Source organism: Vicia villosa, linkage group LG5 (assembly GCF_029867415.1).
Source record: "Vicia villosa cultivar HV-30 ecotype Madison, WI linkage group LG5, Vvil1.0, whole genome shotgun sequence".
Lineage (NCBI taxonomy): Eukaryota > Viridiplantae > Streptophyta > Magnoliopsida > Fabales > Fabaceae > Vicia > Vicia villosa.
The window spans coordinates 147870062-147942150 of NC_081184.1; the positions used below are offsets into that span (position 1 = coordinate 147870062).

The window sequence follows — 72089 nt, forward strand, 5'->3', positions numbered from 1 at the left end:
ATGAGAAAATAAATAATTTATTTATATCATTAATATGGAGTTTCCCTTCTCAGTTTGTTCATTTATCTCGAAAATAAATAATATGTGTCGTTGAGGATATCCTTGCCAGATCTGTAGTCACGAGAGATGGATTCTCATTGAAGAGATCGATGAGAAATTAGATTATCACTTATTATTTATTACTATAAAATATGAGAAAATAAATAATTTATTTATATCATTAATATGGAGTTGCCCTTCTCAGTTTGTTCATTTATCTCGAAAATAAATAATATGTGTTCACATGATAACAAAGGCTTTAAAGTTGAGATGGTGAATGTCATTGAGCGATTATATACGTTTTTGGCCTATCGCTAGCGGTTGTCTCATATCATTGGATTTTATGAATATTCGTTTTGCGCTAATTATTTTGGGATTTTTATATTAAAAAGTTTGTTATCACCTCGTTGTAATCAATGTGAGATGACAATTACGTATTGGAGTTACTATCGATGGATTCTCGTTGAGGATATCCTTGCCAGATCGGTAGTCACGAGAGATGGATTCTCATTGAAGAGATCGATGAGAAATTAGATTATCACTTATTATTTATTACTATAAAATATGAGAAAATAAATAATTTATTTATATCATTAATATGGAGTTGCCCTTCTCAGTTTGTTCATTTATATCGAAAATAAATAATATGTGTTCACATGATAACAAAGGCTTTAAAGTTGAGATGGTGAATGTCATTGAGCGATTATATACGTTTTTAGCCTATCGCTAGCGGTAGTCTCATATCATTGGATTTTATGAATATTCGTTTTGCGCTAATTATTTTGGGACTTTTATATTAAAAAGTTTGTTATCACCTCGTTGTAATCAATGTGAGATGACAATTACGTATTGGAGTTACTATCGATGGATTCTCGTTGAGGATATCCTTGCCAGATCGGTAGTCACGAGAGATGGATTCTCATTGAAGTGATCGATGAGAAATTAGATTATCACTGACGAGATCCTTACGGCCCTTTGTGGGCTATTAAATGTTGGATTATTATTGATGGTCAGAGGAAAACAGTCACATTTTTAGAGTATGGAGGCTCACATAACAAATTCATTTAAGTTGGGGCGAGAAACGTCAGCATACTATTCTCTACATGTTTAACCCTTCCGCTAGTGGCAAAACTATATCTTGGGAATTTATATGTAAATTAGATGTGACAATCATACTGATTAAGGGTTTTGGACCAAGTAAGGTTTTCTGTTATGTATGTCATTTTCCAAACAATAATAATATTTAAATATATTTGATTAATTAAATTGTTTAATTTAAAAAATAATGGATAGTTAGTTGGGTGCTATAGTATGTTTAAGGATGATAATTGTTAATTAATTTTAATATTATTATTTATTACTATAAATATGAGAAAATAAATAATTTATTTATATCATTAATATGGAGTTTCCCTTCTCAGTTTGTTCATTTATCTCGAAAATAAATAATATGTGTCGTTGAGGATATCCTTGCCAGATCTGTAGTCACGAGAGATGGATTCTCATTGAAGAGATCGATGAGAAATTAGATTATCACTTATTATTTATTACTATAAAATATGAGAAAATAAATAATTTATTTATATCATTAATATGGAGTTGCCCTTCTCAGTTTGTTCATTTATCTCGAAAATAAATAATATGTGTTCACATGATAACAAAGGCTTTAAAGTTGAGATGGTGAATGTCATTGAGCGATTATATACGTTCTTAGCCTATCGCTAGCGGTAGTCTCATATCATTGGATTTTATGAATATTCGTTTTGCGCTAATTATTTTGGGATTTTTATATTAAAAAGTTTGTTATCACCTCGTTGTAATCAATGTGAGATGACAATTACGTATTGGAGTTACTATCGATGGATTCTCGTTGAGGATATCCTTGCCAGATCGGTAGTCACGAGAGATGGATTCTCATTGAAGAGATCGATGAGAAATTAGATTATCACTGAAGAGATCCTTACGGCCCTTTGTGGGCTATTAAATGTTGGATTATTATTGATGGTCAGAGGACAACAGTCACATTTTTAGAGTATGGAGGCTCACATAACAAATTCATTTAAGTTGGGGCGAGAAACGTCAGCATACTATTCTCTACATGTTTAACCCTTCCGCTAGTGGCAAAACTATATCTTGGGAATTTATATGTAAATTAGATGTGACAATCATACTGATTAAGGGTTTTGGACCAAGTAAGGTTTTCTGTTATGTATGTCATTTTCCAAACAATAATAATATTTAAATATATTTGATTAATTAAATTGTTTAATTTAAAAAATAATGGATAGTTAGTTGGGTGCTATAGTATGTTTAAGGATGATAATTGTTAATTAATTTTAATATTATTATTTATTACTATAAATATGAGAAAATAAATAATTTATTTATATCATTAATATGGAGTTTCCCTTCTCAGTTTGTTCATTTATCTCGAAAATAAATAATATGTGTCGTTGAGGATATCCTTGCCAGATCTGTAGTCACGAGAGATGGATTCTCATTGAAGAGATCGATGAGAAATTAGATTATCACTTATTATTTATTACTATAAAATATGAGAAAATAAATAATTTATTTATATCATTAATATGGAGTTGCCCTTCTCAGTTTGTTCATTTATCTCGAAAATAAATAATATGTGTTCACATGATAACAAAGGCTTTAAAGTTGAGATGGTGAATGTCATTGAGCGATTATATACGTTCTTAGCCTATCGCTAGCGGTAGTCTCATATCATTGGATTTTATGAATATTCGTTTTGCGCTAATTATTTTGGGATTTTTATATTAAAAAGTTTGTTATCACCTCGTTGTAATCAATGTGAGATGACAATTACGTATTGGAGTTACTATCGATGGATTCTCGTTGAGGATATCCTTGCCAGATCGGTAGTCACGAGAGATGGATTCTCATTGAAGTGATCGATGAGAAATTAGATTATCACTGACGAGATCCTTACGGCCCTTTGTGGGCTATTAAATGTTGGATTATTATTGATGGTCAGAGGACAACAGTCACATTTTTAGAGTATGGAGGCTCACATAACAAATTCATTTAAGTTGGGGCGAGAAACGTCAGCATACTATTCTCTACATGTTTAACCCTTCCGCTAGTGGCAAAACTATATTTGGGAATTTATATGTAAATTAGATGTGACAATCATACTGATTAAGGGTTTTGGACCAAGTAAGATTTTCTGTTATGTATGTCATTTTCCAAACAATAATAATATTTAAATATATTTGATTAATTAAATTGTTTAATTTAAAAAATAATGGATAGTTAGTTGGGTGCTATAGTATGTTTAAGGATGATAATTGTTAATTAATTTTAATATTATTATTTATTACTATAAATATGAGAAAATAAATAATTTATTTATATCATTAATATGGAGTTTCCCTTCTCAGTTTGTTCATTTAAAATAAAAATATTATTGTTTGGAAAATGACATACATAACAGAAAATCTTACTTGGTCCAAAACCCTTAATCAGTATGATTGTCACATCTAATTTACATATAAATTCCCAAGATATAGTTTTGCCACTAGCGGAAGGGTTAAACATGTAGAGAATAGTATGCTGACGTTTCTCGCCCCAACTTAAATGAATTTGTTATGTGAGCCTCCATACTCTAAAAATGTGACTGTTGTCCTCTGACCATCAATAATAATCCAACATTTAATAGCCCACAAAGGGCCGTAAGGATCTCGTCAGTGATAATCTAATTTCTCATCGATCACTTCAATGAGAATCCATCTCTCGTGACTACCGATCTGGCAAGGATATCCTCAACGAGAATCCATCGATAGTAACTCCAATACGTAATTGTCATCTCACATTGATTACAACGAGGTGATAACAAACTTTTTAATATAAAAATCCCAAAATAATTAGCGCAAAACGAATATTCATAAAATCCAATGATATGAGACTACCGCTAGCGATAGGCTAAGAACGTATATAATCGCTCAATGACATTCACCATCTCAACTTTAAAGCCTTTGTTATCATGTGAACACATATTATTTATTTTCGAGATAAATGAACAAACTGAGAAGGGCAACTCCATATTAATGATATAAATAAATTATTTATTTTCTCATATTTTATAGTAATAAATAATAAGTGATAATCTAATTTCTCATCGATCTCTTCAATGAGAATCCATCTCTCGTGACTACAGATCTGGCAAGGATATCCTCAACGACACATATTATTTATTTTCGAGATAAATGAACAAACTGAGAAGGGAAACTCCATATTAATGATATAAATAAATTATTTATTTTCTCATATTTATAGTAATAAATAATAATATTAAAATTAATTAACAATTATCATCCTTAAACATACTATAGCACCCAACTAACTATCCATTATTTTTTAAATTAAACAATTTAATTAATCAAATATATTTAAATATTATTATTGTTTGGAAAATGACATACATAACAGAAAACCTTACTTGGTCCAAAACCCTTAATCAGTATGATTGTCACATCTAATTTACATATAAATTCCCAAGATATAGTTTTGCCACTAGCGGAAGGGTTAAACATGTAGAAAATAGTATGCTGACGTTTCTCGCCCCAACTTAAATGAATTTGTTATGTGAGCCTCCATACTCTAAAAATGTGACTGTTGTCCTCTGACCATCAATAATAATCCAACATTTAATAGCCCACAAAGGGCCGTAAGGATCTCTTCAGTGATAATCTAATTTCTCATCGATCTCTTCAATGAGAATCCATCTCTCGTGACTACCGATCTGGCAAGGATATCCTCAACGAGAATCCATCGATAGTAACTCCAATACGTAATTGTCATCTCACATTGATTACAACGAGGTGATAACAAACTTTTTAATATAAAAATCCCAAAATAATTAGCGCAAAACGAATATTCATAAAATCCAATGATATGAGACTACCGCTAGCGATAGGCCAAAAACGTATATAATCGCTCAATGACATTCACCATCTCAACTTTAAAGCCTTTGTTATCATGTGAACACATATTATTTATTTTCGAGATAAATGAACAAACTGAGAAGGGCAACTCCATATTAATGATATAAATAAATTATTTATTTTCTCATATTTTATAGTAATAAATAATAAGTGATAATCTAATTTCTCATCGATCTCTTCAATGAGAATCCATCTCTCGTGACTACAGATCTGGCAAGGATATCCTCAACGACACATATTATTTATTTTCGAGATAAATGAACAAACTGAGAAGGGAAACTCCATATTAATGATATAAATAAATTATTTATTTTCTCATATTTATAGTAATAAATAATAATATTAAAATTAATTAACAATTATCATCCTTAAACATACTATAGCACCCAACTAACTATCCATTATTTTTTAAATTAAACAATTTAATTAATCAAATATATTTAAATATTATTATTGTTTGGAAAATGACATACATAACAGAAAATCTTACTTGGTCCAAAACCCTTAATCAGTATGATTGTCACATCTAATTTACATATAAATTCCCAAGATATAGTTTTGCCACTAGCGGAAGGGTTAAACATGTAGAGAATAGTATGCTGACGTTTCTCGCCCCAACTTAAATGAATTTGTTATGTGAGCCTCCATACTCTAAAAATGTGACTGTTGTCCTCTGACCATCAATAATAATCCAACATTTAATAGCCCACAAAGGGCCGTAAGGATCTCGTCAGTGATAATCTAATTTCTCATCGATCACTTCAATGAGAATCCATCTCTCGTGACTACCGATCTGGCAAGGATATCCTCAACGAGAATCCATCGATAGTAACTCCAATACGTAATTGTCATCTCACATTGATTACAACGAGGTGATAACAAACTTTTTAATATAAAAATCCCAAAATAATTAGCGCAAAACGAATATTCATAAAATCCAATGATATGAGACTACCGCTAGCGATAGGCTAAGAACGTATATAATCGCTCAATGACATTCACCATCTCAACTTTAAAGCCTTTGTTATCATGTGAACACATATTATTTATTTTCGAGATAAATGAACAAACTGAGAAGGGCAACTCCATATTAATGATATAAGTAAATTATTTATTTTCTCATATTTTATAGTAATAAATAATAAGTGATAATCTAATTTCTCATCGATCTCTTCAATGAGAATCCATCTCTCGTGACTACAGATCTGGCAAGGATATCCTCAACGACACATATTATTTATTTTCGAGATAAATGAACAAACTGAGAAGGGAAACTCCATATTAATGATATAAATAAATTATTTATTTTCTCATATTTATAGTAATAAATAATAATATTAAAATTAATTAACAATTATCATCCTTAAACATACTATAGCACCCAACTAACTATCCATTATTTTTTAAATTAAACAATTTAATTAATCAAATATATTTAAATATTATTATTGTTTGGAAAATGACATACATAACAGAAAACCTTACTTGGTCCAAAACCCTTAATCAGTATGATTGTCACATCTAATTTACATATAAATTCCCAAGATATAGTTTTGCCACTAGCGGAAGGGTTAAACATGTAGAGAATAGTATGCTGACGTTTCTCGCCCCAACTTAAATGAATTTGTTATGTGAGCCTCCATACTCTAAAAATGTGACTGTTGTCCTCTGACCATCAATAATAATCCAACATTTAATAGCCCACAAAGGGCCGTAAGGATCTCGTCAGTGATAATCTAATTTCTCATCGATCACTTCAATGAGAATCCATCTCTCGTGACTACCGATCTGGCAAGGATATCCTCAACGAGAATCCATCGATAGTAACTCCAATACGTAATTGTCATCTCACATTGATTACAACGAGGTGATAACAAACTTTTTAATATAAAAATCCCAAAATAATTAGCGCAAAACGAATATTCATAAAATCCAATGATATGAGACTACCGCTAGCGATAGGCTAAGAACGTATATAATCGCTCAATGACATTCACCATCTCAACTTTAAAGCCTTTGTTATCATGTGAACACATATTATTTATTTTCGAGATAAATGAACAAACTGAGAAGGGCAACTCCATATTAATGATATAAATAAATTATTTATTTTCTCATATTTTATAGTAATAAATAATAAGTGATAATCTAATTTCTCATCGATCTCTTCAATGAGAATCCATCTCTCGTGACTACAGATCTGGCAAGGATATCCTCAACGACACATATTATTTATTTTCGAGATAAATGAACAAACTGAGAAGGGAAACTCCATATTAATGATATAAATAAATTATTTATTTTCTCATATTTATAGTAATAAATAATAATATTAAAATTAATTAACAATTATCATCCTTAAACATACTATAGCACCCAACTAACTATCCATTATTTTTTAAATTAAACAATTTAATTAATCAAATATATTTAAATATTATTATTGTTTGGAAAATGACATACATAACAGAAAATCTTACTTGGTCCAAAACCCTTAATCAGTATGATTGTCACATCTAATTTACATATAAATTCCCAAGATATAGTTTTGCCACTAGCGGAAGGGTTAAACATGTAGAGAATAGTATGCTGACGTTTCTCGCCCCAACTTAAATGAATTTGTTATGTGAGCCTCCATACTCTAAAAATGTGACTGTTGTCCTCTGACCATCAATAATAATCCAACATTTAATAGCCCACAAAGGGCCGTAAGGATCTCGTCAGTGATAATCTAATTTCTCATCGATCACTTCAATGAGAATCCATCTCTCGTGACTACCGATCTGGCAAGGATATCCTCAACGAGAATCCATCGATAGTAACTCCAATACGTAATTGTCATCTCACATTGATTACAACGAGGTGATAACAAACTTTTTAATATAAAAATCCCAAAATAATTAGCGCAAAACGAATATTCATAAAATCCAATGATATGAGACTACCGCTAGCGATAGGCTAAGAACGTATATAATCGCTCAATGACATTCACCATCTCAACTTTAAAGCCTTTGTTATCATGTGAACACATATTATTTATTTTCGAGATAAATGAACAAACTGAGAAGGGCAACTCCATATTAATGATATAAATAAATTATTTATTTTCTCATATTTTATAGTAATAAATAATAAGTGATAATCTAATTTCTCATCGATCTCTTCAATGAGAATCCATCTCTCGTGACTACAGATCTGGCAAGGATATCCTCAACGACACATATTATTTATTTTCGAGATAAATGAACAAACTGAGAAGGGAAACTCCATATTAATGATATAAATAAATTATTTATTTTCTCATATTTATAGTAATAAATAATAATATTAAAATTAATTAACAATTATCATCCTTAAACATACTATAGCACCCAACTAACTATCCATTATTTTTTAAATTAAACAATTTAATTAATCAAATATATTTAAATATTATTATTGTTTGGAAAATGACATACATAACAGAAAATCTTACTTGGTCCAAAACCCTTAATCAGTATGATTGTCACATCTAATTTACATATAAATTCCCAAGATATAGTTTTGCCACTAGCGGAAGGGTTAAACATGTAGAGAATAGTATGCTGACGTTTCTCGCCCCAACTTAAATGAATTTGTTATGTGAGCCTCCATACTCTAAAAATGTGACTGTTGTCCTCTGACCATCAATAATAATCCAACATTTAATAGCCCACAAAGGGCCGTAAGGATCTCGTCAGTGATAATCTAATTTCTCATCAATCACTTCAATGAGAATCCATCTCTCGTGACTACCGATCTGGCAAGGATATCCTCAACGAGAATCCATCGATAGTAACTCCAATACGTAATTGTCATCTCACATTGATTACAACGAGGTGATAACAAACTTTTTAATATAAAAATCCCAAAATAATTAGCGCAAAACGAATATTCATAAAATCCAATGATATGAGACTACCGCTAGCGATAGGCTAAGAACGTATATAATCGCTCAATGACATTCACCATCTCAACTTTAAAGCCTTTGTTATCATGTGAACACATATTATTTATTTTCGAGATAAATGAACAAACTGAGAAGGGCAACTCCATATTAATGATATAAATAAATTATTTATTTTCTCATATTTTATAGTAATAAATAATAAGTGATAATCTAATTTCTCATCGATCTCTTCAATGAGAATCCATCTCTCGTGACTACAGATCTCGCAAGGATATCCTCAACGACACATATTATTTATTTTCGAGATAAATGAACAAACTGAGAAGGGAAACTCCATATTAATGATATAAATAAATTATTTATTTTCTCATATTTATAGTAATAAATAATAATATTAAAATTAATTAACAATTATCATCCTTAAACATACTATAGCACCCAACTAACTATCCATTATTTTTTAAATTAAACAATTTAATTAATCAAATATATTTAAATATTATTATTGTTTGGAAAATGACATACATAACAGACAATCTTACTTGGTCCAAAACCCTTAATCAGTATGATTGTCACATCTAATTTACATATAAATTCCCAAGATATAGTTTTGCCACTAGCGGAAGGGTTAAACATGTAGAGAATAGTATGCTGACGTTTCTCGCCCCAACTTAAATGAATTTGTTATGTGAGCCTCCATACTCTAAAAATGTGACTGTTGTCCTCTGACCATCAATAATAATCCAACATTTAATAGCCCACAAAGGGCCGTAAGGATCTCGTCAGTGATAATCTAATTTCTCATCGATCACTTCAATGAGAATCCATCTCTCGTGACTACCGATCTGGCAAGGATATCCTCAACGAGAATCCATCGATAGTAACTCCAATACGTAATTGTCATCTCACATTGATTACAACGAGGTGATAACAAACTTTTTAATATAAAAATCCCAAAATAATTAGCGCAAAACGAATATTCATAAAATCCAATGATATGAGACTACCGCTAGCGATAGGCTAAAAACGTATATAATCGCTCAATGACATTCACCATCTCAACTTTAAAGCCTTTGTTATCATGTGAACACATATTATTTATTTTCGAGATAAATGAACAAACTGAGAAGGGCAACTCCATATTAATTATATAAATAAATTATTTATTTTCTCATATTTTATAGTAATAAATAATAAGTGATAATCTAATTTCTCATCGATCTCTTCAATGAGAATCCATCTCTCGTGACTACCGATCTGGCAAGGATATCCTCAACGAGAATCCATCGATAGTAACTCCAATACGTAATTGTCATCTCACATTGATTACAACGAGGTGATAACAAACTTTTTAATATAAAAATCCCAAAATAATTAGCGCAAAACGAATATTCATAAAATCCAATGATATGAGACAACCGCTAGCGATAGGCCAAAAACGTATATAATCGCTCAATGACATTCACCATCTCAACTTTAAAGCCTTTGTTATCATGTGAACACATATTATTTATTTTCGAGATAAATGAACAAACTGAGAAGGGCAACTCCATATTAATGATATAAATAAATTATTTATTTTCTCATATTTTATAGTAATAATATGAGACTACCGCTAGCGATAGGCTAAGAACGTATATAATCGCTCAATGACATTCACCATCTCAACTTTAAAGCCTTTGTTATCATGTGAACACATATTATTTATTTTCGAGATAAATGAACAAACTGAGAAGGGCAACTCCATATTAATGATATAAATAAATTATTTATTTTCTCATATTTTATAGTAATAAATAATAAGTGATAATCTAATTTCTCATCGATCTCTTCAATGAGAATCCATCTCTCGTGACTACAGATCTGGCAAGGATATCCTCAACGAGAATCCATCGATAGTAACTCCAATACGTAATTGTCATCTCACATTGATTACAACGAGGTGATAACAAACTTTTTAATATAAAAATCCCAAAATAATTAGCGCAAAACGAATATTCATAAAATCCAATGATATGAGACTACCGCTAGCGATAGGCCAAAAACGTATATAATCGCTCAATGACATTCACCATCTCAACTTTAAAGCCTTTGTTATCATGTGAACACATATTATTTATTTTCGAGATAAATGAACAAACTGAGAAGGGCAACTCCATATTAATGATATAAATAAATTATTTATTTTCTCATATTTTATAGTAATAAATAATAAGTGATAATCTAATTTCTCATCGATCTCTTCAATGAGAATCCATCTCTCGTGACTACAGATCTGGCAAGGATATCCTCAACGACACATATTATTTATTTTCGAGATAAATGAACAAACTGAGAAGGGAAACTCCATATTAATGATATAAATAAATTATTTATTTTCTCATATTTATAGTAATAAATAATAATATTAAAATTAATTAACAATTATCATCCTTAAACATACTATAGCACCCAACTAACTATCCATTATTTTTTAAATTAAACAATTTAATTAATCAAATATATTTAAATATTATTATTGTTTGGAAAATGACATACATAACAGAAAATCTTATTTGGTCCAAAACTCTTAATCAGTATGATTGTCACATCTAATTTACATATAAATTCCCAAGATATAGTTTTGCCACTAGCGGAAGGGTTAAACATGTAGAGAATAGTATGCTGACGTTTCTCGCCCCAACTTAAATGAATTTGTTATGTGAGCCTCCATACTCTAAAAATGTGACTGTTGTCCTCTGACCATCAATAATAATCCAACATTTAATAGCCCACAAAGGGCCGTAAGGATCTCGTCAGTGATAATCTAATTTCTCATCGATCACTTCAATGAGAATCCATCTCTCGTGACTACCGATCTGGCAAGGATATCCTCAACGAGAATCCATCGATAGTAACTCCAATACGTAATTGTCATCTCACATTGATTACAACGAGGTGATAACAAACTTTTTAATATAAAAATCCCAAAATAATTAGCGCAAAACGAATATTCATAAAATCCAATGATATGAGACTACCGCTAGCGATAGGCTAAGAACGTATATAATCGCTCAATGACATTCACCATCTCAACTTTAAAGCCTTTGTTATCATGTGAACACATATTATTTATTTTCGAGATAAATGAACAAACTGAGAAGGGCAACTCCATATTAATGATATAAATAAATTATTTATTTTCTCATATTTTATAGTAATAAATAATAAGTGATAATCTAATTTCTCATCGATCTCTTCAATGAGAATCCATCTCTCGTGACTACAAATCTGGCAAGGATATCCTCAACGACACATAATATTTATTTTCGAGATAAATGAACAAACTGAGAAGGGAAACTCCATATTAATGATATAAATAAATTATTTATTTTCTCATATTTATAGTAATAAATAATAATATTAAAATTAATTAACAATTATCATCCTTAAACATACTATAGCACCCAACTAACTATCCATTATTTTTTAAATTAAACAATTTAATTAATCAAATATATTTAAATATTATTATTGTTTGGAAAATGACATACATAACAGAAAACCTTACTTGGTCCAAAACCCTTAATCAGTATGATTGTCACATCTAATTTACATATAAATTCCCAAGATATAGTTTTGCCACTAGCGGAAGGGTTAAACATGTAGAGAATAGTATGCTGACGTTTCTCGCCCCAACTTAAATGAATTTGTTATGTGAGCCTCCATACTCTAAAAATGTGACTGTTGTCCTCTGACCATCAATAATAATCCAACATTTAATAGCCCACAAAGGGCCGTAAGGATCTCTTCAGTGATAATCTAATTTCTCATCGATCTCTTCAATGAGAATCCATCTCTCGTGACTACCGATCTGGCAAGGATACCCTCAACGAGAATCCATCGATAGTAACTCCAATACGTAATTGTCATCTCACATTGATACATATTATTTATAGAAGAACCATCATTGTAATTAGCCCAATTAAACACAGATTCAATCCAACTCATTTCAGCACAATTTTCCTTCTTTAGTCCCAACAAAGGAAACTCCTTCCCTAATAATGTCACAAGTTCATCAGTACCTCCAAGAAACAAACCTTGAACTGAAGTTCTTATGGTTTTCTGACCTTTCACAACCTTTGAATTCACAGGCTGCAAAAGTAGTCTCATGAAAAGTCTGTCGTCGGTTCGTGGCGCAACTTGTTGCCATTGGACAATAATATCAAGAACATTTTGCTCCAAACTCTTGTCAACTGTAAAAACTGTAACCTTTTCGGGTACTGAAACAAGTTTAACAGTGTATGATAAGATGACACCAAAACTTGCTCCTCCACCACCTCTAATAGCCCAAAACAGATCTTCCCCCATAGTTTTCCTGTCAAGAATTCTACCATTGACATCAACAATTTTAGCATCAATAACATTATCACTAGATAAACCATATTTTCTCATCAAGTTACCATAACCTCCTCCACTCAAGTGTCCACCAACACCAACAGTTGGACAAACGCCAGCAGGAAAGCCATGAACTTTACTCTTTTCCCATATCCGATAATAGACTTGTCCAAGACTCGCAGCGGTTTGAACCACAGCGATCTCGTTTTGTATATCAACGGTAATGTTTTGAAAATTAAACATGTCAATGATAATAAAGGGCAAGTCAGAGATATATGAAATACCTTCAAAATCATGGCCTCCGCTTCTAATTTTGAGATGAAGACCAGTGGTTTTGGAGCAAAGTACAGTGGCCTGTACTTGGTTTTCATGCAGAGGGGTGATGATAAGTAATGGTTTTGTGGTGGAAGGGGTGTTGAACCTTGCATTTCTAGCAAAGGCTTGAAAAATAGATGTGTATGATGCATTGGTTTGGGCATAGACTATGTTGGAAACTTGATCTTGTGGTGTTGTGTGGCTCTTAAGACATTGAAGAAAAGTTTCATAAATGGACTCACTTGATGAGGCTGCATGAGAATTAGAAACATGTAGAACAAGTATAATTATAACAGAAAGAAATGGCAGAAGTTTTGATTTATCCATTGCAATTCTAAAAATGGAAGTAAAGAAATCACACATAAAGAAAAGGGTTGTAGAAGGTAGGACTTTATATAAAAGAAGACATATTGGACCACACAAGTTTATGGCCTTTAGTTTGCAATAAATAATTTTGAGTTGAGATAATTTTGGTTTTCCAGCTCATTCAAGTCTATCTGGCTAGCATGCTAAAAAAAAGCTACAAGTATATGTGTCATTGTTTCTTCTACAGTGATCATTTTCTAGATAGTTGGTGTAGTTTATTCTCATATATCCCACCGAATATTTGCATTTCAGAACAAGCACAGAACAAAGATTACACAATACTATATAAAAATCAAAGGCAATACATGTCTAGAGCAGTATCAGTAATAATTGTATTTCTTTAATGTTTTCACTTTGATTCTGTCTCTAGGTATGTGATTCTATCATCACAACTCAAGTCTGATTTCTTTAATTGTATTTCTTTAATGTGTATAATTACAATAGTCACATGAATAATTCAAGGATGAGAAACCATACAATTACCACATTTACCACGAGTTTCCTATTCATGCTTGAAAGCAACAATTTGTCAGCACTAGATGTACCGGCGCTCGAGTTGAAACCTGCAATCACTGAAGTTGGAATACTTTGTTCATTCCTGAAGAAGTTTTCTGGATCAACTTCAGTCTTGATCTTGACCAGCCTCTCAAAGTTGTTATTGAAATACTTCGTTCCATAAACAAGCCCTTGTTCGTAACTACTATTTCGGAAATCGTTGGTACCAATATCAAGGTCCCTATAATTTAAGAAGGCTCTTCTTGGACTATTTGACACAAAAGGTGTCATGTAACTATAAAGCATTCTAGCCTGATTGGTAAAATTGTTTTCTACATCAATTCCAGGTTCCTCCCAATTCACAGAATACTGAATCTTGAACAGATTCCCTGCACGGTGAGGAAACGCGGTAGCATCAGAAGCTACCGCGTTCATTTTTCCACCGTAAGGATTGAAAACCAATCCTACTTTTCCCAATTCAATCACCTTCTTCCATATCCCTTCCAACCCATCTTTCGAAATCGGATTCTCCACGTAATCCGATTTCCTTTTGAGAAACTTCGCCGAATCAATATTCCTGTCAAGAAGCACTTCCGGTTTCGAGTCATTTCCAATACTAGCCCACCAAAGCACAGAACCAATCCAACTCATTTCAGAACAATTTTCTTTCTTCAAACCAAGAGAAGGAAACTCCTTCCCCAATAGTGTAACAAGCTCATCAGCGCCACCAAGAAACAAAGCCATAACAGTTACTCTAACAGTTATCTCCCCTTTCACAACCTTAGAACTCACAGGCTGAATCAGCATCCTCATGAAAAGCCTATCATCGATCCGCGGCGACACCTGCTGCCACTGCAACACAACCTCAGTAACATTCTGATCCAAACTATCCAAACCCTTCGCAACGCGAAAAACAGTAACAACTTCAGGTACTTGAACCAACTTAATACTGTAAGATAAAATAACACCAAAACTAGCTCCACCACCACCTCTAATAGCCCAAAAAAGATCCTCCCCCATTGATTTCCTATCAAGAATCCTACCATTAACATCAACAATTTCAGCATCAACAACATTATCAATAGACAACCCAAATTTTCTCATCATGTTACCATACCCTCCACCACTCAAGTGACCACCAACACCAACAGTAGGACAAACCCCAGCAGGAAAGCCATGAACTTTACTCTTCTCCCAAATCCTATAATAAACCTCACCAAGTATTGCACCAGACTGAACCACAGCAACCTCGTTTTGTATGTCAACAGTAATGTTCCGGAAGTTGAACATGTCAAGGATAATAAAAGGTTCAATATTAGAGACATAGGAGATACCTTCAAAGTCATGACCACCACTCCTTATTTTGAGCTGAATTCCAATGGTTTTGGAGCAAAGTATGGTAGTTTGGACATGGGATTGTTGAAGAGGAGTGATGATTAGTAAGGGTTTTGGAGTAGAAGTTTTGTTTAATCTAGCATTACGTATGTAGGCTTGAAGAAGAGAAGAAAAAGAAGAGTTGGTCTGTGAAAAGACTATGTTGGATATTTGGTCTGAAGGGTTTGTGTGATTTGTTAGACACTCAAGGAATGAGGTATACACTGATTCTGCTGTTGGTGATGATGTCTCAGAAACAGTGAGATGAAGAAGAAGAAGAAACAGAAGAAGAAAAAGTGTAGAAGAATGAACCAAAGTACTAGATTTTTTTTCCATTGTTATTGGTGTTTACTTGTTGTGGAAAAAACATCGGTTTGTTTCTTTAAACATTTGACAACAACATAGCAAGTGAGTGTTACAAAAAGTAGTTTTTTTAGTAGTATTATTATTATCAATTGATTTTTACAAGAAATCATATCAAAGAATATAGAAGATGCTGGAATAAATTGTTTTATAATTATTAATAGCTCGAAGTCGATGAAAACATGGTAATCTTACAAAGTTTTTATCGGTTATTTCTTTAATATGTTCAAAAGTTGAGTTATTTAGACACGTCAAACTTTAATATCTTTATCAGAACCGCATAGTTTACTAATTGTGTATGATTTTTTGATAGGGGTGGCAAAACGGGCCGCCCGCCCCGCCCGCCGTCCGTTCTGTCTTATGTCCGCCAAAAAACGAGCGGGGTGGGCATGCCCGCCAAGTAAAATGGGCATAAAAGTCATGTCCGCCCCGCCAAAATGGCGGGTTGGCGGGCGGCAGGCTTATTCGTCTATTTTTATTTATATTTTTTTAATAAATTAATAGGTTTTTTTTACCTTTTAATTAAATTTTTCACTTAGTTTTTAAAATAATTTTTTATAAAAACAACTTTTTAATAAATTTACTTAAAAAAATATTACATATATTTATAAACAAATGTATAAAATAAACCATCGAGAATTGAAATTATTAGAATTAACTAAAAAAAGAGTGAGTTTTGGAGGAGAGGCGAGTTTTGGCAGGCGGCGGGCTTTGGCGGAGCGAGTACGGGCGGCGGGTTTTTGCGGGGCGGGCTTTAGCGAACAGCAAACCTAAAATCCCAACCCAACCCGTCATTTTTTGGCGGGTGCGCAGGCCGGCCACGCCCGTTTTGCCACCCCTAATTTTTGAACAGATGAAAGAAAAAGAAAGAAAGAAAAAAAAGTCACTTTTTTAAATCATTATTGTTATTATTCATAGTATTACTTATTATTTTACCTTCTCATTTCAAACTTGGTAGGACAAGGTAAGAGTAAATGCAAACCTACTTGGTGTGATATGCAAGGGAGAATAGGTCATACCAAATACATTAATGTCAAACTTTATAAGAACTCAATTTCTTCTATCTATTTCTAGATCTATAGGTATCCTGTTTCATGGATGTGTCTCGTTCAGAGTTATCATATTCCTAAAAAAAATAAAGTAATGAATATAACATTTTTATATTGGTACAAGAAAAGCATACTGTATATAAACTTAAATTAATATTAAATGTATCATTAATGAGTAAGAATATTTAAAAAAAAAATAGATCACGTAAAAAAAAAACTATGACAAATAACCTCTCAATAATTTTATGGATGGAGTCTTCTCAAATACTTTAACTTAATTGTTTTCAAAACAAATTGAAATACATATAGACACTGAATTAAAAATAATAAAGTAATCAATAATCATGACATAAATTTTAAGAAAACAATCATTATCAAAACAACTAATCTGCCATACACATTACACAGCTATAATATTTAAGATGAATGGACATATAAATGGTTTAAAATAAAAATCAGTATCAATCAATTATCCCATTGAGCTTTCTGAGTATCTCTTGTTTCCTTCAGAATTATTTTTCTTCGAAGAAGTAGACCTAAGTACCATACTCGAAAACCTCACATTTCTGTATTTTTCCCTCTCAAACCCAAGTACCTAACACAACAGCAGGCAGCAGCAATCAGATTTTGCTCCATCAAGACAGCCAAATGTAGAAGGCTTGGCATTCGGACTGTTGGTAGATAAGTTAAACAGTGTACCAGTTAAAATTCAATTAGATCAGGATATAAGGTAAATAAAGAAATACATTTTGCCTCCTTTGAAAAGGTGAAACAGAACATACTTTTTTTTACAGTTCGCATATCAAATACTACAATAGTCTCAATAACTACTCCCAGAGCATTCCTTACTAAAATGCCTTCCATAACTCCTGCATTCCAAGTTCAGTTTCCACCATCTAATGATGTGTTTGGAATATGTAGTACATAGAGTTCCAACACACGAAGAACTTAAGCTACCAATTTCAATTACATCAAACGGTGACATCATAAAACAGCCTCATAGCATCACCAAATAAACCACCCCCAGCAAACATCCACATAGCATCACCAAATAAACCTCCGAAATACCAAGAGTTCCCCAAATCTCACCTCTAAATCATCTTTGGATATAAAGTTATTGCATGAAGATATCCAGTGTGGCGGGAGTGAATTTCCTAGGAAAAAAATCTCATCCACAAGCAGGGCCATCTTTGCATACTTTTCTCTATGGAAATACAAAGATGAAGGGGGTTGACATTACGATATGCAAGAGTCAGCCTCATAGGTGATGTGAAGTTAGGCACAAATAAATTGAAGGGAATAAGTCGAATGGCCTACAACACCGTGGTCATCTTCTTACTCTTCAAAGAGAAAACCAACCTTGAGATGGCCTACACCACATATTATGACACAACTCAATGTATTTTATCTATTTTCAAGCAGGTACAATATATCTCAAAAGATAAAAACAATCTCTATAAATTGGCAAGACTAGCAAAATATTGATGACATCCATATAGACACGAGGAAATACTTTATTTTCCAAAAGATGAAAGAAAATAAACTTGTGGTATAAAAAGTTACTTTTGCACTGAAGTTTGTATGTATTAATATCATAACTCTGCATGAAGAACTCAATGCCAACAAGCCTCCCCTTCATTTCTTTTGAAGCCTCTAAAGTCTAAATGTGTAACTAGAAATTATGACACAATTCAGGCCAAATGTGGTGCTGCAGGAAAAAGGCCAATACCAAAGCAGCCAATATAGTTGGGTCCGAATTCCATACAATATATTAACAAAATTATCATTAGACAAACTATTTGTATGCATGCAATTAATAATAGGTAATAATTCTACAAAGCAGAGCATCTAAATAGAAACATTACCTTAAAAAGAACCTTTGCTCTGCACAAAAGACTTAAATTTGAAAATTTTCGGACATTTAGACTTCAGATCATAAGCTGCAAGAATAATTTACGTGTATAAAAAACAGAGGGACCAAAGAAAGATTTATATCAAAGCTTTGCAAAATTCATGTCGCTCATATCTAAGTCATGATGTAACTGCATTACTATTCTCTACTTTTTAGAGAAATAAGTAGAATGAGAGTTATAAGATTTACCAAACTTTCCCTAGGCTGGATCTTGTTTGGATAACTTTAAGGTTGTTTTCCTTATATAGCTTGTAGTAATAAAGACTACCAACATAAAGTATAAGCATGTAGGATTTTCTTTTAATTCGGATTGCTATGCATCAGGAATGTGTTTAATGACTATATCAAGGTTAATACAGATTTTGCTGATGAAACATTTTCTTCTACTTCGGCAGTGTCCCAGACCAAATCTCCTTCCCATTCTTTTCCTCTATTTCTCCCTCCAGTTATCTAGTCCTCATATCCTTATCATGAAGTTTAGAATACAAAGATATTGACCCTTGTATTAATTTTCTAAAAGCTAGGGTCAGAATTGCGATTACTTTTCTTTTACAAGAGCCAATATACAAGTAAATAAAGGAAAACAAGAAAGATTACGCTTATCCAACCTCACTGGCATATCAACTATTAGAAATGCCACTGCTGCAGGCTTTCTGTCATAGTTATTCACTGATTGTGGATTCATCTATGTTGTTTTGAGCCTAAGATAGTCAGAGATTTTGTCCTGTGCATCTTATCTGGCTACCAATAGTCACCACATGAGCAGACCCCATCTTGAAAATGATGATATCGAATAGGGTCTCTAATTACGATGTGCCGCTGCTCTAGTTTTGCTACAAGTTTTGCAAATATATGACAATCTCCGCAGATCTTTAGGTTCTTCCATATTCTGATTGTTTTCTCCCTAGGAAAGCTTATAATACCAAAAACAATTGCCAGCTTTTCACTGTGGTGTCGAAGGGAGTATTCACTCTGTTCCTCTCCAAGATCTTGTAGCACGAAATTTGTGTCAGGAACATATCCAGCATCAGTTAGCCTGCGAATATATTGGTTTAACCTTCTATTGATTTCATCTATTTGAGGATGAGATTTATCCCCCACAATAAAAGCATGTATTTGGTTATTGACTTCAATCCAACTACATCCAGGTGCTTTCCTTATCCCCCTTGCGCTCATGGTCCTCCGAACTTCAGCAACATCATCCCACCTTTTTGAATTTGCATAGATGTTAGATAACAATACATAGGCTCCCGTGTCATGTTGATCCAACTTAGTAATTTCCTTAGCAGCATATGTAGCTAAATCCAAATTCCTATGGGCCCTGCACGCATCAAGCAAAGTCCTCCACGTCACAACATCCGGCTCGCAAGTCATTTCATGAATCAACGTAACCATTTCATCAAGCTTCCCTGCTCGTCCAAGAAGATCAAGCATGCAACAGTAGTGTTCTCTTCCAGGATCTATCCCGTAAAGTTTCTTCATAGATCGAAAATAGTGCCAACCTTCATTTACTAGCCCTGCATGACTACACGCAAACAGAACCCCAAGAATTGTGATATAGTTTGGTCTTGGACCCGAGACTTTCATGGAATCAAATAAATTGAGTGCCTCTGTACTGTAACCATTTTGAGCCAACCCAGCAATCATGGTGCTCCAGGAGATTACGTCCTTACCAGCCATCCGATTGAAAATGAATTTCGCATCTTCCATACTACCACACTTACAATACATATCTAAAAGTGCATTGTTAAGAATAAGATCCTGGTTAAACTTCAGCACATGAACATGTGCCTGTCTCCCTAACTCCAACAACGACAAACTTGTACACGCTCTCAAAACACTCGTGAGTGTTGACTGATCAGCAAAAAAACCCGCTCTTCTCATGCTCTTGTATAGGCTTAAAGCTTCATCCCCATCACTATGCTGAGCAAAAGCAGCAATAATAGAATTCCAAACAACAGAGTCTCCAGTCACCATCTCACGAAAAACACCCAATGCTTCCAACAACTCGCCCATCTTCGAGTAAGCATCAATAAGAGCACTCCTAACAAACACATCAGACTCCAACCCTACTTTCAGTATGCTAGAATGCAGCTGTGTGATATCACATAACCTCTCACAGGCTCTCAAAACAGATGAAAAAGTATACATGTTAGGCAAGATCCCATCCCTTAGCATAAAAATCAAAAGCTCCATAGCTCGATCATTTAGTTTAACATGAGAGTAAGCAGAAATCATCGTTGTCCAAGAAACAACATTTCGTTCATGCATTTTATCAAACAGTATCTGTGCTTCTTCCAAAAGGTTGAACTTGACATACATATTAAGAAGAGTATTGATCAAGAACATTTTTGGCTGATACCCATTTGAGAATATATGGCGATGAACATGCTTACCCTCCTTAACAGCTTTATGAGCCAAACAACACTTGATGAGCTCTGAGTACGCTATTGCATCAGCCCAGACTCCGCGTCTTTCCATGGTATCAAGGGTTTGCATGGCTCTGGGAAGGTCTCTGTTGTAGCAGTGGCTGAGGAGTAAACTAGTTTCTGGGGCCACGTTGTGCTGGAATGCACCGTATGAACAACTACGCGACCAAGCTGTTGCCAACAACAGTAAGCGTCTTGGAACACCTTTCATTGGGTCTGTTCGTTCGTTAGTTTCGTAAATTGGCTTTATTAGTGTTTTTTTTTTTAATTTCACATTATAATGAAATCTATTTTTAAAACTTCAAAATATTGAAGTAGATATAAAAATTGAGAAAGATTCCATATAACAAGAAGAGTATACTTTTTTTTTTCGCCATTAAGAAGAGTATACTTTTTTTTTTTCGCCATTGAATTTGAGCAAGATTTTGAGGAGGAGTTCTCGTCCTCTTTTTCTCACGTGATATAGATTCTACGGTTTTTCGCGCCTTTGTCTTTTGTCTTGTAAATTTATCTTTCTGAAGGTGATCATGGGTATGAAGGTAATTCAACCTCTGAAGGTGGAGCTTTCGAAGGTGGACCTAGTTCAGAAGGTGAACTTGTACAATTTTAGAGATCACAGAGAATCAGACAGATACTAAAGAGACTTGTAAACTTCGGGTTGCTACATGATATTGAGATTGACTCTAAGGGTGAAGTCATACAGTATGCCATGATGGCGGACTCTAAACCTGTCAATGTCAACGAGGCACTCAAGAAGAAAGTGTGGGTAAAGGCCATGAAGGGAGAACTTGAGGCAATTGAAAGACACAAGACATGGGAGTTGATTATTTTGCCAAAGAACTAGAAAGTCATTAGTGTGAGATGGATTTTCAAGATAAAGTTGAAGCCATATGGATCAATTGCCAAGCATAAAGCAATGTTAGTAGCTTGAGGATTTCTACAAAAAATTGATTTATACTACTTTAAAGTGTTTGCACCTGTAGTTAGACATGAAACAATCAGACTGGTGATTGTTATAGTTGCAAGTAGGAATTGGCCTCTGATACATTTAGGTGTAAAGTCGGCATTTCTGAATGGTCCATTCCAAGAAGAAGTTTATGTGTTACAACCTCATGGATTGTGATAGAGAATAAAGAAATAATGGTGTGCAAGCTGCATAAAGCCTTGTATGGACTGAAATAAGCTCCAAGGGCTTGGAATCTGGTAATCGGTTTATTTCTCAAGCATTAAAATTGTGAAATTGATTATGGTGTGTATGTGCAGCATACTTCTAATAGCAATGCGATTCTGGTGTGTCTTTATGTTGATGGCATATTGATAACAAAGAGTTGTACTTTTGAGATAAATAAGTTCAAAAAGGTGCTGATGAATGCATTTGATATGACTGGCCTTGGAAACATGGTATATTTTTTAGGGATTGAGATTTTACACTCTAAAAAGGGAATCATTATTTGTGTACCAACTGAAATATGAACTTGAGCTGATGAATTGTAAATGTGCAGTCACACCTGCAGAGACAAATCATAAACTGGAGATGACGTTGATGGTGAAGATGTGGATGCTACAGCCTTTAAACAGTTGGTTGGCTCCATGAGATATTTGTGTAACAACATGCGTAATATATGTTATGCAGTTGGAATGATAAGTAAGTTTATGAGTAAGCCATAGTGGTCACATTACCAAGCTGCAGTCAAGATACTTAGGTATGTAAAGAGAACTTTGAGGAATGTAATTGTGTTTTCATCTGAAGTGTCAGATGACGCTGAGCTGATATGCTATTCAGACTCGGACTGGTATGGTGATAGAGTTGACAGAAGAAGCACTACAAGATACTTATCCATGTATATAGGAGCTCCCATTTCATGGTGCTCCAAGAAGCAACTAGTGGTTGCACTGTCAACCTTTGAACCAAAATATATTGTTGGAGCATTATCTGTTTGTCAAGTTGTTGGATGAAGAATTTGTTGCACAAACTGAAGTTCAAGGTGAGCAAACCAGTAAAGCTGATAACTGACAACAAGTCAGCAATAAATCTTGCCAAGAACTCAGTGATGCATGGAAGAAGCAAGCACATTGGCACAATGTTCCATTTTCTTCGCAATCAAGTTTAGAATAGAGTGCTTGAGGTTCTTTATTGTAGCATTCAGAAGCAACTTGCAAATGTGCTGACCAAAATAATCAAAACTAAACATGTCATCAATTTGAGGGATGGAATTGGTGTTGTTGATTTTAACTTGAATACAAATTAAGGTATAGTGTTAAAGTGTAATTCAAATTCAAGTTAGTTTAATTTAGGTTTCATTTGCATTTAAATTTCATTTGATTTGTATTTGAATTAGGGTTAGTGTATATACACCTAAAGTTAATTTCAGTTTGTAACGGTTTTGGGAAATTGAGTTTGAAGATAAAATTAGATACAAAATTGTGTTATAATTTTTTTCTCTCTCTAAATTCTTTCATCTTCAACCTTGTGCATTAATGAAATTGTGACTCCAACATATAATATATATGGAAAGTAAGAAAATGAAATAATTTTTTCTCAACATTGTTTTGACTCTAGGATTCTAGAGAATATCTTCTATAGTGTAATGGTGAAATGTATTATGCATAGAAGACTAACTACTAACCCATAGAAGACTAAGTACACATAAATGTAGGGGTGGCAAACGGGCATACTCGTCCCGTTTAGGCCCGCAAAAAAATGGGACGGGCGGGACGGGACGGACATATTTGATTGTGCGGGCCTAAATCTTTGTCCCGCCCCGCAAAAAAGTGAGGGCGGGACGGGGAAAGCCCACGGACATTGAACCTTTTAAGCCTAAAAATAGTAAAATTGTATGAAAAAGCTAATGCCCGAAAAAACGGGGCGGGGCAGGACAGACACTTTAAAGGAAATGGGCCTAAAATCTTACCCCGTCCCGCGTAAAAGTGCGGGTAAAACGGGCTTTTCCCGCGAGCCGGACCCGTTTTGTCACCCCTTCTTAAATGTAACCAATCTTAGCTTAGGATAGTGTCATAGAGATATTTGATTCGGTTCATGGTGTCATAGAGATTGGAAGACTAACTACTAACCCATAACCCATATAGAAGACTAAGTAAGTACACAAATGTAACCAATCTTAGCATAGGATAGTGTCAGAGATATTTGATTCGGTTCATGGATAGTGTCATAGAGATTGGATTTTCCTAAATCCTTTGATTCAGTTCATTGTTTTTGAAATACAAAAACTATTAGCATAAAAAAAAATACAAAAACTAATACTATTTGATTAAAAACAATACACTATTAAAAGTTAAAAATTATTAATTTTAATTTTATTCTAATTCCAATAATTTCAAGCAAGTAATACAAGGAGCAATTATTTCAACCTTAATAAACTGAATTGGGGTGGGGCTTGGGTAGGGAGGCCCGCACGTGTGAGTTCTGCAAAGTAACAGCGTCAACACACGACCAGCCTATAACCCCTCCAAAAATTATTGCATCAAATTGATAGATGCAGCAAACAGCTCTCACTGTTTGCTTTGTTTTCCTTACTCATTAGTTTAAGGCAAGTTATAACGACGCTAAACGTTTTATATTTATAACCCTGATACCGGGTAATGAAAAAACATGCAGTCAATGTGGGACTACAATAACTATTGCACAAATATGCCACCCATTCTTAGTCCCATTATATCAATATGAAAATAGATCACTAAGAAAATTCTTTTAGGACTAACAGTATAACTTGAAATCAATAGGACATAAACATCAAAACAAATATTTTGTCAATAGAAAAGAAGAAAATAAACTAGTCTTTTCTTCCCGGTTTCTCACCCCAATTATCTAGTCTTCCTATCCTTATATTGACCCTTTTATTGATTTGCTAATACTTAGGTTAAAACTGCAATTAGTTTCTTTACAAAAGCAAATAAAGGAAAACAAGAAAGAATAAGCTTATTCAACCTGACTGGTATTAGAAATGCAACTGTTGCAGGCTGATCTTGGATTCAGCTATACTGTTCTGAGCTGAATGGCAGTCATGTATTCTGTCTTGAGATCTTATCTACTTCCACCACATGAGAAGACCCCATTTTGGAAATATAACTAATATCAGTTAGTCTATGATCTCATCTTTTAAGAATGAGATTTATCTCCCAAAACAAAAGCATGTATTTGGCTATTGTGTTCAATTCAGCTATATTCCGATTCTTTCCTTATCCCACCTTTTTGAATTTGCATAAATGATAACACTCCTAACAAATACACAAGACTTCAACCCTACTTTCACCATGCTAGAATGCAGTTGTTTGAGATCTCATCATAACCTCTCACAGACTCAAAACAGATGAAAAAGTATACATGTTAGGCTTTACACCATCTCTAATCATGAAAATCAAAAGCTCCGCATCAATATCTACCTAGGCGTCCAACAAACTCTATCATGAGAACCTCAGTAGCACTGACGATTGCTACACATTCTAATTTGTATTTGCAAATATATTGTTAAATTTGGGGAAAAAGACAAGGTTTTCTCTTTTGGAAAATCCCCAACCCAAAACTAAATAAGAAAAAAAATTTGATTTGAGAAAGGGAGACCAACAAATTTCATGTGAGATGTAACAATGTTTCTGTGCATTCTGTCAAGTTAAGCAACCAAACTGACAATGGTGGTGGAGTCTAGCAGAATGAATTAAACTCTAACCACAGAAAAAATTAAGGTTTGAATCAGCTCAGAGAAATATCCACATTTTATATTTGATATGTCTTGAATAAGATTATCTCCAATAGAGAGAACACATAAAAAAGAAGGTAAAAAAAAAAAAAAAACTTGTTTCAATTGGCAGTATTGTTACATGAAATGGGGGAAATCTTGCATCACCCTTCACCTTAGTTTTTCTAAAACAAATGAGACAAAGACAACATGGGCAGAAATGTTTTATGCAAAAGAAAGTAAAAATAATTGTCTAAATTGGAATATCTTTTTCATTATGCAGCAATCTCCGGCCTAATGACATTTGTTACAAGACCAAATTCGTATTCTATATCCATACATCATCAATCGTCTCAGCTCACAACCCAAATGAACAAACAAAGTCCCTTAAATCAGGGAATCTACAATTGGAAATAATTTTCTAACCAATCAAATATAGTAACAAACTTTAATCTAGATCTGAACTAGCTTTCCATAATAATGGCATGCTTCTATATACATTTTTTATAATAAAGATATACCCCTTCTTAAACATAGCTGCTTCTATTCTGCCATGACACTAGTCTCAGATGCAAGTGATGGGATACTTTGTTCGTATCTGAAAAAATTGCTTGGATCAATTGCAGTCTTCACCTCTACAAGCCTATCAAAGTTTATTTTGAAATACTTCTTACCCCAAATACTTGCTTCTTCATAACCAACATTCCCATCTCCATTGACACCTAAATCAACATCTCTGTAGTTTAAATATGAACTTCTAGGTGACTTTGACACATAAGGAGTCATGTAATCATAGAGATTTCGAATCTGATCTAAATACTGATTCGCAACATCATTACTTTCCTCTTTCCAATTTACGGAGTACTGGATTTTATATATGTTACCAACTCTATGTGGGAACGGTGTTTCCACCTCAGAAATCTCACTCATTTTCCCACCATAAGGATTGAATGTAAGTGAAACCTTTCCTAGTTCCATCATCTTCTTCCAAATACCATCAAGATCAATTTCCGAAATCGGCTTCTGCACATAATCTGACTTCCTCTTCAAAAACTTCTCTTGTGTTGAATGTCTTTCAAGCAAAATATCAGTCGAAGTCCCCACCGGATAGTTATACCAAAACAACACAGAATCAATCCAACTCATTTCAATACACTGTTCACCAATCAAACCCAATTCAGGAAATCCCTCACTCATTACATCAAGCAGCTCACTTGCATCACCAAGAAACAAAGCATTAAACTTAGCCTTAACAGTTTTCTTACCTTTTCGCTTCGCAGGACTAAGAACAACTCTAATAAACAATCCATCATGCATCTTATCCGCAACATATTGCCACCGATGAACAATCTCACCACACCCTTGTTCCAATGTTTTCTCAACTCTAAAAACAGTAACAACCTCAGGCACAGAAACTAACCTAATCTTCCAAGAAACAATAACACCAAAACTAGCTCCACCACCACCTCTAATAGCCCAAAAAAGATCTTCCCCCATTGATTCCCTATCAAGCAATCTTCCATCAACATCCACAATTTTCGCATCCAAAATATTATCAACCGACAACCCAAATCTCCTCATCATGTTCCCATATCCACCACCACTGAAATGTCCACCAACACCAACAGTGGGACAAACCCCAGCAGGAAAGCCATGAACTTTACTGTTCTCAGCAATCCTATAATAAACCTCACCAACCGTTGCTCCTGATTCAACCCACAAAGTTTCATTTTTTAAGTCAACCACCACTGATCTAAGCAAGAACATATCAAGAACAACGAAAGGCGAATCTGAAACATATGAAAGACCATCATAGTCATGACCACCACTTCTTATTCTGATTTCCAGGTTAAATTTCTTGCAGCACAAGATTGTCGCTTGGATGTGAGAAACATGAGATGGGGTGAGGATGAAAACTGGTTTAGGAGTAGTGGATGAGTTGAATCTGAGGTTTCTGACATAGGAGTTTAAGATGGGTGAATATGAAGGGGTGTTGGGGAAATAGATGAGTTGAGAGATTGGATGAGAAGGTTCTGAGTATAAAGACAGACATTGGAGAAGGGTGTTAGAATCAGAATCTGAGACAGACATTGGTACTAGAATTAGGATGTTGAATAGAAAGAATGGAACAAGGGTTGTTAGAATTGTAGACATATTAATGGAAAAAAGAAAGATTGAGATTTGAGACAAGAGAGGAAAAATCTTGTTGTTTCAACTGTCAACTACTTGAAATCCTATCGTTTAGGCGAGAATCTGAGAGACATTCAATACTCTTTGGCTAAGTACTATTCAAAGTGCTAAAAATACACAAGATAAAACAAATTAATTTATGTTATAAATATAAAACTTCACCTAAAGTGAGCTTCAGCCACAAAGAAATAAAGAACTACGTAATCCTAAATACACGAGATTTTATGGAGTTTGTAATCTCAATGCCACGATTGGAAGAAAAAAAATTCTCAAAATACCATCTCAAATTAATTTATTTTATTTAAAATTAGAAAGTTCCAGTTCAAATTTACATCAATTAAAATAAAAATGAGTAGATTTAACAAATTAAAATTTAACATAAATGTTTAAAAAAACTAGTAAACAATAACACATAAAATAAAACAAGTGGATTTTCAAATCATTTGTTCACTACTCCTATATATATATATATATATATATATATATATATATATATATATATATATATATATATATATATATATATATATATATATATAGAGGAGGGATCAAATTACACCCGAAGAGTTACACCACGAGTTACACTCGTTCAATAACTACATCTCGAAATAATATTTTTTAAATTCAACCGTTGGATTGAAACATAATATCATATAGATCATTCCTATAAAGTTTGAGCTTAATCTATAATGATTTACTATGTCATTGAATAACATCAAAATTAACGTTATATGAAAGCTCATTTTGACGTTAATCTTTGGATATCTTGATGATATAGTAAATCATTATAGATTAAGCTCAAACTTTATAGGTATGATCTATATGATATTATGTTTCAATCCAACGGTTGAATTTAAAAAATATTATTTCGAGATGTAGTTATTGAACGAGTGTAACTCGTGGTGTAACTCTTCGGGTGTAATTTGATCCCTCCTCATATATATATATATATATATATATATATATATATATATATATATATATATATATATATATATATATATATATATATATATATATATATATATATATATATATATATATATATATATATATATATATATGGTTATATTTACTCCAAGAGTAAATTATCAATATTTACTCCTCATCTTGACCATTAATTTTTTTCAATCTAATGGTTAAAATTAATTAGTATTGATTTTCTCTCTCCATATTTAATTACTCATTAATTTTAACCATTAGATTAAAAAAATTAATGGTCAAGATGGGGAGTAAGTGTTGATAACTTACTCTTGGAGTAAATATAACCCTTCTCATATATATATATATATATATATATATATATATAGAGAGAGAGAGAGAGCGCTATCAAATGAGCCGGTCCGGCCCAGCCCGCTTCGGCCCGGGAGCTAAAACATATAAAGGGCCTGAAGTAGGTCGGCCCAATTACTTCATGGGTCGTAAAAAATGAGCCCCGCCCAGTTATTAATAGGCCATGTGGTCCGGTGGGTCAGCCCAATAGACCTGTTAGTCCTTTACTTCAATATTATAATTTTAAATTCATAAAAAAGATGCAATGGATAAAAACTACATAACATAATTTCATCAAATCAACATCCATATATATGAATCTCACGAAGATGTCTATGTAAGAGTAGAGACAAACGAAATATTATCTCTAATACTAATCAAACTTTCTCTTTATCTCACAACTTATCATATTCATCCTCGTTAACTTTTATTTTTTACTTGAAATACACTTATGCAATTATATCTTAGCTTCATATTTTTTTCTCCAAAATTAACTAAAATTTTTTTAAAATTTTATTTTTAATGGGACAGCCCAAAGCCCGCTTGACCGACCCGACCCATGAAAAACTTAGGCCCAGTGGGCTAGCCCAAAAAGTTAGGGTTGTGTTTTTTAAAGGTTTTTTGCGGCCCGACCCACGTTAAAATATAGGGCTCGTGGGCGGGCCCGATGGACCGAGCCCATTTGACAGCTCTATATATGTTCAGTAAGTATCATATGTGCTATCTTCTATCATGGTTATATAGCACATACGATATTATAGTTTTTTTAACTTTTTAATTCAATCGCATTAGGGACGGCCAAAATATCCATATCCATGGATATCCACTGATAAAATCTGTCACGGATATGGGACGGATAATTTAATAGATATCTACGGATAAAATAAATGGATATTCAAATATCCATTTATTAATGAATATGGATATGAATATGGGTTTAATGTTACCGTACCCGCGGATATCCATATCCGTTAATAAATTATAAAAATTATTTAAATATTATTAGTTTATTATACTCTATCTTTTCATCTTCTAAAAAACTAAAAAATTAGTCTCCTCGTATATATATATTTTTTGATGTTTTCTTTGAAGAAAACATTTATATTTTATACAAATCTTATTGGCCATTTCATATTTAAGCTTCTTCTATACTTCATAGTTCACTTCAACAATTTCATTGTCCAACCAACCAGTACCGCTCTTTTCCTTTCCAACCAGTGTCATCCTTTCTACTCCCTCGTCGTCCGCTCTTCCACCATAACTCACAATCACAATATCATTCTTTTTTTGTTAAAAATGAAATGTATGAGATATTATGCTTTGGTGAAAATGAAGGAAATTAATTTGATAAATATTTGTTGTTAAAATAAGAGAGATTTGTAGGAATGTTATGTGATAATAATGTCTCATGTCTTTAAAAAAAACTAGAAAAATATTTTTTTCAAAACATGATTTTAGAAAAAATAGTGTTCTCCATGGATATCGGTAAATATCCACGGATACATTAAAACCTGTGGATTATCCGTTTAACGGATATCCGCATGGATATGAGACGGATATAGATATCATATTTATTCAACGGGACGGACACGAATATCATACTATCCGTCTTCATGAATATTCATTTACATCCCTACACATAACTGTCGAAAATCCGCATTAATGACTACATTCAATATTTTGAAATTTCAATGTGAATCTAAACAAATGCTTATATGTTTAACCAAATAAAAAACACAACCGATAAAACAGACATGACTATTATGAAATATGTCAAATGAGTAAAATAAATATCGACCTTGTTACATTCATCTATCATAGAGTAGCCTATAGGCCGGAATCCTTATACATTCAACTATCTTCTTTTGATATTTTTTCCATTTTTTGTTTTTTAACAATAAATTAAATATAACTATTTTTAACTATTTAATTAAAATAATTATTAGAATTGTACATATTTGGAATATTTAGACCGATCAAGCAAGCCGGTACCAAGACATAAGGATACGGTCGGTTTTGAGGAGTACCAACTCAGCCATGATCTGCCGTCCGGAACAGAGTCCCGATCCGATTTGGAGATCTTTGGCCGGTCAAGGCAGTTACTGTAGGTCGGCAGACCTAGTCATAAACGAGTTCGGGGTCATCTAACCCGGGACGTCTGTAACCGTCATCCGCACATCAATGATCTACGCCGTTATGGACGTTATAGTTTATTAAGAGCCAGACAGCGGAGGTTAAGTCAGTTCGCTCATTATGGAGGGAATCCAAGGTCCCTCCATCAATGAGGGAAATTATGGCTTCAACAGCTATAAATAGGACTCTCAACCGAGGGATAAGCAAGACGCGTATTTTCTTGAGCTCGCATCAGCTGTGCTGCTCAAATTCCTAAAGCTACACTTTACAAACTCCTTTGTGACCTCGTCGGAATCTTCTTCCGGGAGGTAATCAAAAGTGTTCTATAGGAACAAAAGTAAATAAAAATTTTAATTATGAGAGAATTTTATAATTCTTTTATAAATATTATATTAATATAATAATTTTAATTAAAAATGAAATAAAAAAGGTCTAAATAGTATATTCCAAAAAAAAAATGTGGCAATTTGAGAATTTTATTTTAAAAAGTGGCATTTTAATTTTTTTTTTCAACTATGACATTTAAATAATAAACTCTATTTTGTGCATAAAAAATAGAGGATATCTCATTCACCTCATAATACTCTTAAGCATTCGGTGAAATTTTAGTTTTTCCCCCCGCTTTCGTAGATGTATCTACGAAAGCACTTTTTTTTTTTTTTTCATTGAATTGTTCCATAGATGCATCTACAAAACTATTTAAACAACGTTAAAAAAGGTTTCGTAGATGCATCTACGGAACAAATCAACGTAAAATAAATAAAAAAAATGCTTTCGGAGATACACCTCCGAAAACAAGGGATATTTTTAGAAATGCACTTGGTGTGTGAGAGATCCACAGGGTGGAATAAGAGATTTCCAAAAAAATAAATCTATTTTTGCCAACTAGGACATTTAGATAGTAAACTCGATTTTGTGCATAAAAAAATAAAAGTTATTAAATTCAAACATATGACTTTAAATTCTAGACAAAATTAAGGGTTAAACTAACATATATACACAAGATAATCTTTACGGCTATGTTAGGGAGTATGGAATGGAAGAGATGAGACGACTTTAAAATAAGAGAATGATTGAGTGAAAATAATTAAAAGAATTTGGTTGAGAAAATTTTGAAGGGTTTGTTTTTATTCATAACATCAAAAAATCCCTTAACATGGGAGAACTCAAAATATTAGAGGAGGATTTTAGAGAACTTATACAAATTATTCAAATATAATATTTGTTGTTATAGTATTTCAAAAATTAAAAACATGCTGATGATAAGCATTATTTTATCATTCTATACCAAATCTTTTTCTGAAAAATGTTAAAAATTTCTCTGTTTTTTTTTTTAAAAAAAATATATAATTTTCGACCATAGAAGGAAGAATGCAGGAAGCCAGAAGAAAAGAGTCATAGTATCCCGCTCACCGTCCTCCTCCAAGTAAGCCCATTTAAAAGAAATTCCTCCAGCGGGAGAGAACAGGCTGTCACCGTGACCCCTCTTGTCAAGGGAAGGAGAATGTGAAGGTTCCTGAGCTAATAAATTAGTCGCGGCAGTAGTTGGTTGACTTATTTTAGGTGTCGGAACCGGGACCATCTACGAGGCAGTCACCACAGCAAGATCCTGAACCTCCGGGATAGAAGTAGAAGCAACGACAGGTGCCACTGGCACCGGGACGGACAAGCCAACAGTTAGGCCTTGATCATTTGAAAATTCCAATTCTTTTCGCAATTGACTCAACTGATTCATGTTATCTGCAAAGACAAAAATTGCTTAGTAAAAAGGGTGCTCGGATCCTTGTTCTCACCAAATAGTTTTTGTCTCGGACTATTCAGAAGCACTAATGATAGAATGGGCATCTATTCGCCTCTTCTTCTGCTGAAAGGAAAGCACTTCATCCGGACCAAACTCTTCTTCATATTCGATTCCTTGATATCAGAAATGTAAATCCTCTTTCATTTTCACTTTTTTGAGAGACAAAGAAGTTGACACAAAGTGATAAGAAGAGATAGGCCGGTGAAAATAAACTTTTGACCAATATTTCTGAAAGCCACCTTTGCAAGAGCGGGCATCTCCCATCAGATCAAAAGACGAGCAAAAGTACACATGCGCCTTCGAAGTGACAGATTTCACCAATACAAAACTTTCCAGAAAATCCCCCCAGTCAGAAGAGAAAGGGATAAACCAAGGTACTTGGGTAGGAAGAGAGATCAATAATTGATCTCGAGTATTATCCAGCGAAGTACGAGCCATGGAAAAGAGGTCAAAAAGAAACCCAATGAAGGTTTCCAAGACTTATACCCGACACAATGCTCGAACATCAACATGAAGCCCTAAGATCCAAGATGTAGTTGCGAGGGGGCAACTTTTAGATGGTTCATCATGTCCACCTCAAAATTATAGAAGGGTAGATGCACCCCTAACCTGGTGAAGAGAAAATTGTACACGGAAACTGAAAAACCCTCGAAAGAGCTACACACCCTCTCATTCATACCTACTAGCATGATTGCCCAATCCGACATATTTCCTTTTACGATGTTGGCCTGAGTTACGACTTTGACAGAGTTCAGGGATAAACGAGTCCTGACTATTTCAGCAGCAACCTAATGATACCCATTCGCATTGGTCGGTGATATTAGTTTAAGACCTCTACAGGGCAATATGTCATCTCTATGATGATCATCAGGGTTGACCCAAGACACAACGTCATGCTACCCTTCACACTCCAAGTGACAGGAAATCTTTGCATCATTAGGATCATGATCAATTGATTCTTGGTATGTTTGAACAAAGCGACCAACATGTTCTTTCCTTTGACGGACAACCCCTATTTCTGCCTCGGTCAGGAAAGAATGAGGCATCGGTCTCTCGTCAAGGTTTTCACCCCCGCCGAATTCCACAAGGAACAGGGATTCTAAAGTATTCATGGAGAAAATGTCATTTGACAGAGATTCTCCAGACAAATCCTCCATCTTCGAATCATCACTCAAAATGATGATTCATGATTCAGAACCCTTAATGACAGAGGGGGAGGAACGCGACTCAGACTTCATTCCCCTTTCTTAAGATGGAGAAACACTACCCTCTAAGTCACTCTTGATGATCATAGGGTTACCACTCATCGTAATAAAAATGAGATAAAAGCTTGAGTAAAAGCTGAGAAGAAAAGAATGTACCTTGAAATCTGAAGGCAAAGACTCTGAAATGTGGAAGGAAGTTAGGAAATCGAAGCTTTAGTGCTTTAAAATTGTAAATGTGTAGCGACGGCTACTTTGGGAAGTAAGTGCTCTTAAACAAGAGGGACAAACTTGAAGAGACAAGTGAAACTCAGTTTGCGAAAGGGCTAAAACATTTCCCCACTTCTTATTTCTATCTTTATATACGAAGGAAATCAGACAGATTGGATTTAAAGCAAGAAATAAGGACAAATTAACATTCAGAGTTCATCTGGGGAAGACAACCGCACTCAAGTGCACGGGAAAAGTCGCTTCACATTACCCCATACCTATTCATGTCACATGTCAAAGAAAAATAGCAAAAAATTTCAATTATGTAATTGCATTTAATTCTCGCATTCGCATTTTGCATTCTTTGAGACCGACTAATATTATTGAAAGACTCCCCCACTATTAAACATGTCTGACGCGTCTTAGGGTCAACTGTTCCGTGCCACCCAAAGACCCGAGATTCAATTATTTGCGTTGGCTAAGGGCCTAATAGCAAGAGGCCCATTACCTAGCCTACTCTTCCAGGCCCAAGGTATAAATACCTTCATAAATGGTTCTAAGGTACACAATCTTTAATCTCCACTTTCACTATCACATATCTTGAACCCTAAACTGACTTAGGCGTTGGAGTGCTAACCATGCAGGTATCCCCCCTCCTTAGGTCCACCATATTAGAGATACCAACACTAATTATCAGCATCGTATCGACGCTAATACATGTGGTTCAAGAAGCATCGTGATTGCAACCTTCGATCTCGCATATGCGTGCAACGAAAGCTTCATTATGTCGTAGTTTCCATAATCATCACCATTTCTAGTTCAAAAATAGAAAACACACACACACACACAAGAATGAGAAGGTGCCTTATGACTCAAGTAATGTTGACAACTTATAATAACCAAATAACTAACTTTTTCTTGAGTTTGTTATTTTAGTTAGAAGGTAATTATGAAATTAACTTCCATGTATGTTAGTCCATAGTTAATATAGTATACATAATATCTTGTATTATAAGTAACTATATGTATTCTCCATTCATAATCAATGAAATTTCCTTCTTCTTTTAAAATTCTTCTTTTCATAATATGGTATGAGTTTGAGAATTCCAACTTCATTGACCTCTTTTTCTGCTGATTTTTTCCAGTTTGCTTGATCTATCAAGAACTGTTTGTTCTTGATCAGTTTTTTAGTTTTCTCTTCATTTTGCTCTTCGATCCTTGTATTTCTTGATGCCTCTACACATGGTTGATTGGTCAGAAATTTGACACAAATTCAATCTATTATGTTCATCAAAGTGATGGTCCAAATTCTGCTTCAATCATCCCAAAGTTAACAGGCTCCAATTACATAGCATGGAGCAAATTTATGCAAAGAGCTTTAGGTGCGAAGAACAAGCTTTGATTATGGTTCAGTTAAAATTCCAACTACTCATGATCTTAACCATTTTCATTGGGAAAGATATAACCACTTGATTCACTCATGGTTGTTGAATTCAGTTTCAGAAAAATTGCATCCACTTTCGTATTTCATATATATGGCATTAGCATATATATATATATATATATATATATATATATATATATATATATATATATATATATATATATATATATATATATATATATATATAATTGATTTAAAGGAAATATTTTCTAAGGATGATCGCATTTAGATTTACTCTACGCGATCTTCAATTAACAATTTGAAACAATATTCATAATCTGTTATGGATTACTTCATTGAGCTGAATGGCTTATGTGAGGAACTCAATGGACTTTGTTGCCTTCCTACTTGTACATGTGTTCATCAATGTAGATGTATGACAATGCAAAATGTTAGTGATTTTAGGCATGAAGATCAAGTCATGCGTTCACGCGGTTTTTGACAAGTATCAATAACTTGTTCTTAGTTATGATAACTTGAGTTCTTTTGATGGATCCCTTGCCATCAATCAAAAAAGTTTAATTATTTGTTGTACAAGAAGAAAACAACCATCGATCTGCTAGCATACCTGAAGAAGACATATCCCTATTAGTTATTGCATCTCAGAGACATGATTTCAAGGGTAAACCATATCATTTCAAGAACTTTTCTAGACATTGCACCTTCTATAATAGGACTGGCCACACATTTGATTTTTGATATTAGAAACATGGTCACCCAAATCTCAACAAGAACAAATCTCTTACCAATGTATGTCATAGTCAGAATTATGACAAAACTTATCATGTTGGTGAAACTGAGGATAATTCATCTACAAGCAACAACTCTACAATTTCTCAAGAGAAATATGATCAACTTTTTAGTTTGCTCTAACAAGTAAACTTACTTCCCTCATCTTAACCTTCAAACACTAATCAAAATTTTGTTCCCCTATAACTCAAGATCATTCATCTTTTGAGTCTCCTTTAGGTATTATATGTACCTTATTTAGATCATGTATCCAATAACAGGCTTACTCATATGTCTATGATGTATCCATCTATTTTCTTTAATAATAAAGCAACTTTCAATATTTTGCATTTTCTAGACAAAAGAAGCTTTCGTTTCTTCATCGTTCCTCAATAGAAAGTTCGAAATTTGAACTAATTTATTTTGATTTATGGGGCCTCTTATCCATATCATGTATCCATAATCACAAATATTTTTTTAACCATTCTTGATGATCACACAAAATTTGTATGGATTGTTCTTATCAAAACCAAAATTGAATTTCCTGCATAAATTTAGAATTTAGTCACCATGATTGAAAATCAATGCAATATCACCTTCAAGACCATTAGAACTTATAATGGCTCTGACTTCTTGTTAACAACATTTAATGCCTAAAAAGGAATCAAATATCATAGGTTATGTGTTGAAACTTGTTGGATAAATGTGAGGGTAGAGAGAAAACATCAACACTTATTCAATGTAGGATGAGCCCTTATTTACCAAGCCAAGTTACCTAAGTCTTTTTGGTCTTATGCCATCATGTGTGCTACATTTATCATAAATAGAGTACCAAGAGAAACAGTATAAAACAATTATCCATACAAAAAATTATATGATAAATTCTTGACATTGATTCATTCAAAGTTTTTGGTTCCCTATGTTATGCCTCTAGCCTAAGTATTTCCATAACCAAACTTGACACCAAACAAGAAAAACAATTTTCCTTGGTTATACCAACTGTATGAAAGGATATACTTTACTTGATCCACCATTAACATGCATTTGTTGAACAAAATTATCCACCAGTGCTTCACATCCCTCCAAACTTATCATCAACATATAACTAAGTTATCAAAAGATTTCCATCATTCTTCTTCACTAATAGAGTATTGTTAATTCCCCCATACATAAACATTCATAGTAAGGAATTGTGTGAGTTTCTCATACCAGGCCTTAGGATTTTGTTTGAGGCCATAATGATCATTTCTGAGTTTCTAGACATGGTTAGGAAGACATGGATCAACAAAATCTCTTAGGTTGCTGAACATAGACTTCCTCATTCAAGTACTCATTCAGGAAGGCACTTTTCACATCTAGTCGGTAGAGTTTAAATTGAATGAGACAATACAAGGCCTAGTAATAATTTGATAGCTTCAAAATAAGAAACATGAGCAAAGGTTTCATCAAAATCAACCCCTCTTATTTGAGTGTATCCTTGAGCCACAATAAGAGCTTTATTTCAAGAAACATATCCATTCTCATAATACTTATTCTTGTAAATCTATTTAGTGCCAATGACATTTGTAGGATTAGGAATAGGAACAAGCTCCCACACTTTATTTCTCTAAAACTTTACAAGCTATTCATGTATAGCTCTGACCTAAACTCATCACTGAAGCTTCTTTCACATTCTTCAAATTAATTTTAGAAATAAAGCACATATTAGATATCATCTCTTTGTAGTTTACATACTCTTTTCTTCGTGTACTAACCATTTATCCATGTTTCATATGATATTTTTGATATGATGATTATTCTTTACCCTTGAAGATGGTTCTTCTCTTTCAACAACAATATTATCATCATCATGTTAATCTCCATCATCTTCAGCAAACTACAAGTTGTTCTTAATATTGTCTATAACCCCTTTCTTGGCATTTTGTCTGTTGAGACCAGAGTCTTCATCTTCCTCAATGATCACTTCAGATTACTTGTAATTAACAATAATATTTATGGAGTCCATCTTTGGTTTTCTATGGTTATTAAACACCCTATACGCTTTCATCTTAATGGAATAACCAAGAAAAGATGTGAAATTTTGATCTTCAGAGGACAGATGTTGCACATAATGAATGTCCTAGCAACTGGTTTGACAAGTTAAACCAGAACCACCATATTTAACTTGTACAAGATGATGGAGCAGAAAATCAGTAAATAACACGATAATTGGTAACCCAGTTCGGTGAAATCACACCTACGCTTGAAGGGTTGAGTCCATAACCCAAGAAAAGAAATTCATTATTAGTAGCTTAGTAAATTTAGTCTTACAAGCAACAACAAACCATATGATGTCCTATGCCTTTTCCTAACACTAACCAATGACTTTCTATTTAACTTTTCCTTTGAATATGAGAACCTACTCACTTTCTTTCTCAAACACCAACACGTTAGTGTTTGGAATACAATCACTAAATTTGCATTTCATTGTTTTCAATCTAAATGCTTTCATTGTCAATATTTGTCTTTCACAATGTCTCATCCAAGATATATACTTGTGGTGTTCGTGTTTTAATTGGCTTGTGAGGGTTTCATGCTGATCAATGATGTTTCTTGTGGATTGATGTGTTGGCAATATCTTGAGCATTGTTACTTTATAAATGACGACAAAAACTCGTGTATAGACAAAGCTGGATTACTTTTCTCCTCAAATTATTTTGAACACCAAGGTAATAGATTATATCTTTTTTAAATAAAAAATAAAATAAATAAGGACTTTTCTTCTCGGTGGATTAACCAATGAGGTAATAGATTACTTATAATACACAAAATTTGGTGAACAAAAATAAATTGAAAAGGAAAGAGAAGCATATATTGTTTCCTTTTTCAAATTTTAACCATTCACAAATTTTTTTATGAGTTGCAATTTCTTTTCAATTTTTTGTTATCTTGAAAATGTTGGTTTTGAATATCAATGTCAAGTTTCAAGCAGATCCATTTAATAGCTAACGTAAAATTTGACATTAATATTCAAACCAAAATTTTCAAGATCTTATTTTATGAGATGAAACAACAACAACAACAACAATAATATTACTTGAAATGACAAATGATGTTTTTGAGATGGGTTGGGTTTAGGGAAAAGTTAATAAACGTAGTACTTTTATTACTGTTCACCATTTCCTATTTAGGTTGCAATATCTTCTCAGTATGATTAAAAATATGTTTCACAATATTGTTAGACAAGGAAAGCTATAAATCATTATTTTTTTTCCTCAATGACAATATTGAGAAATTATTCCCAAATATAACAATAGATTGCAAGAGGTGGAATCAACAATAACAACGTCATTTTGTAAGATAGATTACAAGAGCATAAAAATGTTTTGTTCAAGGTTGGTAAAACTAGTTTCTTCAATTTAAGAATGTAACAATAACAACAAAAACAACACAACCTTGAAATATTTCCTAACTAATTAAGAAACCTTAACAAATTTTTTTGTCGTGCAATTCATCCTAAAGAATGGTGTTTACGAGTTTTGAGCGACAACAAATGGATTATGTTAAGGGAAAAAGTGAACAAATGAATGCTTTTATAGACAAAACTGAGTAATCTTTTTCCTTAGTTGGTATTCTAGCAGAAGAAAAAAGACTTAATATTTAAATATAAAATAAAATAAAATAAATAAAAACACAAACTGAGTAATCTTTTTCCTTAGTTATTTATACTAATCAAGGAAATATGTGTTTTTTTTTCAAAAAATAAAAGTATGCCTAAGGGTTATATCTCATTTTTTTGTTGATTGATGTGAAAATTTTGTCATAAAATATATTATTTATAGTAGCGTTTATATAAGGAACATGGTTACATGACTCGTGTACAAGCTTTCTTTTGGACTTTAATTTATGTACTACTTAAGTAATTTTCAAGTAAATTTGTTGGGGTTGCTTATTTTAAGTTCATTATTGTTGATTTACTAATTATACAATTCTTATAATAAATACTAAAGGTGCTAATTTAGTGATAAGAGTTTAACATTGTAACTAAGAAGAATAGAGATCGAATTCTCTCAAAGATGATTGTGAAATGACGGGTGCAGTTACCGTGCATAGATAGAAATCTATGCACCATGCATAGATTATTATGGACCCTTGGATCAAATTCTAGACATCAATTGTTATTACTCAATACTCAATACTCACCACTCAATACTCAATACTCAATACACAATACTGGATTAAAAACATGATACAATGGCTTATGTAGGCTTATGCATGGTGCATAAGTAAAATCCTTATGCATATTAGCCAAAGCCGTGAAATGACCATCAATACTACTTTTAATCAATATAAAAATGTCTTTCCCCCTATTTTTAAAGTATATTGAAAATTTATTTTTAATTAATTCATAAAAATTTTAAAATCATACACAAGTTATGAATTGCACACATTATTATACAATTTCAATAAAACTCAATTCATAAAATATTTATGTATTGAACAATTATATGAAAAATTTATATAAATTGATCTTACAATTAATTAAGACACATTAAAAATTGTTACCAATATTTGTCATGATTCATGATGAATTCAAATAAAATTTATCTTTTGTAGTTATAAGTTGTAACTGTATAATTTTAAGTATTTATTTCAAAATAGTTTTTGGAGTTTTGAATTAAATTTATCCAAAGAGAGTTTAGCAACTTTAAACCTATTTTATTTTATTAACATTTTTACATATTTATAGCATATAATTTTTTTTTAAAAAAGTAAAAAATTAAGCTCTATAGCTAACCAACATAATATTCTTAATTGTTTTAAATCAATTTTTTTCATAAACAACAATATATTTTCTTATCAAAAGCTTTCGCTATGTAATTTGTGAATTCTTATTTGTAAAGTGCTATTTATTAAATTTAACCATTCTTTCTTGAAAGATGCTTAAATTTCACCGTCATATTATGTTTGGTTAAAATATATATTCTTCTTCTATTTCATATAAACTATATTTAAAAAAAATATTTAATTGCAACTTTGATTTTCCTTTTTTTTAAAGTTTGATTCCTATTTTAAAATCCGAAATGTTAGTCTCTTTTTTAATTTTTCTTTTAATTTTAGTCTCTCACTCTATTTAAATGTCATTTTGAATGACATGGCAATTGAATGGATGAGGTGGCGTAACTTAATTGCCAAAAAAAATATTTCCATACCATTTATAATTATTATTTATTTAAATTATTTATAGGAATATTAAATTAAAAAATCAAAGTAAACTAAAATAAATTAAATTAAATCATCATAAATGTTCTATTAAAATTAATTTAATTTTTAAATTAAATTAAAATTGATTTATTCTTATCTTCATCCTTTCAATAATGCCTTTGAGAAAAAGCTTAATTCAACGCTTTTCTCTTTTTCAATGTTTCAATTAACTTGACTTTCACACTTTCGTGTAACTTTGTTGTGATTGTGATTTTCATGAGCGAAATTCTAGCTTATGCATTTTTTCAAGCAGCCTAGCAATTTAGCATTTCTCAGAAATTGAATACTTTCTGTAGCGGGAATATATATTTAGGAATATAATAAATCTATGTCTTTTACCTACTTTACCATTTTAGTTTTTAATCTTTTCAAAACTCGTATATTGCTTTTCAAAGCCAGATTCATATTTGATAAAAAATAACAGTCGATTATCCGATTAAATAAAAAATTGAAACGGATGAAAAAACACTTAAATTTTAACCTATCTATTTCAACAAAAAGAAATCTTTATAAGGAAATAACAACCTCAAAAGTGAAAAGTGACAGCAAGAGCTCAAATTGTATTTTTAGGGTTTTCATGAGTTTGGAAGCAAAAAGATGAGAGTGAAAAAAATCTGGAAAAAAAAAGAAGAAGAATATATAATAAAATTCTAGATTTAATTTTCCATGAGATTCTTGAGTACCATCTTCAAGTAAAGGAATAGAGAAAACTATTTTTCTTTATGGTGTTGTTGATAATTAGTGCTTCCCCTTAATGGTCATTTTTTATTTATTCACATACATAGTAGAACTTTGGTTACAGCTATCAATAATTTGTATTTCTAAGTTAAAAAAATCAACTTCAATTTAATTTAGAAACAAATTAAATTAATTTTAATATAATATTTATAATAATTTAACTTAATTTATTTTAATTTTTTAACATAATATGTTTACAAATAATTTAAATAAAAAAATAATTATAAATAATGTAGAAATTATTTTTTTCGCACATCATCAGTTCAACTAATATATCTTGCAAAATTGCAAAATGGCACTTAAATGGGGTGAGAGATTAAAATTAACTAAGAGAATCTTAAATTACATTTCTCTCATTTTTAATGTTTAAATATACCATTAGCTTGATAAATATTTTGTGTTCTTTAATATAATCAAACATGTAATGCATATAATGCTAACGAGTGCTCCAGGGGCATTGGTTAAGAGTTTTAAATGGTATCTTTTGTTTATTAAATACTTTTATTAAATGTAATGAAAATTAAAATAATTGACTATTATAAGAAATGAAAGATATGTTTTTCTTAAAAATACTTGTATTCAATGTATTACAAGTTTAAATAAATAATTTTTTAAAAAATAATTTTTATATTTAGAATCTTTAACCAGTACTCATGGGACAGTCGTTAACATGACCTTTTTTTTTTCTATATTTCTCATTTACATAATAAACATTTAGAGTTAAAAAAGTTAGGTGCTAATAGAATGAATATGTGGACTTTTATTTATTTTCTAAAATTGGATAAATAAAATTATAATGAATTATAAAGAAGTATAAAGTAAAACAAAAATAACGAGAGAATTATCTAAGCCGATAAAAAAATACTTAAATTTAATTTTACATTAATTTTATATTCTAGAATCAATTAACTCTAAAATTTTAAATACATGAAATTTAATTTCTTAAATTATGGTTTAATATTTTTTTAAAATTTGATATGTAGTATATATCCTTGATTAGTTAAGAATGAACTGTGCAAAGATGATAATGTAACTGTTGTGAAAAACGATACCAATAACAAAGTATAATAGGGAATTAGAGAGGATAAGAAGAACACAAGAATTGGTTATAACTGCTATTCTTTCACTTTCTCTTAAAACAAGATTACAAGTTTACAAGAATAACAAATAACCTCTCTCACCCTAAATTAGGATTTGCAGCTTAGCAATGATGAGAGACTAGTATGCTATTTATAATAAAACCTAACATACTAACTAATGGGCTTTTTCAGCAAGGCCCATTACACAAGCCAACTTAATAAACAAGCTAACTTAACAAATTAGGGTTTAAACACTAAAACCTAATTTAACATGCTAACAACTCTAGCATCTTCGACATCTGCATGCTAGACCCATCTTCGACTACAACATGCACACTTCGACACCAGCATGTGAACAATCCTTCGACTTCATGCTTAATTCTGTCGAACTGTCGAACCAAGAAGCTACCCTTCGACAATACTAGAGTTCGATCCAATATCTCACAAATCTCCACCTTGGACCTAACTCTACAACGTCAAAGGAACAAACTAGCTTTCTTCATGCAGCTTTATCAACTGCATACAGTGGAAAAACTTGCAACTCGGCAATGTCTTGGTGATCATATCAGCAGCATTGTCTTCAGTCGAAACCTTCAGCACTTGGACTTCTCCACGCTCGATTACTCCTCTGACGAAATGCAGCCTCACATCAATGTGCTTAGTTCGCTCATGATAGGCTGAATTCTTCGACAGGTGTATTGCACTTTGACTATCACATTTAACAGTGATACCTCGACCTTGAAGTTTTAGCTCCTTCGCAAAACCTTCAAGCCACAATGCTTCTTTCACAGCTTCAGTTAGGGCAATATACTCCGCTTCAGTGGTTGATAGAGCAACAACCTTCTGAAGTGTTGCTTTCCAACTAATTGCAGTGCCAAACATAGTGAAAACATATCCAGAAATAGATTTTCTGGAATCCATACAACCTGCATAATCAGAGTCGACATATCCTTCTATTACTGCTTTACTATCTTCACCCAAGGCTCCACCATAAATTAGGACTCTATTCAGAGACCCATTTATGTACCTTAAAATCCACTTCAATGCTTGCCAGTGAGCCTTTCCAGGATTCGCCATGTACCTGCTTACAAGACTTACTGCGTATGCTATGTCGGGTCTAGTACAGACCATAGCATACATCAAAGAACCGACTATATTAGCATATGGGATGCTATTCATATAGGCTCTTTCGACATCAGTACTGGGACACTGATCAATACTCAGCTTGAATTGAGGGTTTGTTGGAGTCACAACTGGCTTCGAATTCGACATACCAAACTTTTCAAGAATCTTCCGTAGATATGCCTCTTGAGATAGGCATAACTTCGACTTCTTTCTATCTCTTCGAATGTCAATTCCAAGAATCCTGGAAGCAGCTCCCAGATCCTTCATATCGAACTCCTTATTGAGTTCAGCCTTCACCCTCATCACATCTTCGACACTGTTGCTTGCTTTGAGAATATCATCCACATAAAGCAACAAAATAACAAATGAATTACCAGGTCGAAATCTGAAGTAAACGCAGTGGTCGAACTGACTTCTAATGAAACTTATGCGTGCCATGAACTTGTCGAATCTCCTATTCCACTATCGAGGAGATTGTTTCAGCCCATACAAAGATCTCTTTAACTCGCACACATAATCTTCCTTCCCCTTTTCGACATACCCTTCAGGTTGCCTCATCAGGATCGTTTCATCTAAATCACCATACAAGAACGCAGTCTTCACATCCATTTGTTCCAGTTCAAGATCGAACTGTGCCACCATGGCAAGCAACATTCGAATGGACCTATGCTTCACAACAGGAGAAAACACATCATTGAAGTCGACACCTTCTTTCTGAGTGAAACCCCTTGCAACTAACCTTGCCTTGTATCTTTTCGACGTCACTCCTTCAATTCCTTCCTTAACTTTGAAAATCCATTTACAGCTGACTAACCTTGCCCCAGCAGGTTTCTTGATCAGTTCCCAGGTATGATTATCATGAAGAGATTTTATCTCATCATCCATGGCCTTCAGCCATTCAGTCTTATTTCGACTCCTCATAACTTCCTTATAGTCTCTAGGTTCTTCGTCTAGAACCTCACTTGCAGAGATTAAGGCATAAGCTATAAGATCTGCATATCCAAGTCTCTGAGGTGGCTTGATGACTCTTCTCGACCTATCTCTCGACAATAGGTAGTCATCGTCAGTTTCCTCAACTTCAGCATCTTCTGCTTCTTCTTCGACTTCATCTGGGATATGCAATTCAGCATCAACATGCTCCACCTCAACAGGAATCTCTACCTGTTCCAGCTCTTCGTCAGATGTTTCTGTACTTCGACCAACATCATCAGTTTTCTTAAAAGCCATTTCAGCTTCATTGAAAACTACATCTCGACTGGTGATACACCTCCTGTGACCTGGCTCTAGGCACCATAGCCTATAAGCTTTGACTCCTTCAGGGTATCCCATGAACATGCATTTCAGAGCTCTAGGTTCGACCTTGTCTTGCCTAATGTGAGCATAGGCTATGCAGCCAAATACTCTCAGTTTGTCGAGATCTGGTGGATGTCCCGACCAAACTTCTTCAGGTGTCTTCATATCTAACGCTGTCGAAGGACATCTGTTTATCAGATATGTTGCTGTCGAAACAGCCTCAGCCCAGAACACCTTTGTTAACCCCGCACTAGTCAACATGCATCTGACTCTCTCCAAAATAGTTCGATTAAACCTTTCAGCCAAACCATTTTGCTGTGGAGTACCTGCAGTAGTTCTATGCCTTGCAATACCAGAGGCAGCACAAAAACTGTCGAATGCCTCATTGCAAAATTCAAGGCCATTGTCGGTTCTCAACCTCTTGACCTTTCTGCCAGTCTGATTTTCAACCAGAGTCTTCCAACTTTTGAAATTCTCAAAAGTTTCATCCTTAGTCTTCTGGATGAATACCCATAATTTTCTGGAATAATCATCTACTATGGATAGAAAATACCTTGCTCCTGAATGTGATGGACACCTTGCAGGCCCCCAAAGATCAGCATGGATGTAATCAAGGGATCCATGTGTTCTTTGTTTGCCTTTGTTGAACTTCACTCTGCAAGATTTTCCAAGTACACAGGGTTCACAAAACTTCAGCTTTTCGACTTTGTCTCCACCAAGCAGATTTTGTCTCCCTAATTCGACCAGACCCCTTTCACTGACATGGCCCAATCTCATGTGCCAGATTTCTGTTTTCGACAAAGGTTTCGTGGATGCAACATTTGTCGAACCACTTACAACTTCAGCCTCAAGGGTATACAAGCCTTGTTTCTTCACGCCTCTCAAGACTTCCTTCGAACCCTTCATGACTCTTAGGATACTTTTCTCTCCTTGGAAAACATATCCTTTCTTGTCGAATTCACCAAGAGAAAGCAGATTTCTCTTCAAATCAGGAACATACCTGACTTCAGTCAACAACCTTATTGACTCATCATGGAGCTTGAATCTCACAGATCCAACACCTGCAATCTTGCAAGCCTTGTTGTTTCCCAGCAATACTGATCCACCATCTTGATCACATAATTCCTCGAACAAGTCTTTGTTTGGAGTCATGTGCCAAGTGCAACCTGAATCCATAATCCACTCCTTCTTAGAGTCACTGCTTGAAATCACAAGAACATCAGATGATTCGAAATCATCTTGAACAATGGCAGCGTTGCCATTATCCTTACCTCCATGATATTTCAAGCGTTCAGGGCACACCTTTCTTGTGTGACCCTCCTTCTTACAATGGTAGCATCGAATGCCAGATGCTTCGCCACTGTAAGTCTTCGACTGGCTTTTGTCTTTCTTCTTGTCGAACTTACCATCCTTTCGTAAGAGTTTTCCTTTAACGGCCAAACCTTCGCCAACAGTCGAAGGTTTATGCTCCTTTCGTTCATTCAAGTCCTTAGAGTACAAGGCTGATTGAACTTCTTCAAACGTCAGGGACTCCCTTCCATACAAGAGAGTTTCTTTGAAGTGAGCATATGATCGAGGCAAAGAACACAATAGTAACAGCGCTTGATCTTCATCATCGATCTTCACATCAATATTTTCAAGATCAAGAATCAGCTTGTTGAACATATCCAACTGCTCAGCCAATACTTTGTCTTCAATCATCTTGAATGAATACAAAGCTTGCTTCAGGTAGAGTCGATTTACCAGCGATTTGGTCATATACAAACTTTCAAGTTTCACCCATAACCCTGATGCCATCGTCTCCTTTGATACCTGCCGGAGAACCTTATCACCAAGGCTCAACAAAATTGCGCTGTGTGCTTTCTCGATCATATTCGTCTTCTCCGCTGCCGTCAATTCTGCATTCATGGCTGCCTCTCCCTTCAACGCTTCCAAACAACCCTGCTGAACCAGTAGAGCTTTCATCTTCAAGCGCCACAGACCAAAATCATTCACTCCGGTGAACTTTTCAATCTCATACTTTGTTGAAGGCATTTTCTCCACGCTCACCGCACCAATTTATTGTGAAAAACGATACCAATAACAAAGTATAATAGGGAATTAGAGAGGATAAGAAGAACACAAGAATTGGTTATAATTGTTATTCTTTCACTTTCTCTTAAAACAAGATTACAAGTTTACAAGAATAACAAATAACCTCTCTCACCCTAAATTAGGATTTGCAGCTTAGCAATGATGAGAGACTAGTATGCTATTTATAATAAAACCTAACATACTAACTAATGGGCTTTTTCAGCAAGGCCCATTACACAAGCCAACTTAATAAACAAGCTAACTTAACAAATTAGGGTTTAAACACTAAAACCTAATTTAACATGCTAACAACTCTAGCATCTTCGACATCTGCATGCTAGACCCATCTTCGACTACAGCATGCACACTTCGACACCAGCATGTGAACAATCCTTCGACTTCATGCTTAATTCTGTCGAACTGTCGAACCAAGAAGCTACCCTTCGACAATACTAGAGTTCGATCCAATATCTCACAGTAACAAATGTCTTTATCGGTTTTATAGATAAAGACACCAACATCTTAAATGTTAGTGCCTTGGGTTATGTGATTGACTTTATGCTTGGTAAAACTAATTTAGCAGCAATAGGTTAAATAGAATTATAACTTGTAAGAGAAAGCAGGTTGAAGTTCTATTTAATGGAGAAACATGTTGTGTTGAAATGTTTTAACATCTAGAACAACGTGTCGAAGAAGATGTCGTGACATCGTATTTGAGCTGACAGTTTGGATTCTGTTATAACAGAAACAGAATATTCCTAAAACATTAAATCCTATTTGGAGCTATATCTAAGGAGATCAAGGAGAACATTTAGGAAACTAAATGTCGAAAGATTTTATAGGAGAATCTCTTGCAAAAGTGTAACAACTTATTGTTGTTACTTGGAGCATATTTTATGGAGATATTTGTGGAGAATATCTTGGATATATTGTGGAGCAATTTTAGCAACAATTTGTTATGTCAGCTTGTTACGATTTAAAGGTCAAAAGAATCAAGTCAGAATATTGGATATTATGTAGTTTCTAATTGTGGAGACAATTTAGGACACTTATGATTAAAGACCTTTCTTTTAGCAAAAGATATTTGCTGATTTACAACAGCTAGTAATGCTGTGATTGTGAGCCCAAGTCCAATTGGGAATATGTTATAAAAAGAAATATTTGTAACCTAGTTTTGTAAGCAAACCGTGTATTGAAAAGGTGTAGTCATTAGGGTTTGTAAAGGTAGACCACCCAGGTTGTGGGATGGCTGCCATGTCCTTCTCGAAATGTGTAGGTAAGAGAAGTTTTTGTTCTCACTCAAAACCTGTAGGTAAGAGTTGAGTATTATGTTCTTGATTGAAGTTATGAAGCAAGAACAAGTAATATTTTCTTGTTAATTGTTTAAATAGCCGTTACATGGTTGTAACAGTTAGGTATCACTAGGGAATAAGTAGAGGTTCTCTTATCTTAGATGGAGTTATAAGATAAATGTTACATTGGATAGTGATTAGGTAAACCAGAGGTTGTTTATCTGTAAACTAGAGGTTGTTTATATAAAATAGTACTACTGATAGTGAAATATTCGTCCTGGCTTGGTAGCCCCCAGAGTAGGTAGTTAGACCGAACTGAGTTAACAACTCACTGTGTTATTTATCTTATGTAATGTAATATCTGTTCACTCTTGGATGTTGTAACATCGTGTATAACATCAGGATCGGGTTTAATAGCTTGTCCTATTACAGAACCACCGAAGTTTACAATCTGGTTATGTTGACTGGACTAACATGGTCCCAGTACTCATTGACTCCTTCCTCTTAAGGAGTATTCAAAAATTGAGGATCATTCTGCCCTGACTTAGCTAAGCTGATAACAGATCAGATGTCTTGACATCATGAGTGACATCCTGAGTCTGTCATACCAGAATTTCAATTGGTATCAGAGCAGGCATCTTGTCTTTCTCTGGATGAGATCCATGGGGGATACTTTCTGGTTGTGCTGAAGGTAGACGATTGTTTGAATAAGGAGTGTTCATATTGTATGGTCCCTTGAAGTGGAGGATGGACCTATTTGTGGAAGACTAGACCAACCTGACCAGAGTCGTTGTTCCTTCTTGATGAAAGAAGATAATGATGCTTGGACAAGAAGATTAAATTCAACAACTTCATGCGGGAGTAAGGATTTTGGGTTGCATTGTTCAATCATTATACATAGAGAAAAGTATTATCAAAAGCTGCATGCGGGAGTGAAGACTCTGATAAGGTAACCTCTGTAATTAAGGTTTATGATCAGGATTTGATGTTTGGCGTAGGGTCTAGAATGTTGCTTGATGGAGATGCAAGCATATTGTAGGGTTGATTTACTTTCAATTTGTGGATGTCATGCTTACAATTAAATTATGGAGTAAGCAGTGTGTGAATTCTGTTGAAGTATGACTATTTTCCGCTGCATAGCCTCTGGTGCAACCCCTATTGTAAAAGAAAGATTCTAGGGTTATTTATATCCAACCAGTGTTTTAAAAACCGGACCGGTCATCGAACCGGTAAGGGTACTGGGTCACTGGTTTATCGATCGAACCACTGGGTCACTGGTCGAACCGCACGGCCAAACCGGATTAAACCGGATAACTCGGTTGAATAGACCTGTCATTATATAGGTATAAAACCGGTCGAACCGGATGATTCAGTCTCTAAAAAAATATAACTAGCTTTTAAATTTTTTTAAAACATCATATCATAAATTCACAATTTCATAACTTAAATTCAAATTTTAAACAAAGGTATCACACATAACAAAATAGTAAAAAATTACAAAGCCTAATTGCAAACAAAGTCTAATTACAACATAATCTAATTGAATAGTTTATAACAAAATAACTCCAATGTGTACCAAATTTAATTCAAAATAGGATCCTCCTAAAAAGAAAATCAAATAAAATTCAATATCCTATTTAAGAAAATTTATTAGCAAAGATAACAAATAGACAATAAAGTTTTTAATTTGTCACAAACGAAAAAACTATGTGAGAATGCTATTTAAGTAATACACTACTAAATATATTAAAAAAAAATTTAAAAGAAATGTTAAAAAAAAAGTTAAAAATTTTTTTTTTTTAAAAAAGTTAAAAAAAAAAGAAGCAATTAAACCGCCGGTTTGATGGCATATCCGATCTAACTATTGAACCAGACCGGTTACCTGGCCGGTTCCCGGTTCGACCGGTCCGACCGGTCGGTCCGGTCCAGTTTTTAAAACACTGTATCCAATAGAATGTATGGCAGAATCTTACAGCTATAATTAAAGTGTCAAAGATACTAGAGTAACCTCTTAACTCCACTCATAATGGCATGGTTTATTAGAGCTGATGAATGTCAACTGATCAACGATATTCATAATCATATGCAAGTGTGAACCTTGGAGAGTTTCAAGGATGGAGTGTTCCTAGAAGGAGGAACATATGTCCTACTAGATGTTGGGACATTAGTACTGGTATGCAGCTACCAGTTGAAGAACATATGTTCTGGTGCTAAACTAATATAGTGGGAGTATATTGGTTTGGAACCTACTCCTGATCTGGAAGAGGAGACATCTGATTATAAGTTGATCAGGACACGATCAACATGTACTTCTACTCTAAATCTTAACTTATGGGAGTTTAGAAATAAAAGCTCAGTGCTAAAGAAGACTCGTGAAGGTATTCCTTTCTGATTCTTTATGTTCTACTCAAGATGAGCTTATATCTGGTATCTTCTGATCAAAGGAAAAAGATATGTGAATTTTCATTCATAACCATAGAGCAGTTGTTGGAGCTGAATATTGTGTCTCAACCACAGTGGAATATGGTCACGAATGTTGACTGCCCTAGTTGTTATCCAGAAAGGGTAGTGTTCTTTTAATCAAGGAAGTCAGATGGCTCAGAAGAATCTGACTAATTCAGTGTTATACCATAACTGAGTCTATTCTAGAAACCTAAATGAGGGAATCTCCTCTATAGGTACAGACTATGGCATCCATCATCTCAAAATCAGAATGAAAGTCTGAAGAAAAGCTTATTGAGATGTTGACTATTCTATTCCTTGATATGTCTGGATGTTGCTGATAATTACACTCTATTGTTTCCACCCCAAGTGCTATGAATTAGATGTTAGAGATGTTAACCAAGAACCATGAAGGATGATGTCATATAAGATGTTACAACATCGTCTCAAGGTCTTCAGTTTTTTTTGTGGTTATTGCCAAGAGTAAGCAAGGAGGTGATCAGTCAGAATATTCTAGTGTGAGTAGTAAATTCTAACTGACTAACTGATAAGTACTTTGACGAGAGACTTATACTAATTAGGTGTAGAACCTGAATGCAAGACTGTGAAGAAGAAATCAGTCAAGATGAACTAGTGTGAGTGGTAAATCTTACTGAGTAACTAATGAGTACTTTGACGGGAGACTTAGTACTTATTAGATGAGAAGCCATTCCACTTGTGTATTCAAGGACTAGTGTGAACTAAATTTTAATGTTCACTATTATCTTCACAAGTTTAAGAAGTTTGACAATGGTATCTGGTGAAGCATACTGTTGTACCCCAAAATTTGCCCTCATATAATTATAAATGTCATTTTATTTCGGTTAGATGACATGGTACAATTGGTAAGGAGGTAAGCTTGCAAGTATGAGGTCCCGAGTTCGAATCTCACTTCTGACACTTTTCTTTTTTATTTGTTACTAACTTTATTTCTATTTTAAATTAGTTTCAAAATCACAAAATTGTTTTTTTATAGTATTTTTAATTAATTTTCGTTTTTATTAATTAGGGATTTTTTTTAAAATAGTTATTTTCACTTTTCTCACTTTATATTAAAAAAGTAACCAAAAAATGTAAAATAAAAAAATGTTCAAAAATATTTTATTCATATGTTATTTTAGGATAGTTTTGATGAGATTAATTCAAATGAGCATGATTTAAAAACCAAATTAAATAGATTTTAAATTTTGGTTATTATTGATTAATTATCATTAAAATTGTTTGTTTCCTTTCTAATATTTTAACCTAATCTCTCATAATAAAAGGAGGCGGAATTCATACAGTGACGGGACAACAATCCTAACCTAAAACCGCCACCCATACTTCCTTACAGCTCACCACCAAATAAAAAAAAAAAACTTCTGGTACTCTCACTCACGTACATATTCTAACACAAATACAGTTTTTCAACATTACCAACCATCTCATCAGTACCATACAACAAGCTTCAAATTTCATCATTAACCTTGCCAATAACCATACCCTTCAAGCCAAATTCAAAAGAAGACCTACACTAACAATCCACCATAACAACACCTCATAAATCAATTCAAAAAAATAGAAAAACCAAAATCATATGCTATGATTTGTAAAACCTGTAACAAAATAATAATAATATTTTGTCATTACTTTTTTTTTCCTCTTTTCCTTTTATCATGACAGGCATCCATAAGAAGACCGAAGCAAAGGAAACACCAATAGCTTGACGAGACAACCGCATACCGGGAACCTACGCCTTCTCCGACTGACAAGGTCGAGCACCGTTGCTCATCCACGCAGCGGAATCCGCCGACGATCTCCATCCACCACCTCCGATGAAGACAGCCGCCAACAACCGAAGCTCCTGCGCCCAGCTCAATCGCCGCCGTCGGATCTACGCTTCACCATCGAAGAGCACAGCGCGCACTCCTCCGCCGACAAAATTTTCATCCCGGACGCCCCCGATCTGTAAGGGTTTATGTTCTTTGTTCGTTAATATGACTTACTATAAAGTTTGTGTGTTATTTTGTTGGCAATAAAGCATGAAAAAGGTGGATCTGATAAAAACCTGGCTATAAAAAAAAAACTTGGCGATGAATGGCCATGGTGTTGTTTTTTTTACGGTAACAGAGAGATGAAAGACGTTTTTGTTTTGGTTTTAGTATATTTTGTTTGATTTTTGGTTTTAGTCAAAATAGGCTTTTTGCTTTCTAACAACCATTTCAATTCTTTTTAATAAAACAAATAATTAAAAAAATAATAAATGGAGGGGAGAATACGTGTTTCCATCTTTTTCTATTTTCTCCCCATTTTTTGTTTTTTTCTTTTTAATTGTTTTTTTTTATAACAAAAAAAACTAACTTTGAGAAATTTAAGGGAGCTAGCCACTAGCCACGTTTTCTCCCTTTCTCTTTACTAATTTTTACTAGTAACAATTCCATCTTATTAACCACATTAGTCTTTTTTTTTATTTATTTATTTGATCATGCTATTAATAATTTGTTTCTTTAAAAAATAATACAAACTCAAAAAAATACAAAAATATTTATTTGGATAGATTAGTTATATTTTGTTTCTCGTATAAAACAAAAACAAAACAAAACTTTATTTTAATTCTCTTTGGTTTTTTTTTTTTTGTTAGAATTTAATTGAATTTCTAGATTTTCTTCTTTCAATTAATGTTTGTTATCATTGTATATATACATACTAATATTTTTTTTTATTTGCGAGGTACATTCGAGCAATTGAACTATCCTTATGGATATTCGCGAATGCAAATTTAACATTTTATACCTTTTATTTCCATTCGAGTTTATTGTAATAATTATAATAAGTTCCGCATCTTTGCTTTCCGCATCCCCTATTTTTTTTGGTTATGTATCCCTAATCCCCGAAGCCATGTAATAGCGTAGGAACCTTTACTTTTTCGCAATTTATTTTCTGTAAATATTTTAACTGTTAGTAATTAGGATTGTATGGCAAGACTAATCAATTGAACGCTAGCTAACTCTAATCAAGATTAAATATTCGAATCCAACACACATGCTTGGTGCACACACTCACCCTTAGGGTACGCCTCTCTCGGTTGCCTTCGAATATAAGGTCGTGTCCCTCGAATGTAGAGGTACCCTTTAGCAAAAGTCCCTCGACTAAAAATCATCGCAAAGATCATAAGTCCCTCGATGACCCACGATGTTGCCTACGATGATATGATCTAGTCCCTCGAATGGTTGCCTACAAAATGATGATTGTCCCTCCGAATATCGCTAAAGGTACCTCTATCATGTTGCCTTCAACGACCATCGATGACCCTTCGATGTCCCTTAATACGTCCAATATAAAGGATTTCCTACTTCTACATAGTATGGATAATCCTAGGAACCGTAAAAAGTATAGAAAAGGACCAATTAGTTAGGGTAGTGTTCTTAATCTGCCTAGCTCAACAAAAATATCTTTTCAACACTCTTTCGAAAAACTAAGGCTACGCATTCACGCTAAAGTCCTTATGCCTCTTTTCAACTCAAAACAAACAAACATGAGCTAAGCAAATTAAGAGCCCGTAGATAACTACGGATGAAAAGGGTGCTTGCACCTTCCCTTTTCATAACTTACCCCCCGAGCCCGTTTTCTTTTCAAAAGGTCTTTTTCTGTACTTTTTACCTTTTCCTAACATTGGACAAAATAAAAGTCGGTGGCGACTCATGCTTACCGCAACATTGTTGCTTATAAAAACAAAAGTCAGTTCACCGTGTTACAGAACTGACGACTCTGCTGGGGATATATTTTTAAGAGGGGTTTACCTTAGGGCTTAGTTCATTATAAATGTTCTCAATTGTTTGTTTTGTGTGCTTTATTTTTAAAGGTATTGTTTGGGTTTACTTGTGTGAAAGATCCTACACCCGGATCTAGTGTACCTTAGGTATGTGGCAATAGACCAAGGAGACTGTACGGCTCGTCCCGATATGGTTGATCTGGTGGCCACCGTTAGTGTGACACTTTGGTTGGTTCTGATGGCCCTTGAACATGATCGAGGAGACATTAGGCTACCATGTAGTGTCGTGAAGCACTAATTTGCCCTTAGAACCCTAGTTGAAACTTGACTTTGGCCTATTAAGAAGTAGCGAGATGGCCGGCTTTGGACCTTGACCGAAGCTGGTTGATACTCGAAGCTACACTCATTGAGATCAATCTTTCGAGATGTTTTCGGTTAGCCACCCGAGCGCTGACTGAGATAATGCTTTCGAGAACGATCGTCGAGATGAGCACCATAGAGCCCGATCTTTATTTAGGACAGGTTCAACCAACTAAACTTCAGTGGGGAGGGTACTTACCTATGGACTTCATGCAAGCCTTTAAACCTAAGGCTACTTGTGTGACTTGTTTGTGTTCATTATCTAACTATTTGGTTTCCTCGCAAGATTTGTTCATACCCTAACCGTTTGGTTTCCTTGCAGGATTTGTTTATACACTAACCGTTTGGTTTCCTTGCAGGATTTGTGTGTACGCTAACAACTTGAATTCCTTGCAGGATTTGTGTGTACGCTAACAACTTGAACTTTTTTGTAGGACCTACTCGTCCTCATCACCTAACTAACCATTTTCAAGGATCTCAAGTATTTTGGGCGCGCAATTCCAGGTGCCATCATCAAGAGCCAGATTCCTATCAAGGGGCAAGAGGATTTATTTTCCTCTAGCCAGATGCCTTCAAACTCAAAAGTATCGTACCCAGAATCAGAGGCTATGACCCACTGGATATGGTGAGCCTGATTCTTGTAGAAGGACGTTCAAAGACGAAAGTTAAAAGTTTTCAAACAAAGCTGCAACCAAGTTCGATCTCTAACGTTGCAAATTGGGTTCCAAAAAGATCCTTGAAAACATTGCATATGCATTTGCATACATATCATTGCATAACAGGTCCCTAAAGAACAAAGTTTCTCATCTTCTTTCGCAAATCCCTAAAGCCGGATACTTACAACTCATGTGTGGCTTCATCAGAATCCTCTCTCTAGAAGTAATCTACAAGTTCAGATACGAAAGCTTGGTTTGGTTTCCTCTTTGGGGCACTTGGTCAGTCGATCAATAATTGCCAACCAGTCCGAGATAAGGTACAAGACCTGATTGATGCAAAGGCTATCATATTCACACCTGCAGGCCAGATTTGAAGTTCTCCCTCGACTCAATGGACCTTTTGAAGCAATAAGTCCATACGGAGAAAATCTCCTCAATGTTGGCAATTCGTAATTTCTCATGCATTTTCATGCGTAATCTTTCTTGTTCTTGTTCAATACTGTCTATATGCAATACTTGTTTGTTTTTGAACTATAATAACGATGCATTGGATATGTTTGTCTTGAAAAAATTCATTCGCTCTCGCTCTAATATGTTTTTATTTTCTTGTGATACCAAACTCTCAGTGATAAAGCATGGTGACTCTGAAGGGAGAATGACGAACGCATAATACCAATAATCTCAAATGGTGTGCTTTCGAGTAAAACCCTGTTGATGATATACAGGCATTGTTTCAAATTCCCAAACACTGGAGATATAAGGAAGTTAATCCCTTGTCAACCCCTTTGAGCCTTGAAGTAGGAGTTTCTTTTCTATACGAAAAAACCCTCACATTTAACCTAGGGGCAGGGTAGTGTTCGGTTAAATTGATTGAGTGTTCAAAATTCAGCAGGAGCTCGCATCTAAGGATACAACAATGGTTATCCTTCAAAAGGTTGGGCAAAAGTCGAGACCGCAATGATTATCCCTCACAATAGGAGGTCAAAATATGACGGTACAACAACGACTATCCCTCGTCAATCAAGAAATGAGGTAGTCACAATCTTTCCAACGAATCGAAGACGTCTCATACGACTTGTTCAAAAAGAAAAGAATGAATCGGAAGAAAAAAGAGAAAAGAAAGCCCGCTAAGTCAACTTGAAAACAAGTGACTTAGGCAAGAATTAGGGCATCTTGTTGGACATCAAAATCATAATTCAAAAGAATTTGTCCAGGCAAAAGTTAAGGAACATGAAACAAAACAAGATCCTTAGCGAAAGGACGAGGTCGTGTGACAATAAATTCAAAGAACAAAATCGTGTGATCAGACACCAAATACAAAAGGTAGAGTGACTGCCATGTCTAAACACCTCATCGATTCCTCAATCGTCTCAAACTCCTCTTGAAGGATGAATGCTCGCATCGAGTTAACTGAACTTAGGTTGGAGAACATCACGAAGGGGGTGGGCACCAATAAAATTTTGAGCCTAAAAATCCATTTTTTCTTAAAAAAAAACCGTGAACCTGACCACGTTACAACCCTCAAAAGTCCTAATTGAAGCAGGGTTAATTCGAAAGCATACTGTAAACGAGAATACGGTAAAATGACTCCTAGGAGTTCTGCTAAAACGCTTGAGTTGGTATCACACCACCTTTCACAACAAAAAAAAAATCGATGTTTTTGACATCCTTTCAAAAAATTTCTTCTTTAAACTTCAAGACAAACATGAACTTTGCATTAGATTTATATTTCTCATACTAAACATTCTTTGCATATGAACAAGTACTTGACACCAGGAAAACTTCCATCATGAGCTGCAGATGAAAAGTTTAACCCTCTCAAGGGACAAATTGTCTTCGGAACTCCGTTGAGTTCGAGCATGAGCATCTCAAATTATAATCACCCTCAGGGTCACAAAAACGGTTGAAATACCCCATGGACTAAGCGTTCAGATATTCGGGGCAATCAAGCCAAGATTCAAAGGATCTCTCAAAACTGCTGAAATTACCAGGAGCCTTCACCCAAGCACAACTAGAATTACCTCCAACCCTGATCAACCAGAGGCATGATTCCTAAGTTCATGATACAGGGGCATGTTGCTTATGATAGCACGAATATCAGAAAGTCCCCCGATAGATAAAGCTGCAGAGACGTCTCGTACGCCCGACTCAGTCAGTCAAAAGCTTGTATATACAAGGGGCATGACATATCTCATTCATCAGGGGCAATCAAGTCAAGATTCCGAGAATCTCTCAAAGATGCAAAAAACAATCAGGGGCATGTATCCAAGTAAATCTTAGTCTATTTCCAATCAACATGGGGCATTGTCCTGGGCCAATGATTACGAGGGGCATGACGCCCATAGTGCACATCTCATAAAGTCCTCGCGAGGCGAATCTTTCCGAGGTCCCTACTAACTGGGGGCAAATCTATGCAAGTCCAGTTTGACAGCTTGATCAATACTCAGTAGGGTGTCCTAAATCGAATGGTAGTTACTACAATACTGGGGGCAATTTTCAAGGCATCCATGCCTTCCCAGAGCTTCGATTTCACAAGATCATATCCCCACCGAGTAATCATTAAGAAGATATCTTCGAACATACTCGTCCCGACAAAGACATGGCTCCCCACTAGAGTTTACATCTTCAACACCACCGGTTCTCCGACACTTTGCTCTTCTCCAACATGGCTTACTAATATCTTTATCTCCAGTCAGGGTACATCAAGTTACTGGTTATCCCCAAGCAAGAATCATAAATTCCCAGCTGAGCATCTTCAAAACAAGATCAGACATCAAAATTACAAGGACATAGAGATTTATTTTCTCAAATCAAGACAACATAAATCATATTCACATATCATATGTCATAAACATATTCATTCATTGCATACATTACCTCATAATGAATTCATCCATAACATACAAAGTTTCTCTTTTATTCTGAGGGACTCATTACATAATACATGCATCATGACATTGCATAACTATACCTATTGCAGGATACAGGCACAGACAAATGAACGAAATCTCCAACTTTCCAAGATCTAATTCAGTTACTACGAACGGTACTGACACGGTCAACGCTCAAGGATCTAATTCATTTACCACGAACGGTAATGACACGATCATTTTCAAAGATCTAATTCGGTTACTACGAACGGTACTGACACGATCAACTCTCAGAGATCTAATTCTATCATCACGAATGGTGTAGACACGATCACTGACCTTTCCAGTCTAATTCAGCTACTACGAACGGTACTGACACGACAAAAGATCTAATTCAGTTACTACGAACGGTACTGACACGGTCAACGCTCAGAGATCTAATTCTATCATCACGAACGGTGTAGACACGATCAATGACCAACTAAGTCTAATTCAGCTACTACGAACGGTACTGACACGACAAAAGATCTAATTCGGTTACTACGAACGGTACTGACACGGTCAACTCTCAGAGATCTAATTCTATCACCACGAACGGTGTAGACACGATCACTGACCTTTCCAGTCTAATTCAGCTACTACGAACGGTACTGACACGAAAAAAGATCTAATTCAGTTACTACGAACGGTACTGACACGGTCAACGCTCAGAGATCTAATTCTATCATCACGAACGGTGTAGACACGATCAATGACCAACTAAGTCTAATTCAGCTACTACGAACGGTACTGACACGACAAAAGATCTAATTCGGTTACTACGAACGGTACTAACACGGTCAACTCTCAGAGATCTAATTCTATCACCACGAACGGTGTAGACACGATCACTGACCTTCCCAGTCTAATTCAGTTATTACGAACAGTGCTGACACGACAAGAGAATCTAATTCTATCATCACGAACGATGTAGACACGATTATCTCTCCAAGATCTAATTCGGTTACTACGAACGGTGCTGACACGATCGACCTTTAAAGAATCTAATTCTATCATCACGAATGGTGTAGACACGATCATCTTTCCAAGATCTAATTCAGGTATTACGAACGGTACTGACACGATTTACTTTCAAGGATATACTTCCATCATCACGAACGGTGTGGATGCAATCAACTATTCCCTAAAGTCTAATTCAGTTACCACGAACGGTGCTGACACGATCAACTCTCAAAGATCTAATTCATTTACTACGAACAGTAATGACCCGATCGACACTCAGACAACTACTTCTCAAACACTTCAAAATAATCTAATGCATGACCTACTGGATGGCATCTTCAAGCCCATCCCCATCATACACCTGGATGGCATCTTCAAGCCCATCTCCGTTAAAAGTCCCTGCCTCTGCAAGGGCAAATTTCTGGGTATTCTAGTGTTCAATCCTCTTCCATCTTCAGATTCCGACTGGCACACAAACCACTCTACATCCTCAGATTTAAGAAGATTGAACAGGGGCAGCTGTTGTACCCCAAAATTTGCCCTCATATAATTATAAATGTCATTTTATTTCGGTTAGATGACATGGTACAATTGGTAAGGAGGTAAGCTTGCAAGTATGAGGTCCCGAGTTCGAATCTCACTTCTGACACTTTTCTTTTTTATTTGTTACTAACTTTATTTCTATTTTAAATTAGTTTCAAAATCACAAAATTGTTTTTTTATAGTATTTTTAATTAATTTTCGTTTTTATTAATTAGGGATTTTTTTTAAAATAGTTATTTTCACTTTTCTCACTTTATATTAAAAAAGTAACAAAAAAATGTAAAATAAAAAAATGTTCAAAAATATTTTATTCATATGTTATTTTAGGATAGTTTTGATGAGATTAATTCAAATGAGCATGATTTAAAAACCAAATTAAATAGATTTTAAATTTTGGTTATTATTGATTAATTATCATTAAAATTGTTTGTTTCCTTTCTAATATTTTAACCTAATCTCTCATAATAAAAGGAGGCGGAATTCATACAGTGACGGGACAACAATCCTAACCTAAAACCGCCACCCATACTTCCTTACAGCTCACCACCAAATAAAAAAAAAAAACTTCTGGTACTCTCACTCACGTACATATTCTAACACAAATACAGTTTTTCAACATTACCAACCATCTCATCAGTACCATACAACAAGCTTCAAATTTCATCATTAACCTTGCCAATAACCATACCCTTCAAGCCAAATTCAAAAGAAGACCTACACTAACAATCCACCATAACAACACCTCATAAATCAATTCAAAAAAATAGAAAAACCAAAATCATATGCTATGATTTGTAAAACCTGTAACAAAATAATAATAATATTTTGTCATTACTTTTTTTTCCCTCTTTTCCTTTTATCATGACAGGCATCCATAAGAAGACCGAAGCAAAGGAAACACCAATAGCTTGACGAGACAACCGCATACCGGGAACCTACGCCTTCTCCGACTGACAAGGTCGAGCACCGTTGCTCATCCACGCAGCGGAATCCGCCGACGATCTCCATCCACCACCTCCGATGAAGACAGCCGCCAACAACCGAAGCTCCTGCGCCCAGCTCAATCGCCGCCGTCGGATCTACGCTTCACCATCGAAGAGCACAGCGCGCACTCCTCCGCCGACAAAATTTTCATCCCGGACGCCCCCGATCTGTAAGGGTTTATGTTCTTTGTTCGTTAATATGACTTACTATAAAGTTTGTGTGTTATTTTGTTGGCAATAAAGCATGAAAAAGGTGGATCTGATAAAAACCTGGCTATAAAAAAAAAACTTGGCGATGAATGGCCATGGTGTTGTTTTTTTTACGGTAACAGAGAGATGAAAGACGTTTTTGTTTTGGTTTTAGTATATTTTGTTTGATTTTTGGTTTTAGTCAAAATAGGCTTTTTGCTTTCTAACAACCATTTCAATTCTTTTTAATAAAACAAATAATTAAAAAAATAATAAATGGAGGGGAGAATACGTGTTTCCATCTTTTTCTATTTTCTCCCCATTTTTTGTTTTTTTCTTTTTAATTGTTTTTTTTTATAACAAAAAAAACTAACTTTGAGAAATTTAAGGGAGCTAGCCACTAGCCACGTTTTCTCCCTTTCTCTTTACTAATTTTTACTAGTAACAATTCCATCTTATTAACCACATTAGTCTTTTTTTTTATTTATTTATTTGATCATGCTATTAATAATTTGTTTCTTTAAAAAATAATACAAACTCAAAAAAATACAAAAATATTTATTTGGATAGATTAGTTATATTTTGTTTCTCGTATAAAACAAAAACAAAACAAAACTTTATTTTAATTCTCTTTGGTTTTTTTTTTTTTGTTAGAATTTAATTGAATTTCTAGATTTTCTTCTTTCAATTAATGTTTGTTATCATTGTATATATACATACTAATATTTTTTTTTATTTGCGAGGTACATTCGAGCAATTGAACTATCCTTATGGATATTCGCGAATGCAAATTTAACATTTTATACCTTTTATTTCCATTCGAGTTTATTGTAATAATTATAATAAGTTCCGCATCTTTGCTTTCCGCATCCCCTATTTTTTTTGGTTATGTATCCCTAATCCCCGAAGCCATGTAATAGCGTAGGAACCTTTACTTTTTCGCAATTTATTTTCTGTAAATATTTTAACTGTTAGTAATTAGGATTGTATGGCAAGACTAATCAATTGAACGCTAGCTAACTCTAATCAAGATTAAATATTCGAATCCAACACACATGCTTGGTGCACACACTCACCCTTAGGGTACGCCTCTCTCGGTTGCCTTCGAATATAAGGTCGTGTCCCTCGAATGTAGAGGTACCCTTTAGCAAAAGTCCCTCGACTAAAAATCATCGCAAAGATCATAAGTCCCTCGATGACCCACGATGTTGCCTACGATGATATGATCTAGTCCCTCGAATGGTTGCCTACAAAATGATGATTGTCCCTCCGAATATCGCTAAAGGTACCTCTATCATGTTGCCTTCAACGACCATCGATGACCCTTCGATGTCCCTTAATACGTCCAATATAAAGGATTTCCTACTTCTACATAGTATGGATAATCCTAGGAACCGTAAAAAGTATAGAAAAGGACCAATTAGTTAGGGTAGTGTTCTTAATCTGCCTAGCTCAACAAAAATATCTTTTCAACACTCTTTCGAAAAACTAAGGCTACGCATTCACGCTAAAGTCCTTATGCCTCTTTTCAACTCAAAACAAACAAACATGAGCTAAGCAAATTAAGAGCCCGTAGATAACTACGGATGAAAAGGGTGCTTGCACCTTCCCTTTTCATAACTTACCCCCCGAGCCCGTTTTCTTTTCAAAAGGTCTTTTTCTGTACTTTTTACCTTTTCCTAACATTGGACAAAATAAAAGTCGGTGGCGACTCATGCTTACCGCAACATTGTTGCTTATAAAAACAAAAGTCAGTTCACCGTGTTACACATACTGATTCTGTTAAATATCTTGATGGGAGATGGATATTTGCAATAACTGTATGAAGAGAAGAAGTATGTGATGAAGAAAAAGCTCTACTTGAAAATACATCATCACTACTGTTGAAGATACCAGAGAGATAAGGTTCAGACTTATTTGCTGAAGATTGATTTATGGTTATACAATTATAGTTTCTTCTACTTCAAGTTGCAGAGTGTGGCAGTCTAAATCTTGTATAGCAAGCAAAATGAAGATTCTAAATTTGGAAACTGTGACAAATTCCAAATGAAGGTTGCTTCAAGGACGAACATCAAAGATGTCCTATATTTGTATATCCCAGGGGGAGCAAGAGAGTATGAAGATCAACAATGACAATGTTATTCTGCTTCTAATCAAATGAAAAGTCTCTCAAAGACTAATCTTTAAGCCAGAAGAACAATGTCATACAAGATGTCAAAACATAACTCAAGACATGCTTTATCCTTGAAAACTAGCAAGGATCATTCTTTGGATTATCATCTAAAAACATGTATTGATGGTGTATATCACCTGTTCTGATTTAGTGCATGTTCCAACCATTATACAAGTCCGCCTAATGCAGTTCTTTTCAAATAACATCTCTTGATTAAGACATTTGTTAAAGTCCAGGTATGTTGTTTAAATTTCTCAGGCTTCTAGAGTCTTTTCCGTTTTATACTTTTGAGTCTTGTTTGAGTCTCTCATGTTCTTCTTTCGGATATGAGTTAAGTCTAGAGTCTAGGTTATATTTATCAAATTGTGACAAGCATAGGATATAAGGGTAGTGTTCAGACATTGTTAAGTCTGAGGTTATTCTTTGTACTTTTTTTGTAAAGATATTTTTTAAGTTTAGAGTCTTGTTTCGAGTCATGAACGCAAATTCTTTCTTGTGTTCTAAGTCATTCTATAGAGGTCTGTTGTCTCTATGGATAGTCCAAGTTATTGAATCATTCTAAAGTCATGAACACTGACTGTCTTGTGTTCTGAATTATCCAATATAGAGGTCTAGTTCTCTATGTCTGTAAATGGATAATCCAAGTGTTTAAATTTCTGTTAGTGAGTATCCTCTTATGCTCTAAAAGAGGATGTCGTGTCAATTTGTGTCGTAGCATAGTTCTCAGCTTGAGGGGGAGCATTTAGTATTTTCTTCCTCATGTGCATCATGGCCTCAGTTTTCTCCTTCTCTATGAAGATGATATCTGTGATGTTATGTTTTCTGCTATAGTGAGTTCTCCTTCAAAAAAGCCTTTGTCTTATTATGGCTAAAAAGGGGGAGAAGTGGTTATGTTATGCTATCTCTGAAGAGAAACTTTTAAGGGGGAGAAACTTTGTGTGATCTGTGGGATCCTTAAAAGAGAGAGAGAGAACATTGGAGTTGGACCTGCCAAAAAGATGTCCTAGTATGAAGACTGAATACTGTCACTTGTAAAGTTTGAAATATCATAAATAGTGACTACTGAAGACTTCTAAATTGCTGCTACTGAATTGTAATGTTTAAACCCTTGTATTTTTTATGCTTCTGTAATACAAAGGTTATGTAAATTAGTTTTAGCCAAAATAAGCCAAAGGGGGAGATTGTTAGTGCCTTGAGTTATGTGATTGGCTTTATGTTTGGTAAAACTAATTTAGCAGCAATAGGTTAAATATAATTATAACTTGTAAGAGAAAGCAGGTTGAAGTTCTATTTAATGGAGAAACATGTTGTGTTGAAATGTTTCAACATCTGGAACAACATGTCGAAGAAGATGTCGTGACATCGTATTTGAGATGATAGTTTGGATTCTGTTATAACAGAAACAAAATATTCCTAAAACATTGAAATCCTATGTGGATCTATATCTAAGGAGATCAAGGAGAACATTTAGGAAACTAAATGTTAAAAGTTTTTATAGGAGAATCTGTTGCAAAAGTGTAACAACTTATTGTTGTTACTTGGAGCATATTTTATGGAGATATTTGTGGAGAATATCTTAGAGCTTATATTGTGGAGCAATTTTAGCAACAGTTTGTTATGTCAGTTTGTTACGATTTAAAGGTCAAAATAATCAAGTCAGAATATTGGAGATTGTGTAGTTTCTAATTGTGGAGACAATTTAGGAAACTTATAAAGACATTTCTTTTAGCAGAAGATATCTGCTGATTTGTAATAGCTAGTAATGCTGCGATTGTGAGCCCAAGTCCAATTGGGAATATGTTATAAAAAGAAACATTTGTAACCTAGTTTTGTAACCAAACCGTGTATTAAAAAGATGTAGTCATTAGGGTTTGTAAAGGTAGACCACCCAGGTTTTGGGATGGCTGCCATGTCCTTCTCGAAACCTGTAGGTAAGAGAAGTTTTTGTTCTCACTCGAAACCTGTAGGTAAGAGTTGAGTATTATGTTCTTGATTGAAGCTATGAAGCAAGATCAAGTAAGATTTTCTTGTTAATTGTTTAAATAGCTGTTACAGGGTTGTAACGGTTAGGTATCACTAGGGAGTGAGCAGAGATTCTCTTGTCTTAGATGGAGTTCTAAGATAAATGTTACATTGGGTAGTGACTAGGTAAACCAGAGGTTGTTTATCTGTAAACCAGAGGTTGTTTATCTGTAAACCAAAGGTTGTTTACATAAAATAGTACTACTGATAGTGAAATCTTCTTCCTGGCTTGGTAGCCCCTAGAGTAGGTAGTTAGACCGAACTGGGTTAACAAATCACTGTGTTATTTATCTTCTGCAATGTAATATCTGTTCAGTCTTGGATGTTGTAACATCGTGTATAACATCAGGATCGAGTTTAATAACTTGTCCTGTTACATGATATAAATTATTGAAGCATGAAGGTGTTGTTGTTGTGTAGTGAAGAAGATGGTCAACATTGATGGATGAAGCAGATGACTATCTATTGTGTTGCTTCAGTAATAGCAACAATTACTACATTTCTAGTCCCACATTGTTTGGTAATAAAACAGAAACAATGTTTAAATACCAATGAAATATATGGACTTATGAATTGAAAATAATGTGAGAGTAAGTGGGTAGTTGGACAATTATTTAACCCTAAATGGGTTTAGGCCCAAATCTAGAATCTAAAAAAGTTTAATGGAAATTTTTTATCTGGAATAATTAATTTTAGTTTATAAATAAAATTTTGAAATAAAATATAAAAATAATATGAAATAGTAAAATTATATTTCTGGTAAGAATTATCACATTTATAATTATTATTATATTTTTTTTGCATTAATTATTATCCAAAAAAATCACAACAATAATCACAACCATTATTTTCAATGACTCGCCTTTATGTGCGTTTAAAATATTAATGGAGTTATTAACCCAATAAAAATAGATACATAGATAATATATTAATATATTTTATCGATATTCTTTTCCAATTTATAAAAAATAGATACATAGTTAATATATTAATATATTTTATCGATATTCTTTTCCAACTTATAAAAATTATAAGATAATTTTTTTCCTTTCAAACTTCTAACTTTAAGTTTTATAAAAATAATAAAACAACAATTTCAAAATAAATAAATTTATACACATCAAATTTATCATTTTTATAACTATTTGTTAAATTATTTGTGATATTTTTTTCTATTTTAAAATATAATATATCATCTAAAACTATAAATACTATAACATTTTTAAAGAAAATCAACAATATTAAATCAATAATATTAAATTTTATTTATGATAAATGAAAATATAACAAAAATATTTTAATTATTTGAACGTGTTTATGTTATAATATATATAATATGATATTAATTGCAATTCATATAATTAAATCAATTATCATAGGATCTTTATTTTTGACACAAAATAATCATATGTTGTAAATGAATTAAATGAATTTCAATATTAATACGATTGATGAAAATATTAAAGATTATAATAAATAATATATTATAATCTAAAAATTAATAAAATTTTAAAGCGTAGTATCATAAGCAATCTAGAATAAATACATAAATAATGTATGAGTCAAATAATATCAAAATTGTATGATAATATGAAATATTCTTAATTATTTTATGATAAAAAAAATATAGTTATATACGGATACTTTTCATATCAATTTTTGTTTAATTGATTATTTTTTAAAATAGATTTCACTACATCTAAAAAAACATAATTAAAATTTATGTATGGAAATAAATTATTTACTATTGATTTAAATAAATAATGTCAAAAGTGAGTTATTTTTTATAGATAATGTACGAATCCAAACACTGGAAAAAATATTTTATTTTAGAATTATTTTTTATTATATTATAAATTTAACACAATTTGACTCTACAGTTCTTTTGTGTCTTTATACTAAATGTTTATCAAATTTTAAAATTGACTATTATCAAGTGTATACAAATAGTTACAGTAGGTCACTTACATTTATATTGATGTAATATTTGATAAAATATATATATATATATATATATATATATATATATATATATATATATATATATATATATATATATATATATATATATATATATATATATATATATATATATATTATTTTAACGGTTGAGATTTGGGATTTGGTGTCAATTATTTTAATAAAATTGATTTTCGGTGGGGGCACTCTTAGCAATTGATTTTTGTGTGGATGCAAACGAAAAATCATTGTGGAGTTTTGTGTCATACACTTTTGGCTCATCATCATCCACAGTGATCCCAAACAAAGTCTGCCACAACTCTTTGGTGAACGTATACTCTTTGCCTCCCATATAAAGTGAACTCAGAATTTCGGTGACGATGCAGTCCGGCATAGAACACACGCACAAGATCTTCATTGTACTCTTGTGAAAGTTGAAGAAAGTAATTGATGCGCTGAAAATTGACACACACTGCTACTTGCGAAAGATGCATCTCATTCACCACACTTAATTTGTACACATGTTGTTTCACCACAAGCCTATCCACACATTTTTCTTCAAAGAAGTAAAGTGCTTCTTCAGAAATCAGAGAGAAAGGAGTAACAACATTTGAAGATGAACCCGTCTTCTTCTTTCCCTTAGCACCACCCTTGTTCTTATTTGCTCTGGATGCCATGGTCAAAGCTTGATACAAATAGAATGCACACCAGGTGTTTGACAAAAAGTGTCAACTAAGTGATCTGAAGTTTGTGAGAGAATAGGAAATTTTTTCACGAGAAATCACACAAAAGAAACACACTAAAAGAGTAATTTCATGATACAATGGATGGGTTTGATTTGTGAGAGAGAATTAAGGGATATTTATAGGAGGGTGAAATTTGAGTGGGAATATGAGTGGATGAGTAGTCAATAAAATTGTTTAATGCAATAACGTGAAGGATTAAAGATGTTTAGTGGAAACTTAAATGATTAAGGGGAACATGAATTTGAGGGGATTTTGAAGGAATGAGAAGTTTGAATTAAGAAAACCTATAGGTGCCATCTTAAACACACAATCTATCTTCTTGCCACACGTACAATAGTGTTAGATCGTGTTTCCCATTATATGCCTTGAATATCCATAGATGAGGACTCATATTCCCTTCACGGAGTCAAAAGCAATTTTCCCAAACAAAAACAACACCGTAAGCTAGGCACCCAACTTTCATTGGGTCCTTGGGGTTAGGGCGACACTTGAAGAGACATTTTAATGGAACAAGTTCCTAAATTTGAATCTTCAGTAGTGTGACCACTCTTGTAACCATAGTGACAATTTTAAATCTTAATCATCACTAAAATCACCATCAATATGCTCACCTTTGAGAACGTCTTGAGAGCATGCATTACGCTAAAATTGATTTTAGACAACGCTACATAGGTAGCACTTTTTTCCCAAAACGCTGTTATAAGTTCTTTAAAAATAATTAAAACTTGAGAAAAAATGCTGCTAAAGGCCTACTTTAAAAAGCGCTTCCTAAAAGCGCTGATATAGGCCGTTTAGACAATATTGCATAAGGCATTATTTAGAAAGCGCTGCTAAAGGCAAAAGTGCTGCCTAAAGGCAATACATAAGGCAGCGCTTCATAAAGTGCTGTCTTAGGTAATTAATTTCTAAAAACTTACAAAATCCCTAAAATATTTAGAAAGCGTCCATACGAACAAATCCCTAAACTTTCAGTTCTTCTTTTCAATCTCTTAAACCTAAAGGCTAACTCGTTTCATTCTTCTTCTCAAACTCTCAATCTCAAAAATCGAAGAAAATCCCAAACTGAGCTTCATTTTTTTACCAGACACGCTGCCATCGTCGTTTCTTGCTCGCGCTGCCATCTCAACTTTTGTTTCCTGCTCGAGAGCTTCTTCGACCAGAACCGAGCTTCTTCTCCGATTCTCGCTTTCGTCGCTTTCGACCATAACCGAGCTGCTTCAACGAATTATGTTATATGTAAGGTTTATTTTTTCCAGTTTGTTGCAACTTTAAGTTGACGTTCATTTGGGGGATACATTGTTTAAAGTTTATGAAACAAGTTTTGGTTTGAAGTGTACAAATGAGACACCAAATGATAGGTCTGTTAACAATAGTAAATATATATAAACATAGAGAAGGAGAAAACACCCTTTGAGTTAGGGTTTCAATAGAATGAACAAAAACTGAAAGAGTAAGGGTTACACCAAAGTATAAATACTAAATGCTGAGAAAGACTTAATTACCCTTACAAATATATAATAAATCAATACAATAATAATAATAACTAACATCTCCCCTCAAACTCAAGATGCATTAGCAGAGAGCATCGAGAGTTTGTCAATCAAAAAACGAAAACGTTTAATGGAATGCGTCTTCGTAAACAAATAAGCAATCTGCAAAACGGAGGAGACAAACGGTAGAGTAATTGTCCCATGCTGAAGATGATGATGAGTGAAGTGACAATCAATCTCAATGTGTTTGGTACGCTCATGAAAGACCGAGTTGTGGGCAAGATGAGTGGCACTTTTGTTATCACAATACATAGGAGTTGGTTCAAAAAGAATGACACCCATATCAGAAATTAACCAACGCAACCAAACTATTTCAGTAGTGGTGGATGCCATAGCATGATACTTAGCTTCTGTAGAAGAACGAGAAACAATATCTTGTTTCTTACTCTTCCAAGAAATAAGAGAATCTCCAAGAAAAACACAAAACCCTGTGGTAGACTTACGATCTGTGGGGTCACCAACCCAATCCGCATCAGAATAAGCACGAAGTTCCAATGAGGACGATGAGGGAAAGAGGAGGCTCTGAAACTGGGTTCCCCGAAGATAACGGCATATGCGAAGAACAGCTGCCCAATGCATTGTAGTAGGAGAGACAACAAACTGACTAACAACATGAACTGCATAAGAAATATCTGGTCTAGTAATTGTAAGGTATACCAGGCTGC

General features: G+C 33.9%; 4 protein-coding genes and 1 non-coding gene across 6 annotated transcripts; all 5 read right to left on the reverse strand.

Annotated features, from left to right (window-relative positions):
• Window positions 1-12445: 12445 nt before the first annotated feature.
• LOC131603097 (berberine bridge enzyme-like 21) lies at window positions 12446-14152 on the reverse strand. Its single transcript, XM_058875353.1, has one exon. The coding sequence runs from the start codon at window positions 13993-13995 to the stop codon at window positions 12742-12744; it is 1254 nt and encodes a 417-aa protein (XP_058731336.1). The 5' UTR covers window positions 13996-14152; the 3' UTR covers window positions 12446-12741.
• A 151-nt stretch (window positions 14153-14303) lies between these two features.
• LOC131603096 (berberine bridge enzyme-like 21) lies at window positions 14304-16329 on the reverse strand. The gene has a single exon (XM_058875352.1). The coding sequence runs from the start codon at window positions 16201-16203 to the stop codon at window positions 14443-14445; it is 1761 nt and encodes a 586-aa protein (XP_058731335.1). The 5' UTR covers window positions 16204-16329; the 3' UTR covers window positions 14304-14442.
• A 1218-nt stretch (window positions 16330-17547) lies between these two features.
• LOC131603095 (pentatricopeptide repeat-containing protein At2g03880, mitochondrial) lies at window positions 17548-21921 on the reverse strand. 2 transcript variants are annotated; one of them, XM_058875350.1, is made up of 3 exons: window positions 19381-21921; window positions 19145-19219; window positions 17548-18649 (listed from the first exon to the last, which is right to left on the reverse strand). In XM_058875350.1, exon 1 carries the CDS (start codon window positions 21829-21831, stop codon window positions 19933-19935), a length of 1899 nt encoding a protein of 632 aa, XP_058731333.1. In that variant the 5' UTR covers window positions 21832-21921; the 3' UTR covers window positions 17548-18649; window positions 19145-19219; window positions 19381-19932. The 2 variants fall into 2 exon arrangements, with proteins under 2 accessions (XP_058731333.1, XP_058731334.1); XM_058875351.1 differs by having other exon boundaries at window positions 17551-18649; window positions 19800-21921.
• Window positions 21922-25017: 3096 nt separating this feature from the next.
• Window positions 25018-25172, reverse strand: LOC131608300 (U12 minor spliceosomal RNA). Its single transcript, XR_009285569.1, has one exon. It is a non-coding gene; the product is annotated as a U12 minor spliceosomal RNA (small nuclear RNA).
• A 1391-nt stretch (window positions 25173-26563) lies between these two features.
• Window positions 26564-28653, reverse strand: LOC131603099 (berberine bridge enzyme-like 8). The gene has a single exon (XM_058875354.1). It carries the CDS (start codon window positions 28466-28468, stop codon window positions 26858-26860), a length of 1611 nt encoding a protein of 536 aa, XP_058731337.1. The 5' UTR covers window positions 28469-28653; the 3' UTR covers window positions 26564-26857.
• Between the last annotated feature and the right edge of the window lie 43436 nt (window positions 28654-72089).

Excerpts from the sequence above, each read along its gene's own strand:
- LOC131603097 (XM_058875353.1), bottom strand. The coding sequence starts at position 13,995 with ATGTGTGATTTCTTTACTTCCATTTTTAGAATTGCAATGGATAAATCA.
- LOC131603096 (XM_058875352.1), bottom strand. The coding sequence starts at position 16,203 with ATGGAAAAAAAATCTAGTACTTTGGTTCATTCTTCTACACTTTTTCTT.
- LOC131603095 (XM_058875350.1), bottom strand. The coding sequence starts at position 21,831 with ATGAAAGGTGTTCCAAGACGCTTACTGTTGTTGGCAACAGCTTGGTCG.
- LOC131603099 (XM_058875354.1), bottom strand. The coding sequence starts at position 28,468 with ATGTCTACAATTCTAACAACCCTTGTTCCATTCTTTCTATTCAACATC.